This window comes from Talpa occidentalis, unplaced genomic scaffold, assembly GCF_014898055.3.
Source record: "Talpa occidentalis isolate TD23 unplaced genomic scaffold, MPIMG_talOcc4v2.1 talOcc4.13, whole genome shotgun sequence".
NCBI lineage: Eukaryota > Metazoa > Chordata > Mammalia > Eulipotyphla > Talpidae > Talpa > Talpa occidentalis.
The window spans coordinates 5,351,306-5,423,394 of record NW_023601322.1 but is presented as its reverse complement, the minus strand read 5'-3'; the positions used below and the strand labels follow the sequence as shown (position 1 = coordinate 5,423,394).

The 72,089-nt window shown below is 41.7% G+C and overlaps 1 long non-coding RNA gene across 1 annotated transcript; it reads right to left on the bottom strand.

The window, feature by feature from the left end:
* Positions 1 to 33,918: 33,918 nt before the first annotated feature.
* LOC129145668 (uncharacterized) lies at positions 33,919 to 58,103 on the bottom strand. The gene is made up of 3 exons (XR_008551590.1): positions 57,821 to 58,103; positions 52,137 to 52,201; positions 33,919 to 34,212 (listed from the first exon to the last, which is right to left on the bottom strand). It is a non-coding gene; the product is annotated as an uncharacterized LOC129145668 (long non-coding RNA).
* Positions 58,104 to 72,089: the final 13,986 nt, after the last annotated feature.

The following is a 72,089-nucleotide window of genomic DNA, read 5'->3' as shown; positions in this document are numbered from 1 at the left end:
TGGTTTTCTATATGTCATACATCTTTTTTGCTCCTCTCCTACTCCATTACTACACTATTTAATTTAAATATTTTCTAGGGCCTCCCCCGGTGGCGCAGCGGTTGAGCGCTGGGCTGCGAAGCTGCCCTCAGCCTCTGCAGCGCGGGTTCGATCCCCGGCCACCGGCAAGGGTCCCACATGGCACGACAGACCTCTCCTGCCGAGCCCGCTGCTCCCCTCAGCAGTGTACTCCGTCTGTCTGCCTGTTCTGTTCCCCACTCTGGCTCTGGTGAATTCTCTCACCCTCCCACGCTTCTGACCGTAGCCAGTGCTTGTATAAATAAATAAACAAATCTTTAAAAAAATTAAAAAATTTAAAAAAATAAATATTTTCTAGCAAACACATAACAGTGGTTCCTATTATTCATTGGGGATATATTCCAAGACCCCCGTGGATATCTGAAACCAAAGATAGTACCAGACCCTATACATATTATGTGATCACCTATGCATATATTGCTATGATGAATTTTAATTTATAAATTAGATACAATAAGAGATTAGCATCACTAGAACCCCATCAGCACAATTTCTGCACTGGCAAGCGGCAGCTCTCCTACCTGCCTGTGCCTATAAGGGGCCTCTCTTTTTCTTTCTCCTTTTCTTATTTTAAAAGAGATTAGCACCGAGTAATAAAAGAACAATCACAGTATATTATAATAAAATTCATGTGACTGTCTCTCTCCTCTCTCCCTTCCCCCATTTACTCTCCCCAAAATAATATCTTATTGTATATAAGATTTCCAGACCTCAGGTGAGAGTAACTGAAATTTCAGAAAGTGAAACCACATATATGGGGGGGTGACTACATTTAGGTTTTAAAGTATCATTTCAGTGCTACGTGAATACTAGTTATAGGATATAACTCACTCTCCCTGTCATCCACTTGACTTGAACAAACTTAACACATTAACTTAAATGTAAATAAACAGGTATTTGTTTAAATGAAAATGTTTATTACAAAAAAAAACAGGATTTCAACCTCTCCAGAGAGTTTACAAATATAGGATATTAAATAAATGTTGACATTAAATTGCAGTACCTCCTTGAATAAGTAATACCCCCTTTTTTTGAGTTGGTGCTAATTATCATGTAAAATGATAAACCACCTAGTGTGAAAGCAGTTCTCAACTCTGGCTATGTATGAGAATCAATATTAGCCTTCTCGTGTCTTCTACTTCTTGTACAACACTTAAGATAATCAATAATTATCTCATTAATGCCAGTCTTTTCACATACAGTCAAGAATATAAATTACAGGAGGAAAGAGTCAGTATGTTTTATTCCCCGTCAGCCAGAGTATGTGAAATGTAACAGCAGAATATCTGAAACTTCAGTATATATCTACCAAATGAATCAGTGAATGGCAGATTAAGTCTTCTATTTAAATTAAAAATAAAAATTACTTAAATAATTTTGATAGGGGGTTAATTTAAAGAGAAAAGGAAATACATAAATGCATTTATCACCAGCACAAATACCTTGTTTTTCTATTGAGCAAATAAACTAAAAGTTTGGAGTATAGTTGTTAGACTTGCATAATATTTATCATTCAGTTATGAGAATTAAATATCAGTTTTTAGACAATTAAAACCTTAATACCAACTTCTATCTACTGTTCCTTTTCTAAAAGTTGACACAGCCTTAGGCTACATTGATAAAAGCAGAATGTTCAGATGAAGAAAGCCATTAGTCTAGAATATTCTCTTTGGTCAGACATCATTTGAAGTGTTGTTTGCACTTCTCACCTAGACTCAGTCACTACACTGTGGCTGTTTCCACATTCTGTGAGGAAACTCAGTAACATTACTTATGAATTTTGATCATAAGATTAAAAAAAAAATACTTGTGTGCTGAGACGGGTAACCATGATGATAAAAAGGTTGGACAACTTGTTATTTGAGGAAAGGTTTAATTAAGTGAAATGTTTAGCTGGAGCAGAAATGTCTTATGGGAAGAATTATTCACAAATCTTTGAAGGACTGTCACGGGCAGGACACATGAAATGTGTCCCATGTGGCTCCAGGGTACAGAACTAGGACCAACGTGTGGAAATTGCAGTGAAGCCGACTTTGACAGAGTAAAAAAGAAAACTTTTCTACACTCTAAACTCCCTGAAATTGGAACCAGCTGCTATATAAAGACTGTCTCTAAAAATAATCAAGCGGAAATTGAATACTGTAGAGAAAATTCTTCTTTGGATGGGAATCATTAGACTTGACGATTTTAATGTAACATGGAATTTTAAAATTCTATGAATCTTGAAACTCTTTTTCATGTATCACTTTGAAAATAAAATTGGATATTGATTTTTCCTATTGTATTTGTGAGCATGAAATATATCCCTTATTATGAAAAGTTGTTGTAAAATGGTACACAAAAGTTATTATGCACACAGGGTACTCTTTAATGTATTTATTGAGTTTGATTTGTTTCCTCACATTGTGAGTAGAAACAATATATCGCTAAGTTAGAAATTTGAAAATTTTAAATGTTCGTATATAAATTGTTTTTGTTGGTTTTTTCTGAGCTTTGGATGCATCATTTATACGTGCATATAAAAATCTGTTCTGTATCTCATCAGACTGCCAAATATTAAAGTATCACTACTTCCTAGAGCTACAGATGGAGCAATAGAAAATCACATAATGTGTTATAGAAGTGAAACTTTCTAACATCTATTTAATATGTCTTAAAAGCAATGATATTTATGTCTTTTGATGCAAGTAATTGTGATGAATCTTACTTACAGGAAAGGAAAAGTTGCACAAGTGAAATAATCTACAAAGATACATATGTATATACTGGTAGCTAGGAATGGATGTACATATGCACGTATTTATAGTGCAAAATGACACACACATACAAAGAAATGTTTGCTGTTACACATATGTATGTGTGGAGTCCCCAGCCCTCCTTATTCTCGGGGACATTGTCTTGGTGCCCAGAGTCCCTGCTTGTCAGCCGGGTGTAGGGTCATGCAGGGGCCCCTCACCAAGGGCAGAAGTCCTGGCCTGAGGACACGCTGGGGGACCAGGATCTGCTTGGAACAGCAGGCAGACCCTAGAATTGACATAGTCTGCTTTGACTAATGGGAACAATGGAGCCCCCCCAGGCAATGGCCCTTGATCTCTCCACCCAGCTTACACCCCTGATAACTGCTTCCCCCCACCCACAGGTACACGCCCAGGCTACTCGCTCTGCCTTTGTACTTGATGCTAATAAAGATGAAACCACCTTTGGGTCAGGCCGCATGTGGCTTTCCAGGCTTCTCATGCATGGACTCTGAGCGATCTCTCATCCCACGCCCTCCCAACCTGCCACCCCGAGAGGTGACATATATGTCACACTTGCATATATAGATGTATACCTACATAGCTGCACACACACAATCAAACTTTGACTGTTTACACATATACACATATCATATAGACAGTATATTTCATGCTGTATATGTTATATATTATACATATGTTGCATAACACTATGTATTCATTAATATAACATGTATATGCATCCTTGTTACTATTATTTAGAGAAGAAAATATGTAGAAAAAAAGTAGTAATGTATCAGATAATCACTTTTGTTATTAAAACATATGTGCACAGTGTATAGTAGTGTGTGTGTGTGTGTGTGTGTGTATGCCTCATGTACACATGAAGCACGCCCTGCAGAGGGTTACTGCACGCCCTACTAAAGGGTTAACACTAGGGAAGTAGGACTGAAGGAGAAAAAGAAGGTTCCAGAAATCATTCTGTAACCACCTCCTACTCCTGCCTCCTCCTGCTCTGCCTGCTGGAAAGTCAGCTCTTACTTCACCAGCCAGCCTCACAGTCAAGTTCTTTCAAGTAAGCAATTCTAGTCAGCAAGGCAAACAGAAAGTGACCCAGGGGAACTCCGAGGAACCTGTGACTTCACGGAGCCAAGGGCAGAAGCAGCTGGCACTGCCTTCCCACCCATCCTTCCTGCCTTAAACTTGAAGGGTGGCAGAATATGCCGCTCACACAAAGCTCCTCGGTATAGGAAGGTTTGGGGGTGATTATTTTGAGAAGCAGCAGAAACAGGAGACATGCTGGAAATAGAGTAGAAGTTGACCTTTTGGAAGGGAAATTTGCGTTAATAAAAGAAATCTCCCCGTGAAGGGGTGGGTCCCTCTGTGTCGGGGAGAGGATGACCAGATCACCAGAAACATCAGTGGAAAGACCCCGGCTTACATCTGCACACATAATTGCCTTTGTTTTTTTTCTGCTCAGTTTTTGTTTTTTGGTTTTTTTTTTTTTTTGTCAATTGCTTGCATGACCATATAATTTGGGGAATGCAGCTTTGCACCTTTATATGCATCGCTGCTCTGCAGCAGAGGCCGGGCCAGTGCATGCCCACGTTCCGGCTCTGCCTCAGCTGCCTGCCCGGCCTCTCTGCAACCACTGTGGTGGTCACAAAGTCTAAGAATTACATTTGTTGTGTTTTGCGAGTTTGTTTTCTTTGATCGCTCACATTCTGCAGATGAATGAAACCTTCTGTTAACTAACTTTTACTTTCTGAATCATTTTAGTTAACATGATCATCTCAAGATCCATCCATTTTTGTCCCAAAAGGCACTGCTTCAACGACTTCAATGGCTGAGTAGTATTCCACTGAGTGCATGAGACAGCCTACGGAAAAGGAATCTCAAGCCAGTAGGATAAAAGTTGCCCAAGGTCCTGTTTGAACTGCTGGACCAAATTACCGACGCCAGGTCCTGCCTAACATCCTGCACAAACAACCTGGCCCCTTCACACCCTTGAAGGCCGGTGAAGGCCCGTGCTCAGAGAGAAGCTGCAATATCCTGACTAGTGGCCGCTCCACTGTTCCCTGGAGGCGGGGGACAGAGGGCCCCACATGCTCAGTGGGTAGATGCCGATGAAACGTGCAATAGAGGAAGGAGGATGTGGCCCGCCTGGGCGTGCCCTGGGCAGCCCAGGCAGAACATGCTAGGATGCCCCCCCCCAACCCCATGTGGCTATGATTCAAGCCTCTTCCTAGCCCTCTTCGGGGTGCCAGCCTAGAACATTCCTTTTCCTGCACTGCTTCCTTGTGCACGTCCTTAATAAAAACCTTGCCTTGTTTAGCTGATACTCTCTGGAGAATCCTTGCTCCTCCAGGTTCCGCAAGCCCTTTATCTTTCGGGGGGATCTGTAGCATATATATACCCCACGCCTTTCTTCTTCTCTTTAACTGAAGGAGGAATTTCAGCTAGTGGCCACTTCAGAGAACGGCTCAGTTTTCCTTGGATTATCTTGCATGGACATGATGCATACATGTTAATAACTTGTTTCTTTTTATACTGATTATGTCTACTATTACAGAGGGCTCAGTCAAGAACTCATAGGACAGAGGGAAAATTGATTTTTTTCTACCCTACACAGATAGGATTCTCCGAGCTCCTGCAATTGTATTGTAACCCACGAGAAACATGCCAAAGCATGGTGGAGATCGGCTCAGGCGAGACACGGCCACATGAAGACTTCTGTTTATGAGAAAAATAAACTTCTACTCATCACTGTTAGTAGGGTTTTCTATTATTTGCATTGCAAAGCATGTTTAACTGATAAAAGAGAGACTACTAGCTTTCTCTGTATCGCTTTAGTTGCCATAATAAGCATGCATTAGTGTTGTAATTTTTAAATGACTTTTTAAAGTAGAAAATTTCAAGATAAAAGAAAATGAGGCAATTAGAGCAAAGAAAGAAACTTTAGAAAGATGTATTTAGCCTGTTCCATTATACTCTAAGCATCGTACTTCTGCCAACTGAAATATATTCTACTAGTAGTTTGTTATTTGCTAAGCAACCCTGAGGAGAATTTAAGACACACTTCCCTTATTCCATAATCAAGCATTGAACCCTATGCTAAATTACTCCAAGAGAAATCTAGGTTAATAAAAACAGGTGCTTATTAAGTGTCAAGTGAATTTAAAAGTACTCCATAGCAACCACACTTCCTTCAACAACACAGAAAGTTTTCTTTTAAATATATACTTTAAAGAGATTCAAAAAATTTCACCTGTAAAAATTTGGGGAACATTTTTTCTCCCATATCATCCAAATGACTTTACAGAAAAATATTTTCTGATCTGAATTTAAAGCAATTGCCAAATACTTGCATGTGGCAATATTTAAAACGCACAGGTACAGAAACAGTAAGGACAGTCTATCAACTACGAGAAGACAGGCCAGGTGAGCGCCTCTCATACCTGTCCCCAGGTCATTATTAGAAGAAGTCAGATGATGCATTTTAGCCACTTTTACCCATTGCTATGCCAGCTACTGACATCTGTGGGAGTTGGCACTGTGGGTAGAGGTCCAGAGAGCTTGTGTTTAAGATTGGAACCAATTTTATGTTTGGAAGAACAATTCTAAAATTCTTCCATCAGAGAATAAAATAACTGCGCTGTCAGATTTTAGCCAAAATAAATCAAACAATTTCAAGGATAAAGTCAATTTTGTTCAATAGAGGCTTTGAATATATATATCAAAAAGTCACCCTTTTGCCCAATTATTTCTTAAAGTTTGGTCACACAAACAAGCCTCTTGGACACTTGTTAAAAACACAGGTCTCAGGCCCCACCACATGGCTGGGTAGGAATCTTTGACAACCCAGCCGAGAATCTGCTCACAGCCGAGCACCCAAGATGATTTATGGACCCGCTGCTATTGAGAACCCAGCCCCAGGCTACTCCACGCTGAGATAAAGGTCTGGATTTGTTTAAGACCAAGTGCTTCAGAACAGAGCATGGTCAGTGTGTTGAAACAACAGGCACACTTCAAGAGAGTATTTTTTCTTTGGTTCCACAACTAAAATATTAGCACAAAGGTACCCCTTTATTCTAGTGTAGCAGGAAAATACAAATGGGGGAGAAAGTCAAAGGAGCAGAATAGGAAACAAATAGAAGATCCAATATATATTTTTATATATATATATATGTGCATTAATTTATAACGATGGCCCCTCAAATCTGTGAACAAAGAATGGTAGTTAAAATGCAACAGGCAACTCCATAGACATGGGGGAGTGGGGGGATCGTACCAGGAAAGTGTAGGGACAGAAACCATGGGCCGATAGGCTGCACTTACACCGCCACAGAGCAGCAACATATGACCAAGGCATCATCATAAAGAAAATGTTGATGAAATTCTGTGTCACTGAATTCGAAGAACAAGCTAATAAGAAACAGCAACCAAACTATAAATAAGAAAAAAAAAAAATGGAAATGTGGAAAAAGAAGAACTTGCAATGCATTGGTAACTTGTCTAAATCCTCACCATTTTAAGGTGCTCCGCTCTCCGGTGATGGTAGGATTGAGGACAGTGAGTCAGGCCCTGGCTGCTGGTCTTGCCAACAGTCCAAGGGGACCACCTGGCCTAGCTCTTCTCCACACAGCCACCTTGACCAGGCGATAGGTGAGGCCACCTGCAGACACAGAACATTTATTTTATACTTTACATTGATAACCAAAGTCTAGATTTGCACAGTAACTTTCATTTTCAGCCTAAAAGATTCTTCCTCACAAACACCCTCAAATACCTCCTCAAGGTAGCATTATGTAAATATGCTTAATCTTGACCTTATTTGCATATTATTACCTTCATCTTGAGGATAAGCCTTCTCAACCCTAGCAGCCACCTCCCAGGCCTTACAATTTAATCCTGTGGAAACTTGTCCCAGTGGCTGAAATCCTATTATGTCCTTAGCCTATCTGCAAAGTTAATTGGGTCTTAGTCTTTATCTCCTTTCTGCCAGCCAATTATTCCTTCTCCTTATATAGCTGACCAGGATAATTACAACACAGACCTTTACGCCTCCAAGTACCGATGTCCATAAGATCTCTGCCAAACTATTCACAAGGAATTTTCAAATTCAACAGTAACTTAGAACCTGCCGTCTGTGTACATTTTACCACATCGCGCATCATTCTTTCACGATAATTTATTTTGCTTTGCCACATCCTGCCAATCTAAGGGTTAATATCATGGGCATTATTTCTTACCATAATTAAAAAAAAAAAAACAGTGTAATGCAAAATTAAATTGAGGAGGTGATAATGTGTAGCTCACAAAAGAAGATAAATAATGTCTAATAAAGATAAGAAAATATCTTCTCTCATTACTGCCCAAGAAAATCAAAAGAATCATGAGGAGCACTTGGTCACTATCAGCAACAATTCAGACTGAGCCCTCAATTTTTTTTTGGCTTCAAAATGTTCTTTATTCAAGAGGATGTCTATGCCCCATAAGTAAAACAAAAATAAATTGTCTCGGGTGACAGGGAAACTGGGGTTCCAAGTCCAGCTCCCCCAAGGTTGTCTTGACAGGAACTGAGGGTGACTCTGGGGGCTCCCCAGAGAGACTCCCCATGAGTCACATCTTGAAGGAGCCCTAAAGCCGGTGTCTTGGGGAGCCCCGGGTGACAGCACCGCATGGGGGCAACGCAAGTGCTGTGCTCTCTGGCAGGCAGTGAAGCCACATCTCACACATTCATCTGGGATGGGATGGAGGCTTGTGTCCCCCACATTTCATTTGGAGAGGCCCTAACCTCCGAGGTGGTGGTGTTCCGAGGTGGTTGTGAGAGGGGATCGGGTTTACCTGCAGATGTGGGAATGGAGCCTGCAGGAATGAATGACCTTGTAAGAGCAAGAGACACCGGGTATCGCCCACTCCCTCGCCCCCCTCCCTCCCCCCCTCCCTCCCCCTCTCTCCATCACCTGAGGACGCAGCAGAAGGGCCACACCCGCAAGCCGGGAAGAACCAACCTAACCAGCACCTCGAGCTTGGCTTTCCCAGCCCCTGAACACTGGGAAATAAATGTGGAAACCACCCAGCCCAGAGTCCTCCCCACAGCAGCCGCGCACTAAGGCCAGGCCACTGTGCTGAGGAAATAACATAGAAACGAGCCAAGATAAACAACTTGGAATATTTAACAAAATGTGGGTTTATATTAGTGAGAAATGAGAGACACACTGTTAAGGGTGTTTCAACTAAAGACATTAGGGCAAACAAAGTACGAGATGGTGGTGCCCGCACACTTTCAACATTCAACCTCAACGTTCCACGTGAACATTCTCTCTCTCTCTCTCTCTCTCTCTATATATATATATATATGTATATATATATATATAAACACAGACAGACGTGAGAGAAAGGAAGGAAGGAAAGGTGAAGAAGGAAGCCAAAAACCCAGGAAAAGCAACCACCCTCTTTTTTCACATTCTCTAAGAAAATCATTTTCTCTAAGAAAATCAGCAAAAGTTCTAATGTTTACTCACGTTCACATGCCTGGATTTAATATTTTCCCTTTGTTCCTCGTGTCCTTGTTTACTGTTATTTGTACTTCCTTACTTTGTTACTTGTACAACAAAAATAATAAAATGCTAGCTAAAATTTAACACACAATCACATAATGGAAGCCCAGAGGGCGAGCTGGGTAACAAGGAAACACACGTGACAGCAGATCTCTTTGGATAAAGATGACGTTCAGCATGAAAAGGACAGACCGACGTGAAAGGCTCATCACACATGTATGCAATTATTCAAAGAAATAAAAGTGACCAGGTCTCCCCAGTGGTGCAGCGGGTTGAGTGCAACGCTGAGGCGCTGTCCATAGCCTCTGCAGTGCCAGTTCGATTCCCGGTCAGCCAGGGAGAATCCCACATGGCACGGCAGACCCCTCTTGCCTCGCCCGCTGCTCCCCTCAGCAGTGTATTTCATCAGTCTGCCTGTTCTGCTCCCCACTCTGTCTCTGGTGAATCCTCTCACCACCTCCCTGCACCTCTGGCCTGCACCCCAGTCCTTGTATGCATAAATAAATAATAAATCTTTTTTAAAAAGCTTCTGGTTGCTTCAATATCTGTGAAACATTTCCAGAAAGCTACTGCAGCGCTACTATGTCAAAAATACCATAGACTTGGTGATTTAAACAACCACCATTTATTTCACAGAGTTCTGGGGCTGAGAAGTTCGAGATCAAGGGCCCATGGACCTCGTGTCTTGGGAGACACTCACTGGACTCTAATCCCATCACTGAGGACTCTGCCCTCAGGAACACAGCGCCTTCCAAAGGCCCCTCCTACCACCACCATTGGGGTTAAGATTTAGTCTGAAATCCTATCTCTGAGGAGTTATTCTCAAGAAATAATCAAAGGTTTACACAATTGCACGCAGAGAGTGTCTTAGTGCAGTGTTGCTTATAACAGAAACGGTAGGAGAGCTGGGCACCCACTGAGGGCGTGACTGGATCCGAGGTGAGGCGGTGCACAATCACCTAAAGCACATTCTCTCGCGGGTATTTAGGGAACTGGTAAATGCTAGTGACAAAGTGCAATGAGGAAAGTGCTAGTTCAATACCTACATGTGCAATATAACCCCTGATTTAAATATATAAGTATACTTATTTGTATAGATTCTTATTTTATATAGCATTCATATTTATATATTATATGATATGTGAGGCTATATAATATTAAATATATAAAAAATATAATCGAATGGTTAAACATACATACTTTATATATAGTCTCATTTTAAGTATCATATAACAAATGTTAATATATATGAATATATACCTACAAATATATGACTGACTAGATAAAGAGGAATTTGACAAGGCATTGGGTTTACCGGTGATGTTTTAATTAGCTTTCTGCGTGTTCGACATTTTCTTTAATGAACAGACATTTTTTTCCTAGAATAAAAACCTATGAGGAGAGCTGGCAGCCAGAGGAGGAGGGGACAGATCGTGGGTGTGGTCTCTCACCCCCTGACCGCCTCCAACTGCATCACATCATCCTGCCCACCCTGAAGCCAGAGAGTCCCAAGCAGCGCAGCCCCAGGGTGAGCCAGTGACAGCGACAAGTGACAGACCAGCCTGTTGAGCAGCGGAGGCAGCGCCTTGCTCCTGCACTAGCACAGAAGCAAAATAGGACTATAGCCTCCTCCCAAATTTCTTGCAAAAGATGCCAAGCAAGAGCATGATCCATATTCACCTAGAACTTGGGAGAGAAGGGCGTTCTGGGGAATGGAGTTCCAGGGCAGCGAAGTGGACAGAGGACGGATCTAAAGCAAGGCAGCCTCTTTGCTCCACGACTCCCAGCCCCCACAGAGCCTGCTCTTCAAAGGACATGTGAGTGAGACGTTGGAAGCTGTACCCCAATGTATAAAACACCTTCCCTGACATCTAATATATAAAGACTTCCCTGCCAAGTGCCCTTCCTCTCAAGACTAATAAAATGCGTCCGGCCACGTAAAACAAACACAGCCCCCAGCTGGCTCCCCAGAGTTGAGTTAACTAAACTCCACTTCCCTCGTTCGCAGGAGCAAGAGGAGATTTTAAGTTTTTGACTTGGCCAAAGAGAAATATTTATTAGACGTGAAGTTACTGTTGGCAAATTTCACTCCCAGATCTGTTGCAAAATAAGAAAAGGAAAGTGAAAATGAAGGGTAATTTGTAATAAGATAACAAACAAAATAATTTCATGGGTTAGTGCTAAAATAACTAAACTATTCTCTTTTCTCCCTGATTGAAATGCACACATAATGAACTCTGACAAATATCCACACCAACTCAGGAGAAGCTGCATTTTTTTTTCATTTTACTGAGATGTAACTGACATACAGCAGTGACAAGTTTCACGGCGTACAGCATTCACTTACCTAGACCCTGAAATCACTGCCAAAATAAGTCCACACTCATGATCTTATACAGATACAGAAAGGTTTTCTTGACAAAACTTCCCTGTAATACCTAGTTTCAATGGCACCAGTTTTCTACCGTGTTCCAGCATTTTAAATCAACAATTGACAAATATCCGAAGAGTTCAGCTGAAGACCTGCATATAGTGCCAACCTACAGAATGGAGTAAATTCAAGACACTTCCATACAGACCCAGCGGAACTTGAAGTTTTTCCTGGGCTCAGCTGATACACAATCTCCTAAAGAGACTGGAAACTTTTCTCAAGGAAAAAACATGCCTCTGATCGCAGGTGCTCAGCTAGCATTGGGGTCCCCACCCTGCTCACTGGCTAACATGGAATTCTCCAGAGACTGGACTGATGTGTAGAACTGGCCCTTGATCAAATCTGGGGGCAAACAGCTCACACCACCTTTCCTATTCTTGTTCCAAATCTCACCACCTCCCGGGCGCCCAGTAGTGGCAGGAGCAGCATATCTGCCAGCTGAACGCACGGCAGCCAAGCCCTCTGCAGCCAAGCCCAGAGACCCACCTGCCCCATGTACTGCTTTGGTGTCGAGCGGTGTAGGTGACAGTGAAAGCCTGTACCTGGTAGGAAAGCCCCGTGGTCCAGCCCCAGGGCGTTCTTACAGCATCCCTGACGGGGCAGTGCCCTGAATGATGACCAGGTGGAGTTTCTGTCCTTCGCTGAGCCATCTGGCCTGCTTAGCCCAACACAACGGACCTAGAAGATGTTCAGCAGAACCACCAGATGCTCCAGGGGGCTGTGAAGTGTATTGTGGGAGACAGAGGTAACCCAGCCCCGGCGCAGGAGGCCAAGGTGTGCTTGCAGCTCTCACCGGCTTCGCCCGGGCTCCCCTCCCGTGACATCCTTCCTTGGCGGAGGCTGGGCACAAAGGGTCTCAGCCTCCTCTGATGCTTGCTACCCTCCCAGTTAGACCGAATCTTCTCTCGGATCACACCCTGCACTTTCCTCTGCTCCTCTGACCACTGGTCGCAGGATATTAGGGTTTCAGTAAATGTCAGCAGGGAGGTTAACTGGGTTTCGCATTTTGCCTTCAATTGCTGATGAATCACTTTGAGCCTGTCATGATCTTTGTTCCACAAAGCGCATCCCTGGATGCTCAGCAGCAGTAAGTCAACTCCATAACCCTCGGTGACGATCTCTCCCCTACTTCTCCGGCACTGGGACAGAGCAGCTGCCAGGGCAGCCCCCTCTGGTGCAAACTCACCCATGCCACCTGCAAACAGCCACCAGCTCCAGCAACCCGTGGCCTCGCCAAGCTTCCCCGGCCACCAGCGACATGCTCCTCCCTGCCCACAACTCCAAGGTGAGCCACCTCCACTCTCCTTTTGTGAGTCTGAGGCCTTAGAACACTTCTGATACCAAGTTTGCAAGACTGAGTTCTCTGGAAATAAGCACTGATGCAGTATTCCGTGCAGTGGCTACTAGGAGGGGTGTGTGTGTGTGTGTGTGTGTGTCCTACATGAGTAAGGAGGTGGGAATGCTCATCTTGGGGAAAGGGAGAAACCAAATACCTGTGTGATCACAACTGAAGCTTCAGATGCCCCCACAGGGAACTCGGAGCTTGGATGGTGCTTCAGAATTGTCCCGAGTGGGGCAAAGGGACACGCCTCCCCCTCCACCCACCAATATGAATTGCCACTGGCTACCCCTTTGGGGGTAACAGTTTGGGGCGGTAGGTGTCTGGGATTGAGGGTGATTCCTAGTGATGGCAAGTGTCCAGCAGGGCACATCAGCCCCAAGGTGAGGTCCAGACACAGGCCCCAGGATCCACTACTCCGGGCCAGGCTACAGGTAAACAAATGTAATTCAGGACTCCGAGGCAAGAGGAGGATTTTGAGTTATGGTCAGACCGTGTCGCTGAACTGTACCAGCTGACAGGCCTTAGAGGGGCAGGTGATGCAAATTCATGGCAACCCTCGCAGGTCTTGAGATGTAGCCTCACGTGCAGTCTCGAGCCAGCAGATCCGTCGTCTCTCCTGAGTAACGAGCTCGACTTGTGCAGTATTTGTTTCTATAAGACATTGCCAAGGATCTGGAGTCAAACTTCCCATCGCACATCCACAGGAAGGCGAACAGACCTCTTTGTGTGTGTGGAGATTTTCACAAACCCTTCAGGGGGCTGGAAAACCCAGCGCCGAGTGCTGGGGCTCCGCAAACCAGGCCCGGGGCCCCGCGCTGCTGCTGGAGTGATGCAGGGGGAAGCCTCGCTCAGGCCACTCTGGCTTCGCGGGAGACCAGAGGGACCGGCGGACGTTCCACTGCCAGTGAGACTAATTTGGGAGGATGAATAGAAGCAGGTCACGCTCACTGCCTCGGAGGACAGGACCAAAGAGAGGAGCTTCTGTGAGCCGTGGGAGCCAGCGTGGCAGCTGCGAGCAGCTCCCTCTGAGCAGCTTCCCGGGACGCAGGGAAGGCAGCGCCCGTCTCTGGTGAAAAGCTTCTCAGAACAAGCTCTGCCAGGCACATCCTCCGGTCACTGCTGAGATGTGAGGGACCCTTCTGCGAAAGGACGCGAGTGACCCTCTGGCACTGGCCCCGACGCCGGTCCCTGGAAAGGGAGGGTGGGCAGGGAGGCCGCCAGCGCTGGTCCCTCGTGTCCTGGGGTGCTGAGGACACAGGGGTGTCCGAGGACAGAGAACATGGCCAGGAGCCCTGGGGAAGACCCGCCTCCTGCCCTGCTTTCTCCTGGCGTCAGTGTTCAAAGTGACCGGGCGTGAGAAGTCGCAGTTCCCAAAGTCTGAGGAAGGTGAGGTCTGGAAGGTGCCCGAAGGGGGTCTGCTCTCTGATCTGGGGACTTGGGGGTGTGATCACAACATAAACCCCCATGCCCTACCCGAGGCGCATCCCCGTCCTGCTGCCACTGCGGAGGCTGTCATTCAGTGTCCAGGCCTGGAGTGGGCCCCAAACCAGCCTGCTCCCCTTGCTCTGTCCCTACCTCATCTTGCACTTTCATCGCTTCTGTGACATTTGGTGCTTCTCTCTGCAACCCTGGTTTGTCAGCATTATGATGATCCTGAAGCTTTTCTACTTTCCTCCTTTCTCCCACATCCCATTTTAACGGAAATAGAATCATTACTGATATCTGTCATTCTAACCCCGTTTTTTAATCTTCGTCCCACATTTAAATATACGCAGCGATCACCCCAGACCTCCTGCTGAAAGTTTCCAAATGCGCTGCGGTGGTGAGAGGTTTCGATCTCAGTGGGTTCCTTCCCAAGGGCTTCTTGAAGCAGCATCCCCAAGGTTCACAGGTGTGTGCCTGTCGCTCTAAAAGTATTTACGAGCATTGGCTGGGTTGAGTAGAATTCATTTTTTCCCCACATTCTTTCCTTGAGTGATTTAAAACACTGTCATTTTTTTTGTCCCACTCTGGCATAAAAACAATCAGACAAAATGTGAAAATTACTAATTTTTTGTGTCCCGCGGCTGGGATGTCTGGATGCCCAGGGGACTGATTTCTCCTTTCTTTAAAGATCAAGAACTTCACCAGGAAATACACCCGTGCTGTCTCAGCTGGCTTGGTTTTTTCAGACACATGCTATTCTCTATCCATATGTAGATTTCAACACTGAATTTCAGAAATATTTCATAAATTCATAAATTCACAGTCCTATTTCCCAGCTTCTATCATGTCGCCCTGTGATGACCTGTTTATATCTTACTTTCCCTTTCAGGGCCCTTATTATTCTGTCCTGAAGCTGATTAGAGGCCGCTTGAGGTGCAGGGAGGGGTGGGCCAGGGACTGCTGGGTGAGGTCCAGCCTCCGCCCAGGTATCTCCTCAACACAGGGGGTGGAGGCTCCGCAAGGCACCTGCCAGTGGTCCCAGCTCCCTACCTCCCCTCCTCTGAGCAGAGCACTTTGCCCCGGGGGACAAGTCGGGCCACCTCATCACAGCTTCACAAAGCCCAAAGGCTCCTTACTCATCTTCACCGGTGTTAGGGGATAAGGTCACCTCTGTGGCTTAGCTTTTGTTTCAAAGTCGTCTGTCTTGCTAGTTTGTTCAATTTCTGGTTTTTTGCCTAGAGAAAGCAAGTATTTTTTGGCTCGGTTTGGTTTCTTCCTGCATCTGCTGGCTCGTTCAGGCTGCTGGCTTCTTTGCCTTCACATCTACGAAGTCAAAGTGAAAACCCAGACAACCCACGGCGTGTTGCTGCTCAGATTCCAGGGCCCTCTCGGCCCCCACCTCCCCACATCACAGGGCGATCCTGTGTTTGTTCTACATCCACTGCCCACGCGTTCCAGTCATGCTTAGAAAAGTACAGCAGCTCCATCCTCCCAGAGGGAGAATATTTACACCGATTTTTTTTAATAAACAATTTTGCTGGATAAAAATAATTCCACTCAGTTTAACTAATTAATAAATGTCATAAAGTCATCATGCAGTCTCCTGAAGATACACAAACAAGCAAGAGAACTTGAAAAATAATGAAGAAGCGACAAAAGGCCAGCCAAGAAATGAAGGGGCTATAAGCGAGTGACACTGGGAAGAGTTTTAGAACTCACTTCGCATAACCTGAATATTTTCCCAAGAGTTTATCTTCCATATGCCACACTGCATTTCTCCAGCCTGGAAGGCGACACTGGACATTAGCCCAGAGTGACAAAGGTCCAAGATGGAAGTGTGGGACAAAAAAACTGAAGTTTCTACTTATAGAAACTTGGGATCTACTTGGGATTGTTATAGGGCAGCCAACGCAAGAAAAATTACTTTGGGCTGGTCAACCACGGGTGAAGCTTGGAAACCACGTTGGGCGCCAGCTGTTATAGGGCAGCCCCGATATTGAACGGGTTGCCTGGCTGTGGGTCCTCTCCCGAGCGCTTACAAGGGACTTATGAATACTCCACTACAGGCACACACAGAAGGTTCATAAATGGTTTATTTACAAGGGAGAAGGAAATAAGGAAAATGTACAACTCAGGGAGAAAATAGGGATATAAAGTCTTTACTACGTCCTCCCTGATCCGCCGACCTGGAAACCCAAAGGCACTCTCAGAGCTGACGGACGCTGCGAGCTGGCAGAGAGACAAAATGGGGGACCCCCTCCAAAGCCCACGTGTCTGGCTTTATACCAACCTGGCGGCTTAACCCCACCCTCAGGTCCCAGCCACCTTCCCTTGGGTGGGGATGGGATTTGGAGTTCCCAGTGTCTAGCTTTGGCCTGGGGTGGGGGTGGAGTCCACAAAGCCTGTATGGAATTAGCTTCAAAACAGCCTTTTCCCCCTAACAGGATCGGAGAGACTTCTGTGAGACAAAGTGAAAATGCAGGGATTCTCGGCAAGTACTAGAACATGGACCTGCACCAAGGGGCCAGAAGAGCCATTTTGAATTGTTGCCTGTAGAGCCTTCAAAAGACACCTTCTGTCTTAAATTTACACACAAGACCTGATTTTGTTAAAAAAGTCAGAACAAAATAATTTTGCTTAATTCATTGTCTCTTAATTCCCAAAATTGAGCATTAATGTTGAATTTAAATTTTAATACCAATTCCATTTTCTTCTCCTGGCATGTCTCTTCCAGCTATTATAATTATTAATGTTATGCTAATTATTTAAAATATATTACTGCTGTAATTATTAAAAACTATTAAATGTTTATGGACCATTTGCTACCAAAATTGTCATTGTTTCTACAATTTTTTATTTATTGAGAAAATGGCTGACAGGATAAAATCATGTGTAGAGTGAGGTAATTTTTTTTACTTACTTTTTACATTAACGTATTTGTTATTCTTCTTAAAAATCATTTTTCTCTGTTCCTGCTCTCACAAACATTTCTTTTTCCTGTTAAGTAAACAGATTAGTGTTTGCTCAGTACAGTTTATGTAGAAAGTATTTCATCCTTTCTTTAAAATGATAATTATTTTTTTCTCCCAAAAGAAGAAGAAAAAAAAAAACAAATGAAGCATAAAATAAGGTAATCACTAGTATAACCCGCAGAAATTTTATTTCAAAAAAGAACATGCTATCAAGAAGATAATAGTAGTAAGTATGGGCAAATGTCAAAGAAAAGAAATCCTAAAATTGTATCTTACAACCAGAAAACACTTTCCCTGACATGTTTCAAAACACTAGTAAACATAATTTGCACTTTTCTAAGAAATCTGTAAAGACAAGATTAGTGACAAATAACAATTTCACATTATAGGTAAGAAAACTGAAACATAGAATCAAAGTTCTGGGTCAAAGTTTTTTTTTTTTTTAAGGTAGAAACAGAAAATTAATTCATAGATCTGTTTTTTCTGTATGATAAAACTATTAAAACACGCTTTTGACAGGATTTACCCAGAATCAATCACATGTGGGTTTCGTCATCCACCTTCTTTTCACACGCACACACACACAATTGATGAGTTAACAGGGCAGTGTAATTTTAGAGTATTCACAAAATTTTAACTTTCACACATGGGATTCTAAATTAAAATATAACACAAGAGAAAGAAGCCTTTGGCTTCTGTCAAAAGACGTGGTTATAATTGTCAGAGTTCTCTAAAATCTACTCCAGAGTCCTCAGGAGAATATGACCACATAAGAACAGAGATTTTGCTTTTAGCTGATTTTATTGTTCTCTGTTATATCACCAGATTTAATACCGCCACGGCCGCCCTGGTGGACAGAAAAGACCCGGGAAACTGTTTGCTCACTGCGGGTTCAAGTTGCAGGTGAGAAATGGATTCAAGTCATTCAGATTAACACTGCTCACAAAATTTGATAGGCCATTTTTTTCTTTTGGTTCTATGTTTATTAATATTCCTCTCATCATTTAGCAACACCACACATACACACACACACACACACACCCCTGGCTTGGGTTTCCAAGTGTATATATCACAGGCGCGTGCGTGCACACACACACACACACACACACACACCTGGCTTGAGTTTCTCTCTCTCTCTCTCTCTCTCTCTCTCTCACACACACACACACACACACACACACACATACACACACCTGCCTTGGGTTTCCAAGTGTATCTATCACAGGTGCGCAGCGCGCACACACACACACACACACACACACACACACACCTGGCTTGGAATTCCAAGTGTATCTATCACAGCATTGAAAAATCAATTACTTGCAAAAGTTCTCCATGAAGAAGACAGGATGTGGCTGCCCCTTTACAGTCAATACTAGTAGTGAGGGGTGTTTGTTCTACTGAAAAACTAGTATAGCACTGCGCAGTCTACACCGCCAGCAACAGAGAAATATAAGAAAACTGTCATTTCTGGAAAGGAGCAGAAAACGGATCACTTCAATTAACTTTAAACATTATTAGCATAGTTACATGCATACATATATACGCAAAGTAATTCTTGGAAAGGTGGGACAGAGGCGCAAATGGCCAGACAACAGTATTGGGCCACTGTTACTCGTAGCAAGAGGAGTTTGATTAATGTAATGCACTGACGTATTCTAAACAGTTTGATGCATTTTCTCAATAAATATCAAAGCAACTAAAACAGCATGTTGTCTGAATGACCTTTTCAATCAACACCTCTTTTACTAAACTTTTAATTCATTTAACAGAAGTGACTACTTCAGTCTACAACTGACACCAAGTAGTGATCTTTAGATACTACATTTTTTGATTTAAGAAGGCCTTTACTATTTTTATTTTCCTTCTTTGTATTATTATTTAAGCCACTTTACTGAGACACAATGGACATGTAAAAAGCTGTAAACACTGAGTGTATACAACCCGTGTTCTTACATGGCCATGTTCTCCTGAGGAGTCTGTAGTAGAGTTTAGAGAAATCTGACAATTATAACCACATCTTTTGACAGAAGCAAAGTGAGAAGGACACAGTAGAGGACAAAGTCGATGCGAGAGTTCTCTTAAACACACCTTTCAGGTCTTGGCACATCAGGTGTCACCTTGGATGCGCTCAGATTAAAATGTTTATACAATTAGTAGTGCTACTTATTTTTGCCAATATCTTCAATTATCTGCTTTATCCCACTTTTTGATCAGACCGATTTTTACACTGTAGCATCTAAAAGCGTTGAAAACTGATACCTCTGTTATAATGTACATAGAGTATTTAACACAAAAGTACCCACAATGTTGACTTTAGAATTTTCAATGTGGAATCATAAAGCTGCATGAACAGTATTACTTTCCTTTAGAACCTCAAGAAATTCATTATATTTTAAATGTATGAATATAATTTTTTGTTTATAAACAGCATGTATACTATATTACTGAATAATTTTCTAATGAAGACAGCAAATATTGTACTTCAGAATAAGGACATGGCCATAAAACACACAAGGTACTTCCAGGAGAGCAAAAGCCTCCCACACCCACATTTGGTGTTCAACTTCTGCCAGCAAGTTCCTGAGGTAACGAGAGACTGGAGGATTTGGCTTAGAAATGCTTTAGGAACACACGACCATATTTTGACAAGTATTTATGCACTTAGTAAATAATTGAAGAGGAAAAAAGCTAACAGGAAGCCCAGAAGAACACAGTGATTAGAATACAAAGATTGCTCTTGTTGAAAGTGTGGCTCTTTTAAAATTCCTCTGGCTCACTCATCTTTATCAGTGACGGGGAAAAACCCACAACTCTCCACTGCCTTACATATCTCTTTGTAGAATCCATCAGTTATGCAGTAAAATGGATTCACAAGGTACGGGAAGTTTCTATCCTGGGATCTAACAAATCCTATTAAAGGCAAACAGCTGCAGCACTCTGCAGCTCGCTCCGTGAACTCCAGGCTACCGTTTCATCAACATTTCTGCTGATTTCCCCAATGCATTCTTCGGAACCCGAGGAAATGCCATGTACTTCATGTCTTGTTTTTCTTCAGCGCTGTCAGCTTTAACTCCTCACTTGACTTCCCTGAGTTGATCAGTTCAAATTAATTCAACTCACCAAACATTAGAGAGTAGATGTCATGTGCCAGGTCCGCTGTGGGGCAACGATGATGACACATCTGTGGCAAAGGCAAGCCTCTGTATCTGAAGACGCAGATATGAAAACACCCAACTCAAGCCCTTTTAGTCCTGCTACCCTGCCTCCTTCCGCCACCACCTTCCCACTGGGATGGGCAGAGTAACAGACCTCTATCAAAGGTACAGTTTCTTGCCTCCATCACCCACCGGCCAGACCCCTCTTCGAGGCCCTGTGTTCCTTCAGTGCTCCCCTGGCCTGTGGGTGGCTCAGCACGGGCTTTCTGAGTTTCATGTTTATTCACAAAAGGAAGCAGCGGGGTGCAGAGGGAAACGGGACGAAGGCCACACTCCTCCCTGGTTCCACTGCCAAGGGAACTTGTGAGTTCTGTACTCAGCTGTAGCTCAAACGGCTTCGACCGACAAGAAGTTTAACAGACACGGGAGTGGTCTGCAGTCAGGGGGCCGCTGGGGACGTGGCACCACCAAGATCAGCTGACATGACAGCAGCAGTAACGGGCCCAAGTCTTGCCTCATCTTTATTCCCTGCAGTGGCTCAGGCTGGGCCAGCCTGTGTGCCTCCTCCCAGCAGGAATTCAACTGGGAAGCACTGGTCATCCTGTGGGCGACACGGCCTGGCTCCCACTGCCAGCCACAGGGATCAGCACAGATCAAGGGCTGCCCAACCCTCCCTCCCAGGAAGTGACCTCTCGACAGCCTGACCACAGGGACCAGAGAAAATTACATTTTCTTAAAGTCCCAAATATCTACCACTGTCACAATAAATCAGTGGTAAAAATATTCTGGGAAATATTGAACATAGCCTACTCGGTATATGACATCAACAATTAACTTTTATTTTGCTGGGTGAATGACGAGGATCTTATATTTTAGGTTCTTGTGTATCGGAGGTACACCCTCAAGTATCAGCTAGTGAGACAGCATGGTGCTGGGAATTTGCTTAAAAGTATTCTGGTCCAAAAAGCCGGGGTTTTAGATGGGATTTTAGCTGAAATAAGAATGGTAAATATTGATTATATGAGGATTGTTGAAGCTGAGAAGCTGGGTGAATGATATGTGAGGTCTCAAAATTCTATTCTCTCAATTGTTGTGATATTTGGTCCTAACAAGTCAAAAGAAAATGTCCTAGTAACAGTATCACATGCACTGCATTGGGGTAAATCTACCATGAGGCTGTGCCAGGCGCTACTGCTCACAGAGGGAGGAGTAAGAACTCTCAGATTCTAGAGAAAGCTTCACACCAGGGTGAATTTTAAAGTTTGGGCTGAGTGTTTCTGGGTTTGCTCCAGTGCGGTGATCCTGGGAATGTTTTTGATCATACCCTACTCCATGTCATTCTAGATCTTGACTTTCACTCTCATATTCTAATGTTGTTTTCCTGGATTTGCAGAACTAAGACTCCAGGACAATCTTAAGTAATTATTGGTTTGGTTTCTAAGCTTGATAGACTTTTCTGTTGCACCATTTAAGTTGTTTTATATAAAACTTTCTATTCTTACTTTGTTATCAGTTTCAAAACCTGAACTGCATACTGAATTTTATCAAATTATTATCAGGAAGCTATCCTGGTATTTACTCCTTAATATCTAAATGTCATAATTTAAAAATAATAATACTATTCCCAACTATAAAACATCCTAGAATTAGTGGAATAATAGTTTCTATACATTTTATATTATTCTTTAAAAAAAAACTGTATTTAGTGTGTTCATATTTAATGGGCACATTAATATATGAAATTGATCTATACATGCTATTTTTGGTCATGTATGATATTAGGCTTTTTGTGCTAAATGTATCAATTTTGATCATCTAGTCTTGCTTAAAGAAAGATTCATCCTCATCCTTTTTCTGGACTTTACAACAATTTAATATGCTGCTTGAGGGGCCTTCCTGGTGGTGCAAGGGGTTAAGATGCAACCTATGAAGCTGTCCATAGCCACTTCAGCAGGAGTTCAATCCCACCGGCCAGGGAGCTACCCACGTGGTGCAGCAGACCTCTCCTGACTTACCCGCTGCTCCCCTCAGCAGTATATTTCAGTCAATCGGCCTGTTCTGTTCCCCACTCTGTCTCTGGTGAATCCTCTCACCTTCCCACCCCACCCCACACATACCTCTGGCCTGTACCCAAGTTCTTGTATGCATAAATAAATAAATCTTTAAAAAAATATATACTGCCTGCATCCAGAAAACAAATGCTTTTTTAATGTTGCATCCCTACAAAATAACATAAATATATGCACTCAGCAGGCACTAAATAATGCAGTAAGGTGTCCATATTTGTTACCCAAGAAGGTAACTGTGATCTATAGTCATGTATATGTTGCATATGTATATATTTTGTACATTTTTTCAAGTAAAATTATAGATCTCACACAATCTACCGTTTTGGACTGTTAAAAATCCTTATTGTTATAAATTGTTAAAAACTACTTTTAGTAAATGTGTATGTATTTGCTCTTGCCATTACGTTAGTTTGGCATGTGTAGAGGTCATGGTGGCCCCCCGCCTACAATGTGTGGGTGGAGGGTGAGCTGAGCAATGCCCTGCAAGATGTCGGGTCCCAGTCGCTGCTCAGGGGAGTGGTGCCACAGCGGAAGTGTTTTTGCACATGTAGTTAAGGATCTTGAGATGAGATGATGAGGCAGTGCTGAGGCTGGGGCTGCACAAAAGAGCACGAGCAAGTGGCCCCCCTGAGCCCCACATCACGGATCTATGGGGAACATGAGCACTTCCAGAACAGGACCAGGAAATAGGAAAATGGATGTAAGATGAACATGTACTACGAAAAGCTAAATTTCTCAACAAATTATTTGACTTTGCCAAACATAATTCCCCTGAGAAAACACAGGATTTGACTATTGCATTAACTGCAGGTTGGCAAATATATTCAAAAACACACCTCGACATGCCTCCTCAACCTCCAGAGCACCTTACCTGATAGAAAATGTCACCTAAATATTCAGATTATATAGTTTCTTAATTAGTGTAATTAGCCCTTTGGGTGTTTTTCAATGTTGTGTCTGCTATCATTCCATACATGTGTAAACATAACAAGATTTGAGTCCAAAGTGCACTCCGCAGCTCTAAAGACGCACACGACCGGCAACCTCACATGGCAGGGTTTTCAGTCTCATATGCAGAATCAAAGTAAGACTTGGGTGTCTTCCATTCTTCTCCGCCCTTTCTGGGTTTGCTTAGAGCCATGTTCTCACACGCCTCCACACCTGCTAGCTGGTGTTTTCCTCAGGGTGTATAGCAAAGAACATGCCTCAGTGTCATACAGTGGGCTCCACCTTATGGGATCAGGGGTGTCCAGGTATCAGGTCAGGAGGTGGTCCTGGGCAGGTGCAGCAGGCAGGGCTTTGAGCTGCTCCACACGGGTTTATTCTCGACACATTCTGTGTCTTACAAAGCAAGTATCTCTGGCTGACTTAGAATATTACCATAAATATTTTAGGACCCAAGTTCCCACATGATAATAGGACCATAACTTTAAATAAACATAATTTGAATTTCTGTACAATGCTTTCAGAGAACTAGAAATGCATTTAAAGAGCGTCCATCTATTCTACACATATAAGGTTGAGGTAACTGAGAGGCTGGAGCCATTATGGCCTGGCTAGAGAGTGCTACAAAGGAGTCATTTGCCTATTTTGTAGGAAATTAGGAGCAAATTTGAGACAAGTTGTCAGATCCTTTATAAATCTAAGGAAATCAATCACATTAATATTCCATATTTCCTTTACTTTGTGAAAATACTTCATTAAATACCAATTGTTGTTGATGACAATGATGTACAACAGATTGGGTTTTGGGGGCTGTTAGGGACGTTCATGGTCACATGAGTCTCTATGCATATAGGTACCCACTGAGAGGATAAATTCATTAAGACCTGGCACTAATGAATAGTGGACTTTATTGGTGAAAAACCTCTTCATGCTTTTTAGGTGTAACTTGTTTTTTCTAGGTATAAATTCAATGCATATTCATTGTAGTAAAAAATAATTATCAACAATAAAAAGAAACCCTCCCATAATTCATAACATTTCCCACAAGGAGCACCATTTGTACCCAACCTGGGTACAAGTCTGAGCTATGCACGCTGAGCCCCACCTGGGCCAGGGAGGGGCTGCCTCTCCACAGTGCCTACCAGGTGCCCGTCCCCAGTGCTGCACTCGAGGCTGAGGCTGCCTCCTCGGCTGGACTCCACAGACGCAGACTGTGGACTCTGCAGACTTCAGGACACAGATGCACATCACAGCAAATCAGTGGGATCGCAGGTCCGGACCCTCACCCTGGAGCAAACAAGACGGACCACTGGAGACGCAGCCCCATTGCTGATAGAAAATGTTGCTGGCCAGGCCCTGCTCCCAGGACTAGCTTCCCCCTCTCGCCCCCAGCGTGCATAGCTGGTCCCGGGGGTGTTGGTCCCGGCATGCTTACACGGAGCTCTGCCACCTGCAAACTCTTTAGTTCAGTTTGCAGTCACTGATTTTTTCTGATTTTCCAGTGAATGACTTCTGAGGAATTCCAACTCTGAGGGTGTAGGGAAAAAATGGAAAAGTTCAAGAGTTCTGGAAAGAAAAGCACATCTTTTCACCCTTAATAGCTTATTTCCAAGGGTGTCAGAATGTCTTGTGACGTCCGTGAAAACTTGATACATGTGTGTAAGATTTTTTTTTTTTTTTTTAATGAGAGAACTGGAGGCATAAAAGAACATTTTAGAATGTTCCCTGGCTAAAGAAACTCTCTGATTCCTAGGGAAAAAAATATTGGCATCAGAATGGATACATGTGTGGTTTGAACATGAATACACAGCCACATGGCAGGCCTGTAAATGAGTGAGTGTGATTTGTAGAAACAAGAAAAGGGAATTGCGTTTATGGTGGAACTTTAGGATGATCACTAGAAGCAAGGAGGAACTTGAGAACTAACCCTGACAAGCCCTAGTGGTGATGGAAGGAAGGGACATTCCAGCCTAATATCTTTTGCAGGATCTTCTTACATACAGGTATTCCCACAAAGCACGCATATTCTGTACCGAAATGTGTCTTATGAAACATTCGTATGTATGCACAAATCCATATTTAAAGGCTGACTCAATCCAGAATTCTATCTTTTTACATTTCTTGATCCTAGTTTGGGTCCTCCTGCAAACAGAGTCCAAAAATCAGACTGGAGTAAAGGTCACACGTTTGATATGTGATCTAAGTTAACACACATAAATAGCCCCAAATTTGAATAATACTATAAAATAAAATTATTCAATGCATTATGTAGATGCATGTAGGTAGTATTTCAGTAGAGGTTATACCTGATAAAAAGTAAAATCATGGAAAAAGACAATTAGAGAATAGAGTCTAGGAAGGAAGAGTTGCTCGCAAATAAGAACAGTAATGATAATGATAATTGCCTTTTTCTACATGGAATCTTTTTTGTTTAATTGTATTATTTTGTATTGAGGTGACCTTGGTTTACAACACTGTAAATGATGTAGGGTGCAGGGTCACACCTCCTCGGCTGCAGGTCACCACAGCACCAGCAGAGCGCCATCGTCCTCTACCACCGGGCCCTTCCTCACTATGCTCCCCACCCCTTCTGGTTTCGTTTTTTCTGTCCCTTAATAACAACTTGCGCTGAAAGTTCACTGCTTGACTGATTCCTTGGTAAGATCAGGTATGATGTAATGTGGAACATTTTTTAAAAACTAATCAAGAGTCTTCTAATCTCTTAGGAATTTGGTTCTGGCAATTCCAGCTATGTGGCTTTTGACATCAATTCGGTTTTCTCTGAAATATTAGAGAACTTTAAGTGATTTTTTAAATATTTATTTATTTATGCATACAAGAACTAGGGTACAGGCCAGACACAGAGTAGGGAATAGAACAGGCAGATGACAGAAACACACTGCTGAGGGGAGCAGCAGGGAGACAGGAGAGGTCTGCTGCGCCATGTGGGTAGCTCCCTGGCCGGGGATGGAACTCATGATGCAGTGGCTGCAGACAGCTTCAGAGGTTGTGTCTTAACCCCTTATGCTACCAGGGAGGCCCTTAACTGATTTCTATATCTTTTTGTGGACTATAGTCTTATGGTTTTAGGTAGGAAAAAATGGGATTGAGTATTTCCAGGACAAAGTTAATAAATGATGTTGATCATGTAAAATTCTCTTCTCAAAACCATGAAAAAAAAACCATGAAAAAAATTTTTTTTGCATTTTTTTGTTTTGGTTTTTTTATACTATTATTATTTTTATTTATTTATTTATTTATTTATTTATTTATTTATTTATACAAGCACTGGGTACAGTCAGAAGCGCGGGAGGGTGAGAGAATTCACCAGAGCCAGAGCAGGGAGCAGAGCAGGCAGAAGACCAAAGTACACTGCTGAGTGGAGCAGCGGGAGGCAGGTCTGTGCGCCATGCAGGACACTCCTCTGGTGGCCGGGGAGCAGCCGGGGATCGAACCGGCGCTGCAGGGGCTGCAGGGGCTGCAGGGGCTGCAGGGGCTGCAGGCAGCTTTGCAACCCAGCGCTCAACCGCTGGCCACCGGGGAGGCCCTCTTTTGTTTTGTTTTTAAAATCCTTGTTTGCTTTTCACAATATAGGATTTCTCCCTTCAGGTGCAGTTACCATAATTTCCAAAATGCTCACAGTCCTTCACCACATGAAAAAATATTTAAAGACACAAATACGCATCTGCTTTCAAGAACCCGATAACCTCATTAAAGTGCTGATAAAGCAAAGGTTGATACTAATTCGCATTACCAATGATTTCCCAAAGTGTTTGCTATTTTTCAAGTTTCACCCTAAAATCCTTGGTGATCATTTCCTCAATTCCCATACATAGTTTTTATATTTGTAGTCACAAGGTTTTTCAATTGTTGCTTTAAATTTCACTTTTCATGTAAATCAACATCGTCTTTGTATTAAGCATTGATATTTGGATTTTGTTAAGTTGCTAATACAAGGCTATTCCTTATCTTCTCTTTGCACAAATCCCAAAAGTGCATAGATTTTTTTTCTCCCCCCAAATCCACAGCCAAAATCAAAGAGAGGATTAATATGAAGCCTTGAAAATGAGAAAGGCAAATCTTTAGTCTTTGGAGAGACGTAACTGTATACTTCCCGTGCATGCCCAGAGAAGAGTATCTATGCATAATATAGTATAGATTTCCAAGGAATTAAAATTATTTCTTTAGTGCCTGGGTATAAAAGATACATTATAAATTGATACAAACATCAGTACTCTTGGTTTTATATCTGACTCACGCAAACAAATGAGGAAGATTCCCCTTTGATGACAAGGTGTCCACCTAGCACATTCCATAAAAGATTCTAATTGGTATGGAGACAAAGGTGCCTAAGGAAAGGAAAAACAAAGCAAAAAATCACCAGCTTCGCATCATTTTGTGGTTACAGTCTTAACACCTAGAAAATTATCCCAAAGCAAGCTATCCCTGAAATACAGGGAAGCAAACAGACAGGTGGTTACTATTAGCAACTCAAAGAGAGTCATCAGAGAGCCTCAATTTAGAGTCAGGATGGAAAAGCATTGCCATATCTTTAAATTCATCATCACCTCTGTTTGACTTTAAAGAGAAAAACTACAAATAAAGAGGGAAAGAGACTAGCCTCATCTGACTTGGTCACGCAGGGCTCATCAACACAAACGTATTTTGCAGTTATATAATGATGCCTTTGTAAATATCACAATGATAATATATGAATAACTAAATAAGTATATTCTGCCAAAATGGTGACTTTTTATTTGTAAATAAACTAGGATTGTATCTTTCTATTATTAAAAAACAAGTTATTTATATGCTAACTGAGATTAGAGGTACATTCCTATTAGGTAGTATTGGCTATAGTTCATGCAGCTAAGGAAACAGTAGCATCATACTTGAAATGGCAATAGAAATGAATGTGAAACTTGATTATACAAAAACAACTTTTGACAGAGAACAAACTTTGGCTAAAAAACACGCCAACTAGAAGCTACAAAATGATGAAAGCTTGTGAATTCATTCCATAAAAGCCACCAAACTGACACAAAGCCAGTAATAATGGCACACAGAGACACATATAAAATACCCTAGATAAGTCTCATTTATGAATACAGATGTAAAATCCTAAATGTAATAGTAACAACATCAAATCCAGTGTAGTAAAGTAAAAACACAAGATTGAATAGGTTAAGCAAAACATATTTTGAAGGTTTAAAATTGAATGACTGTAATTTACTATATTAGACAATCTCAGGAGAAAAGCAGAGGGTGTTCTTCCCAAATGGCAAAAGAGCATTTGGTAAAAGCCAACAACCATGACTAACTCAGAAAATACATATAGATACTTCCTTAATTTGATAAAGGTTATATAACAAAAGCCAGCTATAAACAACATAACTACTGAAGGAAATTAGAAGAATTTCACTGAAGTTAAGGAACAGTGAAGAATGTCTTAGGACTGCACAGTATGCCAACATTATCTTAAGTAGCCCTAAAATTCCAAAGAATATGATAATAATTTAAAAATAGTTTAAATTACTGGAAAAATTCAATTTGCTATTACTAATGGTAAATAATTTAATTGCCTACCACAGAATCCAAGAGAATCAACTAAGGGTCATAACAAACAAGAATACTCAGTAAGGTGACTGGCAGAAAACTGCAGACAAAACTCAATAATTAACCTATGAAACAGCAATATTTCACTGAAAACTAATGAAAATGAGCCTCAATTTACATTTGTTAACAAATTGGGCATAGGAATGAATAAAACAAGAATGCCCAAGACCTTGATGAAGAAAATTACAAAATGTCATTGGAAAATGGAAATAATCGAAATCCAAGGAAAGACATGTTTGTGGATAAGAAGTATTTTCCTGATGAGCATTAAAGAAATGAAAGTTAAGACTTAGAGAAATGAAGAATATCATGAATGCTCAGACAATAGAAGCCACAAGAACATACACAGCACACTCCACACCTTACCCATGAAATTGCAAAATGGGCAAAGGCTGTTAACAACGGAGGTTGCCATTTGTGTGGAGAATCGGGGACTTTCTCCCACTACTGCTAAGAGTTTGGGATGAATAACTTGACAAAAGCTGTCAGTTAAAGACATGCATATCTTTTCATCCAGTACATCCACTCTTAGAAGTCTTATCTACAAAAACATCCTCTCTCCATGGTGCGTAATATCCATAGTGTTCGGTCGCACCTACCAATAGCAGAATATTTACATACTATGTTGTAGGTCATGCCACGAGATTTAGAATGAAGAATGAAAACTATCTATGCAAACATATATAAGATACAATGTTATCTGGAAGATGTGTGTTCATTCTGGAGAAAATGAAGTATTTCTAGAACATGTTAAAATACAAGCCATTCACTTCAACACCACCTACTGCATGTCATCTGCTCGGGGGTGACCTCTCTCAAACCTCTGAAGTCCAGGGAAAAGGATGCCTTGAGAGAGGAGATAAATTTGAGGGACATATATTCTCTGCATAACTCTTACTCTCCCATTTATGGGCTTTTCATTAAGAGCTACGGTAAGGGAGGAAGGAGAAAACAAACATGAGTCAAACTCACGATTAGAGTTTATAAAACTTAAATTTCAAAAGGGGAATGAAAAGAGGGCAAGAATAACTATGATATAAAGCTGCATGAAACGGTCTCGAGAGAGAAATCATATCAAGCTGGGCTTCATGAAGTAGATCGCACAGCCTGACCGTGGGTGATGGCTAGAAATCTGAAAGCCTGGGGCAGATTTCAGAAAAAAGGAACAGCAAGAGGTAGCTGAGCTATGCGGGATACGTAATTAGAACAGGATGCCGCCAGGCCCAGCCGATCAAGGTGGGGAAGACAAAGCCAAGCCTGGAGGAGGCTGCTGTCCTCTGCCATGGAGGGTCACCACATTGCAGTCATTTTAACAGCCGCTCGTCGCTGAAGGAGGCTGCGTTTTCCCGGCTTAGAAGGTATTTAACCAGGAAGGGTAGGAGAGAGGACAGCACTGTCCACCGAGTCCATGCCCACCCACCCTTCCACTGAGTTTATTCTTAACACGTAGATATTAACATGTCTTAAGTCTTTTTGATTTCCCAAGAAGTGAGTGATCTTTAAACATCTGCCGGGAATGCAGAACAGAACCACTTTAGATTACATCTATGAGAAAACAAAGATCTTCCAATACAATTAACCCACTTCTTTCACAGATGAGGAGATGAAGCCATGTTTCTTGGTAAAATGAGTAAGAATGAAATTTAACCATATCCTTTGCCTTGGGTGTACCATGACTTATCTCTAGCATTATGTAAGAAAAGGTGTGTTTCTTCTTTGTTTTAAAAGATTTGCTCTGAACTCCAAGCAGGTAATAGATGAGTGTGTGGATTACTGTGGCAACCCTGATAAAATGTAACTCTTTTTGACAGGAGACTTGTTGAACTGCATTGAAACTGAACATCTTGCCCCAATTGGGCTTATTTTGTAATAAATGCATTATTTTTTTTTGAACCTGGCTTATTTGAAATTCCTCCTTTGCGTTCAGCCAAGCAGACAGTTGATTCTGTAGGAGGAAGAAAAAAGACACACGGATTATAAATGCGTGAAAGAGATTAACTCTGATGGTGGGTTCAGTTTCCATCCGGGAGCGCATGGAGAAGTTAAAAATATTTCTTTCATTGAAAATCAAAGCATTTCACTGAAGAGCAATGACTCTGTATTAGGCTGGTAACAAAATAAAGGATGAGAGGTGATGCGTGGTAGCAGGTTTGAATGAGAATAGAAATTTCTCCCTTCTCACTAGGGAAGTTTTACTTCCCTCAAGGATCTTTGAAATTCTTGAACTTGAAAAAAATAACAGAGGTTATATAACTTTTCTTATCTAAACTAACCATCTTTATTGCCACACAAAGAAAAACCCAATAATAAAGTGCTTAGTGATACAATGCAAAAGCAGAAATAAGGAGATGATGCAGAAAATGAATTTGGCAACTGAACATTCCATGACGTCTTCCCCACTTAATCTCATTGCAGAACTAAAGAGCTGCATTGCCTCGTCGGGACACAGGAAGAGGGTGTGTCCTTACACCTCGGTCCACGTCTCTGTGCACAACTGAGATGGCTGTGCAACACATGAAGATATAGCAGACGCCTGCCAGTGAACAGACCAGCACCTGCCTGGATCACCTTTGGTGCTACCTGCACCAGTGCCCCCAAATACAGAAGGACTTTGGAAGTTTAGTCCTTAAAGTAATATGATGGGGCCTCCCTGGTGGTGCAAGGGGTTAAGCACCGCACTGTGAAGCAATCCGCAGCCTCTGCAACACAAGTTGGATCCCCAGCCAGGGAGCTACCCACATGGCTCAGCAGACCTCTCCTGTCTTGCCCACTGCTCTCCTCAGCAGTGTATTTCAGTCAGTCTGCCTGTTCTGTACCCCAGGTCTTGTATGCATAAATAAATAAATCTTCAAAAAAATAAAGTAATATGATAGCACAAACTGCCACTCAACTGACAGCAGAGATGGATTCTGACCGAAAAAGTTCAGAGAGAGAAGCCTCTATTTAGGAATTACCCTGCCCTAATTTCGAATATACTTGAAGGTAATTTATTTACAATAACCACCACACACACTCGTCTATGTTACCTGTAGCACTAACTACACAGTAAGGTAGCGCTGAACTATGTCGATCACTATCAGCAATTCAGATAAGAGGGGCCCATTCACACTGACCCCTGGGGCGAACACCTCCCTTTCCTAAGACTTGGAGCATCTCCCCATCTCAGGGGGTAGCTCCCAAAGGACCCAAACGACTCTGTTTCCTAGGAAGTCGCATTCCTGTCCCAGGAAAACGTGCCTACCTTTTAGAAAATGTCTGAGTCCACCTCTCCTATTTCTCTTAATACTATAATTATTAAAGAAGCTTTACGTGATATCAATATTTGTTATCAATATATTTATTAACTGCTACATATTAGCCAAGACTTGCTGGAAATGTTAAGCTAAATAAATTATTTTCCATACCCAATAGTGGGACCTATAGAGTGGGGGAAAAAAGGGTTCATACACCCAACAAACAGTCCAGGTGTAAACACAGCGGGGCCAGTGCTTGGGCGCGGTCTCCTGCAGTCAAGGGTCTCAGTAGAACATGGAGGAAGTTAGATTTCAATAAATATATAGTGTAAGAAACCATGTACTCTGAAATAATATTTTATTTCTAGATTACTGGAAAAGATGAATCCAGCGAGTGGTTAAGTCTTCTTGCTCCTGTGTCTGATTGACTTTTAACCTTGGATTCTGCTGTTACTTTCTTCCAAAGTTGCCAGAAGGCAATTTTCCCTTGTCAAATTTCTATACCACTTATTTCTGATGATATTTCCTGTTGCTTCAGTACCATTAAACCTTCCAAAATTAGTTTACATTAGTTTACACCTGTTAAATTTCAAGATCCCTCAGGAGACTGATTAACTCAAATGTGTTCTGTGAAAACACAACAAAAAGTGCCTCCTGTTTAACACAACAAAGAATAACTTTATAGAGTGTGGCTATAGAATACTCCATATAAAATCAGGAACTGAATATATGCATCATAATCCATGAACAGTAGAGCAAAAATCTCTCAACGACGCCGCACAATAACCACTGAGATAGCAGTACTTTGATATTACAAGGGAATATCCCGAAACAAGAAAGATCATTTTTTGAAATTTATCCTTCAATGAATGCAAAAACTGTATCCTCCATAGAAAGACAAACATAGCACCAATTGAATCAGGGGTTTGTGTGTAGGTTTCTAGTTAAATTAAAGAAATAACCTTGACCTTGCTGCATTTCTATTGGTGTAGGAGCCAAAACCTGTGGTCTGGACCCATCACATCCACCCCAATAGTGATAGCTCTGAGTAGAAACTATGGACAACGTAAGTTATGCATTACTGAGTGATGTGTACATTGCATAACGAGTGTTTTGTTAAATAATTATTAAAGGGGCAGCATGTATGAAGTACCTCTTAACACAGAGCCAGCAGGTACAGTTAGTCCAATCTAAATTACACAGCAGGTCAGGCAAAGGTCTCACGGAAGTTAGAAATGAGAAGAATTTGGGTTCTGCTACATTTATAATTTTCAAGGTGATAGGGAGAGGTTAACCTCAGGTTGAATCCACACCGACTAACAGTGGCAGCAGATTACAGTTTTTAGTGGTATCGGCATAAACACAATTAGCAAAGACTTTGTTCTAAATTAACCTGTGATCCTGTCTTCCTATGGAAATGAATCTAAATCCCTGCCAGTGGTAAAAATGATCTTTTTAATAAAATTCATCCATCCCATGGTATTTATAAGGGGGTATATGGTATTTATAAGAGAATTCGGCGATAAACAAGTCTGTGGCACTCTCGACGGCAAGTCTGCAAAAGCAGGGCTCCCCCGGCCGGCGTTGTCCTCAGGTGCTGACTCCCTGTATCTCTGTGTCCTGACATTGGAGGCTGACAGTGAAACTGTTTGGAAGAGAAATCTAGTAAATTATTTGGAAGTGAGATGTTTATATATGCATAACTAGGATCCTCCCGCCAGGAAGATCTTCGCCAACCCACTCCCAGGATGTGCTCCGGGAGGCGGTGACACTGTCACCAGGTTCATGGGCAGCAGGGTCTCGCTGCCACCCTGGTAGGACAGAGGCTGGAGGGAATTCTCAAACATCCAAAACGATGGAAGAAAAATAACCCCCAAACCAGCAAACCCAAAATTCTAAAGGAAAACTGTCTCCATACTCTAACAGCACCTGAGCCACACGCATCCACTGACTCCAAGCTGTTTGGAAAGACGCGCACCCTTCTAGTCAAGTCTCCTGGGAGTGTTTTGAGATGGAGACAGCCTTAAACATCGGTCTAGTGAGAGAGAGAGAGAAGCCAACTGGAATCCTGCGCTGTGGCTGTTACCTGTAACACCAGGAGTGTCAATTAACTGCCCTGTGCCCCTGATCTCTCCCCTGTAAAAGGGGGTGTTATTAGTGACTACCTCAGAGGATTTTTGTGAGAATTGAAGGTAAAGTACTAATAAATCTAAGTTTCTATAGCTAATAGTAACACTATGAAAGTGATTTAAAATGGAAATAATGTTCAGTCACTCTTTAATATTTCATCTAGGTATTGATTTAATTCAAAAATTAGCTTTTATTATTTTAAATAAGGTAGGTTATAAGTTTTTGGAATAATGGAAGAATCGTGCTTTGGAGGAAGAAGCTTAAGTAGGAGATAGTGCTACTTACAAAAATATTTAGTTTGGGAGTGCAGAAAGAAGTCTGATTCTGAGAATTTATTGTACATTTGGTAAACCTTTTTTGCTACCTCAGCACGGATAAGCTGGTGTCACCAATGAGGTCATCATATCATCATGGGGTGCATCCCAAGGAAGTGGGGAGAGCGTCACCATGGCCACAAAAAGGGTGAGACTTTCCCTGTGCCCATCTATATGCCACAAACATCTCAGGTGCTTTGAATTACAACTCCCAGCATACCATAGACCAGGCTTCCTGAATGGGGTGGGGGGCACCTTCTGGGAAGGAGCAAGGTGAATATTTTGGGGCGGAACAGAGGAAGGAGAGCCAGTGCTGTGTCACCTTGACCTCTTGGCACCCACCGTCCAGACTGGAAGGGACATCTTGAACTTCAGATCTCTCCTGTCCCTGCTCACTGGGCCCTACCCAGCCTTCCTGCCAGTATGTACCTTGGACTTGGTCTCCTGGAGACCCTGCAGGTGGGCTTTGCACACTGGGCTCTGGGCCCTGCCTGCTCAGCTGGGTGCCTGCTTACCACCTTAGAGGTGATTTCAGAGTTTGAGCTCCTCTCTTTTCTCTCCTCTCTCTCTCACTCTCCCTCAGGCCCTCCCCTCCTTTGAACTTCTCGCCAATGAGAAATCTTTCCATACACTAGACTTTGATTACCCTGCTTGGATGGGTGCAAATGAGGACCTTACAATGGGTAACATGGCTTATTGCCCTTAACAGTCTTCAGTCCCCTGGCTTTTCTGTGTTGCCCAATAACAATATGATGACAAGCTATTGTCCAGCTATTCCATTTAGGTAATAAAATTAGTCGTTTCAAAATTGTCAGCACCTAGGATAATACTGATTATAATAGCTCTATAATCTCAATTCAATCAATCATAAATAAACAACTCAATATATTGATAGTACAGACCTCTGACCATGATATTATGAAGACTAACAATATGAAACATTTAATGATCTAATGCTAATTATATTAAATAGTGATTTAATGTTAATTCGACAGGTATACACAACAATATAAAACAAAGAAAAATGTAATATACATTACAATGGAATTATAAGCAAGTGCCTTTCTTAACATTTTAATTAATGCTACCATAATACTGTCTTAAGAATTAAAACACTGTTAAAAAGGGCAGAACCACTGGAGTAACTTTGTCATTATACCTAAGAGAAATTACACAGCATGTAACGTGATACTAGTGGGAAGCAGGGTTTGTATATTCCCTGAAATTTAAAAATATGGGTTTAGCTGCCACAATTCAAATAATATCATACAATTCCATCATTTTAATAGGCTCGTATTTTCAGATAAATTAATTATTGGCAGAAACATCTTTTTATGAACCTATAAACCATTGAAGTTAAGGAAGTAAAAAGCAATGACATTTATTCTGTTGACTTCCATTGATTTAGCCTTTTGAGGCAAAAAGAATTTTTCTTTAGATTTTTTTAAAGACTCTAACACACAACAAACACTCATGCTCTCTCTATAAATCCTAGTAAAAGCAATAAAATAGAGCACATAAGCCACTTTGAATCAAAGGAGATTCATATCACTGTTTTGGGGTGTTTTATCTTTGTCCTTTTCTGGGCATACAGTTTTTTGGGTACAAATTTTAACCTTTATTTTTAAGTGGTTTACAATTAATTTGGGGGTTTACTGTACTTCAGGTCTCTTCTGTTATGTTAAAAATATACAAATCTCGGGCCTACCTGGTGGCGCAGCGGTTGAGCACTGGGTTGAGAAGCTGCCAGCAGCCTCTGCAGCACCGGTTCAATCCCCGGCCCCCAGCGAGAGTCCCACATGGTGCGCAGACCTCTCCTGTCTCACCCGCTGCTCCCCTCAACAGTGTACTTCGTCAGTCTGCCTGTTCTGCTCTCCGCTCTGGCTCTGGTGAATTCTCTCACCCTCCTAAGCTTCTGACTGTACCCAGTACTTGTATAAATAAATAAATAAATCTATTAAAAAAAAACTCTTAAAAAAATAAACAAATCTCTTTCTTCTTGTGATATTAGTTACAAAAGTAAGAGTTTCGGTAGAATCCTGGAGTTGTCATGTGGCAAGTGCAGAAACCCAACTAAGAAATTTTCAGGAATTTTACGAGCTGGATGTTAGATCATCAGTAATTTGAAATTGGCCTTATGAGAGTATTTATACCAGAAAAATCATCAAACCTACACAATAGACCCTTTTTTCCATTCTGATAGTGCTTCAACATTTTCCAACATTGCAATGACCAGAAGTAGTTTGCAAACAGGATTGCTGAGTGTATCACTTAACCCAATGATTTTCCATGTGAGATGCAAGATCCAAACACCTCTCTGGAGTAGGAGGCAGCACCTACTGTATAAGGAAGGCCCCTCTGTCCAGCATGTGTCACTTTCTTCCCACAACACACTGAGCCCTGGACAGGGGCTTTCTCCCCTAGTAACTTCTCTAGACTCTTTGTGAGTTTTCTGCAGAGGTGAGAGCAACAGTGGATTGAAAGCAGCCTACAGTCAACTCAAAAGTTGAGTTGTGTCCAGACTAAAAGAGGTGAGTTGCATCAGTCAAACCTCTATTAACCTTGCTTCTGCAATAAAAATTCTTAAGATTGATGATGACAATGAGGCCCCACACCAGCACAAATACTGTCTAAATATACAAAGAAAGCAAATCATTCTCAATGTTATTTTACTATTTTCTATATTTTATTTTAATCTTTTACAAATCATTTACCCATAGGAAGTATGAATAGAGTTAATAGAAGTTGAACTTCTACTAATCATAGGTAACTGTTGGCTGGGTTGGAAAAAAAATTATTCTTTTAATGATACATTTATAATTTTCTAATTAGAAAAATGAAAAGAATGGTAGTTTTCCTGTCTTTATCTTTTTTTTATTACAAGATGATGTGAGATATAAATTACGCTTGAGCATTCTTTGTGGTGGTATTGCTTTTCAAAGGTGAGTAATGATCTCTACCAGGCACAATCAATTCAATCACCTCTAAGTAGCAGAGGTGATTGAATTGATGTCCACACTTCCCTAGTTCCTAGAAGAAGGCATAAAGTAATAAACATTAACACACACACCTTTGGAAGTGGCAATCCGTGTTACCTGCTAGCAAGACTACTTTAGGACAAGGTCACATAAAAAGTTAAGATATATGTTGCTATTCATTTGTGCTAAGAGTCACTTAACTTGGTTATAAAATTAAAATAACAGGTCTAACTCATCTGAAAGATACATAAACCCCCAAGGAGTAAATAATTATGAGTCTGGGGACCCACAAATGGAAGACAGGGAGACAATAATTTTTTACTTTGTGGTGACAAAGCGTGCCCTGTGATGGTTACAGCTAAACAAGGAACCATGATCTGTCATTGTCGTTAGTTACTCATCTAAAAATAGATGCGAATACAAAGAACCATTTGTTACCCTGAAGTTATAATTCTGTTTAGTACAAAATCCCTGTACAAGAGGAGTTGAAGCCTGAATTCTGACTTGCTAGGAATGTGTTTGAATTCAACTCTGTGCACTGAACCTGACATGAGCCCCTTCCCTACTGTGTCACAAGGTCCTAGAGCCAAGGCCAAGTCCTGGTCCCCCTGTACTAGCGACAGCCACTAAAGGGGCAAGACAGGAGAAACCCTTCTTAGAGGTGTGATGAGTGAGAATTAGACATAGAACACCCACATTCAGGGAATAGAAACAGAAAAAGGGAGCCAATTAAGAAAACAGAGAAGAGTTCAAAGAGATAAAGGGATAATATGGTATTAAGGAAGTTAAAAGAGAGTCTAAAAAGAGGAAGTAGTAATCAATGTCAAATGTCTCCAAGAGGAAAAATTGATCAAAGATTTATAAAAGACAATTGGATGTGGTAACAGAGATGAGTAATGAACTCCTCAGAGTCCACGTTCAGTGGAGTATAAAGAGGACAATCCTGGTATAACATATAATCTCTGCCCTCTAGGAATTTACAACCCAGCTGGGAGGACAAGATGTAATCAAATGTAATAATAACACTTATAGACCCGACATTCTTAGAATTTCAACAATCTATCTTTTTGTTGCGAAAAATCATCTCTCTACCAACTCACAAAACAAGCAGAAAAGTAAAAATCTAACTTACAGAATATTTTGAGATAGTCAAAGATCATTAACACTAGGAAGACAGAATGTTGTAATTAAGCTCATATTGTTTTCAATAATTAATTGAAAGGGTAACCTTTACTTATATAATCTTCGTAGATATGAAGAGTAGTAGTTTAAGACCTATTTATTCCTTATAAAAGTAGCACTAATACAGTTGTGATTTTAAAAATACTCTCTTAAAACAAAGCAGAAAAAATTTCAGAAGGACAATGTTACTTGTTTATTATCATAAAAGTTTGGATTTTATAGCACATTTCCCTGAAAAAATAATTTTTTTCTGTTTTTTGAAAAAGTTTTATTTTTTCTATTCCCTCCTTTGAAAGACACAATCAGTTCTTACTCATGATTCATATCATTCATCTTTACTCCTTGCAACATTAACACTGAAGAGTTTCATGCACAGGTAAATATTGGAAAAACATCGTGTTTGTATATATCCATATGCTTAGCTCACAAAGACCAGGAAGAACTTAACTCCTGGGGTTTGATGTAGGAAAATTATTAGTTTGTTAAATTTTTCATCTCAAGACAAGAAGAAAAGTAAGCCAAAAAATATGTATAAGTGATAGTAGTGTGGAAGATCCCAATTAACTTCTCAGCAAAGCAAATGAGTTTCATCAGCAAAAGCTTCTTATAAATACGATCTGTTTACACTCTCCTGTGCTTTCTTCTTTGAAAATCAAAGCTCTCAAAAGTTAGCAGCTGACAGCTACATTCCAGTCCAACAGAACTGCAGAAAAATGCATTAAAAACAAGGAGTTTGCTTTTATAGAGAAAAATAACTGCAATCTAATGTTTGCAAATAGATCAAATGACCAACTCATTTTTTTCTGAATTTTCTACTACTCTCAAGAAGTAGAGAATATTTTTATAATCTTATTATTTTAACTTGTTTCCTTTTTATACCGAAATTGTCATATTAATAGCTACTTGTGAGAATCAAAGCCTTCTGATCTCTGTAGAACATGGTCTCGGCGGTAGTCCTCGATAAGGATATGCACCAGCACCAAAGGGAGGCCAGCTTCCAAACATACACATGTGTGGGCTCTTTATCATTAAACAATTCCCAGTGTTACTCTGCTACAAACATCTGGATCAGAACCACTTGCATAAATTATTTGGAAACCAGCAATGCCAATAAATGGGTCAATGAGTCAATCAAAAATTTGATGTAAGATAATCATTTAGAGCCTTAAAATTTAACTTTCCCATTTGAACAATGTCAATGAGGATGTCAAGGGCATATAATAACCTTTTCTCTGGAACTGCTTTCTCTTCATCAATATTTGAACAATTTCTAGTCATTTCCAGGTTAAAAACAAAAAGGCATCTGAACCTGCCGCCCCGCAGTCAGCCGTCCAGTATCCTCACCTTTGCAACAGGTCTTGAGAACATTGTGTCTCTAGTTGGTTTTACCCCCCACTCCTCAAAATATTTAAAAATAATCTCTGCATCACAAATTCAGCATTCATGAACACCCAAGTATTTACACCTTAGATAAGAACACCATGGGGAAAATTCAAAGATGTAACACAGAGACCACCTTGTGAGAGAATGAGTGGTAGCAACTGCATGCAGGGAGCCACTCCGAGGGAGGAAGACCCGGGATCGGAGAGGCTGTGGTGGCTACGAGGCATCAGGTGTATAGAGGTTGTGCTAGAATAAAATCCTATGATATTTCAAATGACAACGTTTTCTCCTCAAAGCTCCCGGTAAAGGTCACGTATTATCCTAAACCTGATGGAATTATCCCATGATTCACCATGGATATTTGTATAGAATACAGCCCCCACAGAACACAGTTGTCTTTTTGTTGTTGTTATTGTTGCTGTTTGCTGATATTCAATGCCCAGCTAGTTTATAGGAGAGACAAGCTTTTGCCTGGCCATTTATTTTCACCTCAGGGGACAGAAGGATGATAAACAAGCTAGGGATGGGGGGAGGGGACAGAGTCCGAGGCTGGGTCCTTTCAGGAAAGATGTGGACACAGAGCTCAACACCTGGCAAGGGTAGAAATATCACGGAAGATAAACTCATTTCAGTACATAGAGAATTCCCTCACCCTGGACTGAAGATAGCTTTCTAATTTGAATTATAAATCTACTTTGCCAGTTTCTACACATATAAGCAAGGAGTAATAAGATTAAGCCTGGCCTTCTAGGGATGTTGGAAAGATAAATGAGGTAATATTTCAAAAAGTGCGAAGAGCTTCCTTAGCAGAAAGTTATTAGATTAATCCAAGATATAAAAGTGATTACAAGATGGCCTTCTTGTTATGAATTGACCTAAGAACAGTACCTATGTCGTAAGAAAGGATTGGCATTGCTTGTGTGGGGCTGGTGAAGACCAAGGGACATTGGGGTTCTCATCTTGTAGCACGTTATGCATCAAGTCGCCTTACATGTAGTGGATATGCACAGGAGTAGATGGATGTGCAGCTTTATGTGCAGATAGATAGCAACCCTTAGGTATATAGCTACCCTAGGTATTGTGGGATATGTAAAAATACTGTTTTCCGGTGTTTAAAACATTGTTAACAAAGCAAGACAATTATATAGTCTTGCAAATAAATGTATAGTCATCATTTATAGGTAGTTTAATGTAAAGATCAAGTACATCACTGTTTCAAACATTCTTATCTAAAATTTACATGTTAGCAAATACTTTGTTTTTGATTTGACATAGCAGATTATCATAGCTATAAAATGGACAGCACTGAAAACAGAAACTTTCAGAAATTTAAGAAGTTTACAAAGACTATCTCTGCTGCAGCTTTCAGAATTGGTAGGCAAACGGGTTGGTGCAAACAGAAGAAATATTAGTTTTTATTTTATAAAATTGGAAGCCTAAACATTTCAAGAATTTGCATCTGTTCTAAAAGGTCTTGAAACCCTTATAAAAACATCAACCATAACATTAGTTTCATGACGCCTTTTACAAATGGTAGCACAAAAAAACTCTCTCTATAAAACATTGTACACACGCATGTGCTCACCCATCTGTACACATGGGAAGATGAGGAAAGAAAGAGAAGATAGAGAGCAAATATAGCAAAACACCGATAATTCTATTTCACTCAAGAGTACGTGGGTATTCATGGCACCACTTTCTCAACATTTTGAAAATCTGCGTGAGTTTGGAGTAAAAATTAATGATGTGACCCCTGAATAATTTTCTGTCAGTTTTTTCTAAAATATATACTACATAAATATAAAATAAAAGCTTTATATTTAAATATAGTTCATATATATTGTAGATCGATTGTTTTTGACAGAAAGATGTGCAAGTGATTATTTACTGACATGAAGACCATCGCTTCAAATTCTGATTCTAACAACCTTCTTCTGTTCTTTGATCAAAACCTTACTTCATTCCCTAAAGAAAAGTCATCATTTGAGATTTCTCTCAGCTCCTCACTGCCATCCTAAGAAAGTAGCCTTTACCTGCCATTCAAAGAGATGTGACATCTTTCTTTATTTAATCTTTGTGATCCCAAATCCTCCCTCGACTCCCTGAAGTGTCACCCTTTCTCTGGACGGCCTTCTTTACATCTGCATTTGAAAAATGGTAAAACAAATAAGACCTCCTGAGTCCCGCTGGCCCTCAGCAGGGCCGCCCTCTGACCACCTCTTCAGCAGGCTTTGAGAAAGTTGTCGGTAGAGCTTTCCCACTTCTCACTCCTCGTGACATTTCAAAGTGGCCTCCGACTTTATGGTTTCAGCATCCACCAGGTGGAGTCCAGGGGGCCACCCCAACAAAACTCCTGCATGCAAATCTCCACCTCAGAGTCTGCTCCCAGGGGCTCCAACCATGGAAGTTGGTGTCGGGGCGTTTTGAGCAGCAGACACTGAAAAGGGATTTCAAATCAGAACTGCCCGTCAGCAGCAGGCAGAGACAGCACACCCGGGGTACCCCTTGGTCATGTGCTAACACACTGGCAAGAGAAACACTGGGTCCATTCAGGGGGAGACAGGGCTACCTCTCAAAGGAGCTATGGGTCCTGGCTAAGATGTACCCCAGAAACACACACGAGATGGGAGTGACTCTGACAGAACAACAGAATAACATAGAGAGAGGTAAGAGAAATTTTCTGTCGGAGCACCCCCAGGAGATGGGGCTTAATGCCCTAGCAGAGGCCTCGGGAAGAGGTTATCACTGCTGGATGGCCCTCGGAGGCTTAGCGAAAGGCACGGCCCATATTATGTGTAATTGAAATGGTGGCAAACTCTGCAGGATGGAATCAAAACATCTGTTGAAGAAGGCTGCTGAATCAGCTTCACTATATGAGCCCCAAACACTTCTCAGCTGACCCTGCTTCCCAGAAAGAGGTGACTGGCACTCTCCATAGCAAAGTGATAAAAATGTTTCTCAGTTTATCAGAGCAATGAGTTCCATGTCTCACCAGCATCACTAAGAAGTGATGTCTCTTTGCCGTAAACCAGCAGGGACAGCCCCTCGGCCAAATCAACAAGCCTCTCTTTGCCTGGATTAGCTAACCCTAAACTGTAGTCTTTTCAGAGATAACTTTGTTTGGAAGATTAAGTGAATCAACACCTGTGTCCTATGCAAACGAGCGCTGAGGCGGACAGTCAACGCCATCTCCACACTCATCTGAAATCAGAACTAGCTGGGCAAAAGTGCTGATCTGGGGTGACCAGAAAAATGTGTTGCCCTTCTTTATTCTTGAAATTTCTCCTGCTATGATTTTGCATCAGGATACCTGTTTTGAATATGACATCCCAAAAGAACAAAACTATCACTTAGCATGCTCAGAGGTACTTCCATTAGCATGTTCATCAAGCTTGGCAGATGGTCCCTCAGATAATACAGGAACAGCGCAGGTGAAGGGCCAGAAGACTGGAAAAAGCTTTCCTAATAAGTAGAATACCAATTTAAAAGAAAAAAGAGCAAGTAGAGATGAGACTGTCCACAGGAAGAACAGAAGAAAGCTGAAAGTCATAGTCATTTTGTCTAATCTTTGCGTCTTCGTGTAGAAGTGCCATTCTTTTTGATGTGCAGTGAAGTGGGGCATTGTAATCACTGTGATATTTACATTTGAAAAGCATCTAGTTAATTATATTCTGACTATCCCACCTGTGCAAAAAAGGATAATCAAAACAAAAGAGGGTGAGGGGGAACACACAACAGTCACAGCCAGGGAAAGGCACCCAGCCCGGAGGCCGGAAGCCGTCAGTAAAGCAGAAGGGCCCCGACAGTCAGGTGCTGCCAAGGTGCCAGGCTGCACTGGGCACTGGAGGGAGGAAGGGAAAGGAGAGTGAGTGTGGGCAGCTCTGGGGAACCCCCCCCCCCCCAGGAGCACACAGCCCCACACCCTGACAGAAGGCCAGCGCTAAAGTCTTAAGTGGTCAAGAACTGCAAAGAGGAGTGGGGGGCAAAATGGCGGCAGGGTGAGGGCATCAGGCTCATCTAGGCACTCACAGCTCGAGCAGAGCAGAACAAAGCCCACAAACTCCTGGCAATCACAGCACACCCTGGGAAAAGCATCCGGAGGAGGAGCAGGATGCCAGCGGGCAGGCAACCCTCCAGGTGGGCGAGGCCTGCCCCGCAGCCAGCGCCCCTCCCCAGCAGGAAGCCCTCACAGACCTAGCAGCTCCAGGACCCACCCAGGGCAGACCTCCGAGGCCTCAGGGCAGTCTGATCACGCTTGGGGAAGGGGCCACAGGTAGACCCCCCCACAGCAGGCCCCCCACAGACACTGGCACAGCCTCAGCAAACTCTTACTGAGGGGCCCAGACTCAAAACGTTCAAGTTTGTGGAAGCCTCACACTCTTCAAGCTTAGAGAGAAAGGATGGAGACAAGAAATGGCAGCCTGGGTCCTCAGGGGAACAGGACCCCACAGAGAGAACAAACACCCGACCCCAATCACAAGGACGAGGGAGAGCTTCTCCCATCAGGTCCAGAGTTCAAACCCGCCGTGATAAAGAAAGTCAAAGGAATGGAAGAAAACAAGGAAAAGCTGATCAAAGATGTACAAGATAACTCAAATAAACAAGGAATGGCCTCAGAAATAAAATTCATGAACAGAACAACAATGAAGCTCTAAATAAGAAAATATCACCAACGCAGGGTATAGAAAAGGTCCTCTGGGGACTGTGAAGCTGGGTGCGGAGCTGACTGGTATCACCTCACCCTGTGACCCAATCAGGGACTCTCAGGTCTGGGGGAAGGGGGGCAAATAGGGTGACCGCAAGGAAATAGTTTAGTTCTGAAATCTTAATACTCTGCCCATCTTGGTGTCCTATGACTCCTTCCCAGGTCACTCTACTGAGCACGCACCCATCCACCTGACAATCCAGCGTACGGGTGAGGGGGGGCAGGTCACACCCTAAGAGTGTACAGTCAGGGGTTAGGGTGCCAGCTGCTGCATCCCTACTGTTCAGTTCCCCAATCTGAAACACTAAGCGGTGGCAAGAGCATCTCCCCCAAAGACATTTTATTAAGATAAAAGTAAATGCAGATAATGATGACGGCAACATGGCGAGCATGACATGTATGCAATTTTTCTACGTTTTGAAATTCTGCTTTTTCAGATGTGCAAAATTTACCATAAGCACAGTCTGCATTGAGGCATTCTTTCTTCTCAATATGAGCTGCAAAATGCTGACTGCTGTTTTAATTATTTACCCTGATCAGGTATTTTTCTGTTTACTTGACCCTGCTGTGTCCTTGAATTTGAATATTCCATTTTTTACTCTCTCTGCAATAAACAACGTTACATGTGGGATATGATAATGTAAGGAACTTACAAACTTCTTTCACTTAGAAAAACACAGGCTTCCCCTCTCTCTCGCTCTCTCTGTCTCTCACACCCTTCAGCCTTAAACAAAGGAATTGAAACTCAGGCCTACGATAGAATAGAGAGAAGGAACTTTGAAAAGAAATTTTAAAATTGACTGGAAAAATAATTTAATAACTAAAAAATGACTGGACCATTTTAGACGCTCCACTAAGAGAACATAAAGTAGTAGGAAAAAGAGGAATCCCCGGAACACAAATAAAAGGAATTACTTGAAACAATACACAACGCACAGTATGGGAAGGTTTGGGGCCATCAACTTGAACATCTCTGGTGGGGGAAAAAAAGTAAAAGGAAGAAGATGCAGTTTTGAATATCATGAAAGAGTTAGAAGCAATAAATGCCATGAACCCAGAAACATGGCTAGATCTTAAAATGAGTTTAACGTAATCCCAGTGGGAAAAAGTGAGAAACAAAATGAGGTTCATGTCACAATAATACAACTAAATTACAAATCCATGTACATTTACATAGAGGAAACTGATACACACCTCAGAGACTCAAAGAATAGGAAGAAATGGGTATATATCTTGCACTTGGACGGGAGGGTTATCTCAAATCTCAAATAATGTGGTTGTTATTCTGAAATGATTTTTATGTATTGTGTCCCTGAACAAAAGAGTAAGATTATTGTTGGGTGTGAGGGTTTTCACTGGGGAAGAAGGGAAATTTAAATGAAGCAGGGAAGAGGGTAAGAATGAACTTATTATTGAATTTTAATTACAGGTATTACTTTGAACTTATTTCTAAAATAAGTGCATATTTTTGTTCTGTCCACAGGACCAATAAGATTCTAGTATCCATGAATAACCCAGATCTCGGTGCCTATGTTCATTCCTCAGCAGGCAGGTCACGAGGCCTCCTGCAGGTGAGAAAGTCCAAGCAGAGAAAAAGCCCAGATAAGAGAAAGGACAACTTGTTGAACTAGGAAGCCAGAAAATGCTTAAAGAGATAATAGGGTCAGGGCCTCCCCAGTGGCGCAGCTGTTGAGCGCTGGGTTGTGAAGCTGCCCATGGCCTCTGCGGCGCCGGTTCGATCCCCGGATGCTCCCCGGCCAGCGGAGGAGGGTCCCACATGGCGCGCAGACCTCTCCTGCCGCCCGCTGCTCCCCTCAGCAGTGTACTTCGTCAGTCTGCTTGTTCTGCTCCCCGCTCTGGCTCTGGTGAATTCTCTCACCCTCCCAAGCTTCTGACTGTACCCAGTGCATGTATAAACAAACAAATAAACAAATAAATAAATAAATAAAACATGCCTCTAAAAAAAAAAAGAGATAATAGGGTCATATCAAAAGCATTATAGGAGCCACCTAAAGGGATTTCACATCCCAAATTCAGGTCCATTTGAACATCAAGAAAAAAAAATGACAGCAAGGAATTTTGACATAGGCAATTTTTTTTTTAAATCAATGGATCAAATAAAGAGGCGATAGAGAAAAGGAAAACTCTTTACAGGGTTAGAAGCTCCCCATGAAAGAGCCTGAGAAAATAGTAACAAGGAGAGAAGAGGCAACAGACTAACAAATGTAAATCTAAGATCTTCATTACACACACCTTTCAACATTTCTGTACTTTTTAATTTTACAAATAAAACAAAAGTTTAAAACATACACAAAGAAAGCTACCACACTTTTCAAGGACACATGAAAATACAAGGATATAGATCAAACACTGGATAATAATTATTTATGATGGGGCAGAAGAAGCAGGAATAAGGAAAGGGAATAAAAGGGAATAAATAAATGAAACAGGAAAAAGAGATCATATTTCATTATAATTTGAAATGACAATAACACATGAAGATTTCATTTTGCTAGGGGAGATAGAAACAAAACTGACTAAAGGAAATATTGAATAATATTTCAAGATCAATCAAGCCCCAAAGAGTTTGTTTCACTTTAACTCTTTCTTCTTTACCTTTTATCTACTCTAAATCCTATTTATAATTTTAATACAGAACCTATCACAGAATAATATTTTCTTTTGTGTGGCCCAAGAGTATAAAACCTATGTGTTCAGATTCATAATTGCATAGTGAATGCCCCTCACATTTTTAATTTTTAATTCTTATGCCACAGAACTTCAGCAAGGGCGCGTGGGCTGTAATAATCTGAGGAAAGAAGATTGTTATCATTTGCTATCATTGTATTAAAAATATTCATTTACCCACACACAAAAAGAGATTTTAAAATCTTACTCTTATCACCAACCTTTCACATTTTATACTTCTTTCCAGAATAAATACAATAGCTTGATGTAGTAATCACATGGATATTTGCATATGAAAAGCATCTCTTAATTATATTTTTGACTACTGATCTGCCCCCAATATGAGACCAAAAACATCTAAAAAAAAAAAAAAATACCAGCAGCATCAAAGCCAGAAACAAAGCAGCAGGAAGTCCAGACATCAATAACAAGTAAATCCCAGCAAGATAGTGTGTTAGCAATTCTTAACTCTACTCTCAGTGGACTCACACTGGGTTTTTTTTTTTTTCCTTTTTATGCAAAAGAGAATAAAAACCTTTAAATTAGTAGTGTCTGCCTATGTTAATTGCTTGTAAGAGGGGCTTTCTCTGGAATCTGTGAAATCACTATACAGGACTATAAAATGTAGGCAAGTGGATGAGACAGTAAAAAGGGAGGGATGTGACAATGCAGCAACTGCACAGCCAGCGCCAGCACCCCATCATCGGTCCCCTCAACACAGCGTTTTGTTTCAAGTTCGCAGCCCCCCGTCCCCCAAAAGGAGAGCCAGACTTTGCACACCCATCCACTCTAGATTAAAGAGACCTTAATCTAGCGGTGGTTTGCAGCTCTGGGCTAGGAAAAACCAACTGCAATAAACTGAGGCGTCACAAAGACTTGTTTTCGGGCCTCCTTGGTGGTGCAGCTGCCCGAAGCCTCCGCAGCACCAGTTCAATCCCCGGCCACCCAGTGAGGGTCCCACATGGCGCGCAGACCTCTCCTGCCACCCGCTGCTCCCCTCAGCAGTGTGTTTCATCAGTCTGCCTGTTCTGCTCCACGCTCTGGCTCTGGTGAATCCTCTCACCCTCCCGTGCTTCTGACTGTACCCAGTGCTTATATAAATAAATCTTTAAAAAAAAAAAAAAAGACTTGTTTTCACTGCAGAATCGGTCCCATTTGGCTTCAGAAAGCCACTGGTGGGGCGCTCGGCTGCTTGAGCTGCGCCACCCCTGTTACACCTGCCCCTTAGCCACTGAGCCATGGGCATCATTTCATTTTAAAAAAACAAACCACACGCCCCACCCAGACCGTATCATGCGGGCGCCTCACAGCTGGGATCTGTGCAATCAATGAAACGAGGGCCCCGCAGCCCGCCTGGCCCTGACGCCCGGCTGGCCAGCCCCTGCGGCCCACCAGTGCCCCCCCGCCCGTCCTGACCTCCAAGGTCGCCCCGGCCTCTGCTCCCCGAAGGCCTCACATCCTCCCGTGGCACCACAGGAGTCGCCTTTTGCTCAGATAAGCTTAAAATGTCTGATTGGCCCCAGGCTGCCTTTTAAGGGCCCTGATGTCACAGGAGATAACCCAGGACCCTGCCGGTGCCAGGGGCGCGGGCCTCAGGGGGGTGCGCCTGGAGGCCTCGGAGTGGGCATCTGCGGGCGCCAAGGGTGGGGTCTGGGTGGGCACCTGGGGGCCTGGGGTGGGCACCTGGGGTCTGGGGTGGGCATCTGGGGGCCTGGGGGTGGGCACCTGGGGGTCTGGGGTGGGCACCTGGGGGTCTGGGAGCCCGGGGTGGGCATCTGGGGCCCCGGGTGGGTACCTGGTCGCAGGCGCCAGGGTACCAGTGGCTTCTCCAGCCCTGCCCGCTCAGCCGCTTTGGCGTTGAGCTCCTGGTCTCCACCGGGCCCCTGGGGCTGGTGGGGGGCGGTGCTGGAGTCAGAGTCCGACCTGGGGAGCGGCCCAAGTCGGGGTGAGCGGGTCCGGCCCTGCCCGGCTGGTTCCGGCGCGCCCCGCTGATGCCCAGCGCGCTCGGGGCTCAATCGCTGGGGCCTGGTCGCCACGAGGGTGATGCGAGGCGCCTGGGAGCGGACCTCAGCGGCCTCCAGCGCAAAAACAAGCAGCGCCATGTGTCTTCTGACGACTCCCCAGGTTTTCTGACGACTCCCCAAGACGCCCTGTGTTGCTGGAAAACTCTGGTTGTCCCTGCGTCCTGCCTGAACCGTCACGTCCCTGCATATTCGTGGGCCCTGTCCACCCCCCACCCCACCTCCCCGGGGAGCCCCCAGACCGCTGTGGCCTGAACTGTGCCCCCCAACATTCATTTGCTTAAACCCTGATCCTCTATGGGATTATATTGACAAATAAGGGCTTTAGGAGAGAATTAAGCGATAATAAGGGTGGAACTCTAAGTTTTTATTGTATAGGACTGTTGGCCTAATAGGAAAGAGAGACAGATTTCTTTAAGGGCTCAAGGGAGGAAAGACCCTGTGAGGACAAAGTCGTCCGCAGCCCAATCCTCCTGGAAACTGGACCTTGTGATTTTCATCCTCCAGTACTGGGAGGACGTGTGTTTCCATTGAGAGCTGCCCTGTTGGGGGTGTTTTGTCTGGTGACCTGATTTGACTGAGGCCTGGATACACACCAGAAGCTTCACTCACTTTCTTTCCACGTACAGAATTCATTTTTGCTAAACTGTAGAACAATTGTTATAGTGGGTTGAAGACCCTTGTATATACTTTTGTGGCTTCTGATCAGAGATACTAGGATAAAGTTCATGAAGGGGAGGAAATATAAAATGTTTTTATACCCCATCTGCATAATATACTGCACTTTCCTGACACTTTCTTTACAAGGAAAAAAAATCTATCACTGTCACCAAGTCAGAGCCTTCTAAGAGAATGATTGTGTGTGTCAGTTGACCGAGAATGCAGGCCCAATTGTAATGTTCTAAAAATACCAAGCTTCTCCATTCAACTGATAAGGGACTGATCACAAAGATATACAAAGAACTCACAGGGCTCAGCAAAATCAATATAAACAATCCAGTCAAGAAATGGGCAGAAGAACTCAAAAGACATTTCTCCAAAGAGGAAATGCAAATGGCCAACAGGCATATGAAAAAATGTTCAACATCACTTGTAATCAGGGAAATGCAAATCAAAACCACACTGAGATACCACCTTGCACCAGTGAGAACGGCACAGATCAAAAAAACAAGCAACAACAAATGTTGGCGAGGATGTGGTGAAAAAGGAACTCTCCTGCATTGTTGCTGGGAGTGCAAACTGGTCCAACCATTGTGGAAAACTGTCTGGAGGCTCCTCAGTCTACTAAAATTGGAGCTACCATACGATCCAGCAATTCCACTCCTAGGGATCCGCCCAAAGGACACAAAAACAGTGATTCAAAAGAGCACCTGCACCCCTATGTTTATGGCAGCACTATTTACAATAGGTAACACCTGGAAACAACCCAAATGCCCAAAAATAGATGACTGGATCAAGAAGATGTGGTACATATACACCATGGAATATTACTCAGCAATCAAAAAAGAGAAACTCATGCCATTCGCAGCAGCGTGGATGGAGCTAGAAGGAATGATGCTCAGTGAAATAAGACAGAAGGAAAAGAAAAATATCGGCTGGTTTCACTTATAGCAGGAATATAGGGGAACTCAATAAGACATCAGTGTAAAAAAATAATAACAGTACAAAACACAACAAAGCAAAACCAAACAATTATAAACCAGAGACATCCTGCAGGGGAGGAGGAGGGAGAGGGATCAGAGGGAGGGAGGGAGGCGCACAGGGGACTGAGGTGATGGTGCACGGGGGCTTTGGGGAAGGAGATTCTATGGGGCCTCAATCTGAGGGGGTGGGGGAAGCAAATATTGTCCAAAAAATGTAAAAAAAAATTGATAAATGTTAAAATTTTAAAAAAATTTAAATAAATAAAAAAATAAAAATACTGTGCTTTAAAATGCTTTCATTGCATATCGCACATACATCTGAAAATCTATATAGATATTTAAAAAAAAAGGAAAAATGGTTTTGTTTTTGAGAAAAGTTGGTTGGCATCTTCCTTGCTTTGGGGTGTATATATATTATATACATATTAACGTGCCCTTGATATGGCCATTGATGACACTATCACTTTAAGACCGTGCTCCAGTGAAAACCGCAGGGACAGGGTGACCTAGCCTTGTTCATCTCACCTTTTTAGACTCCCAGGTGAAGTCAGTGGGAACACTGGTGATCAGATTCTGCTCCTTTTATGGATCTGTAAAATGTGTCCAGGAAGAAAGTGACTTTTCCGATTTCACCCAGCCCAGGGTGATTATTAGATCTAATATGCCTAGATAACATTTAATTATACATTTATTTTTATAGTATGATATATAAGTATGTAGCCTATTAACATAGCATATCATGTAACAATATAACATTATATAATACACAATAAGATAAAGGCTAAAGCCTGTGCTGTTACCAATTATTCTGTATTGAGTGAAGATTTAACCCAGCATTTTTTGTAAAGATTTATTAATTTATGCATACACGAACTGGGGTACAGGTCAGAGGTGGGGGGTAGGTGGGTGAAAGGATTCACCAGAGACAGAGAGGGGAACAGCACAGGCAGATGGACCAAAGGCACTGCTGAGGGGAGCAGCGGGAAGACAGGAGAGGTCTGCTGCACCATGTGGGTAGCTCCCTGGCTGGGGATCGAACTCATGCTGCAGTGGCTCCAGACAACTTCATAGGTTGCATCTTAACCCCTTGACAAGCTACAAGGGAGGCCCTAACCCAGCATTTTTTAATTTAAAAAATATAAAGAAATTAGAGAAAAGATAATCATTTGAAAACATGATGGAAGCTATTATTTATGTCTATAATGAGAAATACAAAGAAAAATGCAAAATAAAGTCTCTTACTATATTATATATTAAAACCCCTTATCTTAGGCTTATGCCTTTCATTTTGGCTTTTTGATCTGTATGGTATATTTCCACCCAAGGAATAAACTGAGTTCCACATATCTTAATTTAATCTTGAAACCTGACATATTATATTGGATTTCATTTGCTTCCAAGTAATACTCAGTATGATATTGGTGCATCAAATTATGAAATTCAACATTTTTTTTTCTTCCAGGTAATGGAAAATTTTTAAATAAATGACATTTCAGCCCACTGCATTACATTTGGCGGTGTGTCATAGATAAGGGTGGAAAAATAGCAAAAATCTAAAGCATTTACATTTTTTTTAAGTAAGAATGATGTTTGATCTTTATAACCTCTGAGGTATTTGTTTTTTGCTAACATAAAAAATTTTCTCAGGCTATGCTGCACACATTAAGCTCGCTATTTTAAGATGATAAGCATTTCATATATTATACATTAAGCACAGCTAAAATCTAACACTTTAAAAAATGGACTGAGGGGTTTGCCTACCAATTAAATTTTTGCACTAAATTTAATGGCAAAAAGTTGAGATGTAATTAGCTCAGAATACAAAGCTCTGAAAGAAACCTGTCAATGCCCACCCCCTTCTTCCTCCTACCTCCACTCCAGCTATATTGTGATCTCTCATTTTTAACTTCTTTGCAGCTTCCCACACTTTCCTACTTACCGTGTGAGATCTGCATCTATTAAACTCCTCCGTCTATCTTTCTAACCTCTCGTTTCTACCTTTCATTAATTACAGCATTCTATATATATGCTATGATATTATATACATACTCTATACATAGTATATATACTCTGTGTGTGCGTTGGTGTGTGTGTGTGTGTGTGTGTGTGTAAGTAAAATCTCCAACTCTTCTTCATGGGTCACCAGCTACCTGGGTGATGGCGGAAAATGTCCTCTGCCTATAAAAGGTGCAATCTGTAGTCTATCCTCCAAATTTGAGAACACTTGATGCTCCATGGAGTTCTGACAATGCTAACATCTCGTAAATGTTAAATCTGTCAACCTATATTTAGTCCATCTCATGCTCCAACACTTTATAAGTCCAGAAGTTTGCCTGCGTTTACTGTCCAGAGGACACACATAGACAAGGTCTGTTCCCCATGATACAGCTGCTTTCCTGGGTGCCCAGAAGGGGAAACCCCACTGCCACCAGCCTGGTACAGGTCTTGCTTATTATGCCTTGCCCACATTTCTGCAGTTTCTTCTTTCTCTTTTAGCACATCAACACTTCTGCCCCAGAAACTGTCCTAATATACTTCCTTGCATCTGCCAATGTTCAGTTTTAGAACTTATAGTTAGTTCTCTGTGTGTGTGTACAGTTGGAGAGAAAGACACAGAGATTTCTCACTCTAAACTCAATGCTCAATGTTTTCCCATGATCAAATCACCAGTCAATTTTTCAATTATTTCTACTACTCCCCTACAATAAATCTCTGTACCTCTGAACCAGTGATTTAGCAAACATTGAAACAATGTTATATATTATGTTGTGTATTTTTTTTCAGGCCCTCAAAACTGTGCCGTTAACCTTTCTCCACATCAAAGTCAAACCAATTCCCACATTGCAATGAAGGTTATGGTCCCACCTTTTAGGGGTTTATATATATATATATATATATGCATTTTGAAAACTTTTTTAAAAAATTGAATCTCACAGATACTCATTTTCTAGAACCGTGGAGCCAGGCTACAAGGGTTTGCCTCTCAGCTCCAGCAATGACCCGAAGGCTTATCTTGAACCATTTGTTCCATATCTTTGTGCCTTAGTTAACTCACCTTAGTTATAGTAGTAATAGTCTCCCCACCCGCTCCCAGAGTGTTATGTGAAAGATACAGGAATGAAAAATCTTAAGTCGGAAGAGAACCTGGGATATAATAGGTACTGTGTATGCTAGCATTTTTTAGTATTATATACAAATACAGTGGCTTCAAGAGCAAGCAAATATACACGGGTTATTAAAGCTCAAATTAAGGGGATATGAACAAAAGAGCAAAATGCAGCTGTAACATTTACTGAGGCATATGCTAATTTCTACTGAAATACAGTAAAAATGTATGTGTGATATAAAGAAAAACTGTAGTTTTTAAAGATTAATATCTAACAATAAGTCTAGTCTCTACCATAAGGATTTAAGGCAAACTCAAAACATATTGGCTGAGGGAACAAACAAATATTAAGAGAAAAAAAAGAATTATTATTACCATAATAACTTATGACAGCCAGAAAAAGCTGGGTTTAAAAGAAATTATATCACCTAAATATCTCAATTAGTGAAGAATAAAGAAAAAAACTAAGGGATTTACTTCTTATCTTAAAAAGGTTTAAAAACCTAGGGAAACTAAGAATCAGAAATTAAAAAAGAAGCAAACTAAAATATAAATCAAAATCTAATGAAAAACTAAATAAAAATAAACCTGAAATCTTGAAATCGTAAATAAAATAGAGAGTGACCAAACATGACAAGAGGAATGAAATAGCAATCAGAAGAAAGCCTGGGGATTAAACCAGTACATTTTAATATAGTTTTATTGATTCATTAGAGCTTTACAATACTATGTAAGTTTCCGAGTAAAGCTTCACACTTAGATACATGTATATACCATATTGCATACACCACACTACACAGCAGTAAAGTCAAAAAACACAATTATTCTTTCCCATTCTTAAGGAAATTTAAGAGCAATGATTAAAAATAAATCCACAAGTGAATTTCCAAATACTTTTGCCTCAAGGAAGTGAAATCGAATAGTAATTGAACTGTATCTATCTCCTGCAAATTTTGCTTCTCTGATACTTTATCAAATAGGGATACGGGAAAGGAAGACTGTTTATTCAAAAATGTGTTCATCAGTACAGAGAGAATAAAAACTATAGATTGTGTATACTCCAATGGCTCATTTAACTTTGAATTATCCCGAAAACATTATGAGCAGCTGAAATTAATGAGGGCCTTTCAAAGTGAAACTTATAATTACAGAGAAACATTGGCAAGTTTAACAAATGTCCTACAGGATAATAAAATTGTAAAAGTTAAGTGTATCTCTAACAAGTTGGGGAAGATGGCTTGATGCAGACTCTACCCAATCTTGAATTAATTTGACCCTCAATAGCGATGTTCTCCTTAAGGCAGTCACCAGCACTTAAACAGTTTCCTGTATTTCAGAGCATGATCTGTTTCTACTGCAGAAAACTTAAAGGCCTAATACTGTCACTCGGAAAATCCTGTTGCATCTATTAGGGAAAACAAATATTTGTTCGATGAAGTTTGAATGGTCAAATACTTTGAAAATACCTTCACAGTGTACTCAACACACTGGAATTGCAGTGAGGCGTGGTTCTTTCTTGGAAGCATGAGGAAAGAAATGCCTGAATGTGAAGTGAGGACAGTATCTGAAAACATACCAGACAAAAACTTACCAGAGGTTTAAATAGAAACCAAAAATACTTCCATTTTGCCACGTTTGAGATTCCTAACCTGCTTCACTCCAGAAAATACAAACTAATGACACTTGCCCAAAACAAGTTTTCACTGCCTTCTCTGTCTTTTATCTATTAAAAGGTTTTGTGTGCTGCACTGTTCACAAGGGCCTGGTTTTAAAATGCTTATGTTATATTTATTAAAAAGTGCAAGATAAAAAGAGTAAAATACACAAAAGAAATACTATTCTGAACCTAATTAACATTTCAAAGGTTAAGAATAATACTATTCTCCCTTATATTTTCTGTCTGTTACACACACTGAATGCTTACATGTAAATCTTTATACCTTTTTATGAAATGCCCAATTTCCATGTGTCTCTATTATTTTAGACAAAACTCTTCCAAGAGCACAATGATTTACATAAAGAAAATTCTGCATCTCTTTGTTTCTAAAACTTTAAATACTTAACCCCTGACTTGGAACCTTTGCATTTAGTATGTGGCCTGCGGCAAGAGCTATTAGCTTAGTGGAAGTCGTGGAGAAGAGATGAAACACTCCCAGCAGTGTTGTAAGCTAGAGCAATAACAACTAGGGATGGCTGCAGAGAATTGCTTTCTGATTCTGGTTGTGATAAACCTACACTAGAGATTTCCTCCATCCCACACCTCAACCCACAGAATTCCCACAGATCCCACACTTATATTATTGTAGGGGTCCTGAAAGGGTTTGTGGTATAACTTCCTAATAATAAGTTGGTGCAGGTCTATTTTTCTTGGAATTCACAATTTATCTCTTAATTTTTTTTTTCCTAAATGAATTCTTCTAATATTTTGAAGGATGTGTTTTAGGATTGGCTCATTGGTCTGGGGATATGATTCTTACTTTGGAGGATCTATTTTGAAGCTTTTTAAGAATTGATCATTCAAACATTTTAATTCATCAGTAGTTAGGTTTTATTTATCTCACCACTTTGAAAATTTCTTTTAATGATTAGAAGCCTAGTTTTAGGATCCAATCATGACATTTTAGTGTCTTTATGCAGTTGTGTGATTATACACAGGCAAATTAAAATGAAAAACATACCCACTTTATAAATGAGAATATGTGAAAGTCAATATTGAAAATATATTCCACACCCTATCATTAATAGTCATAGTACAGTGTTAAGTTAAAAACAATACAGATAGCGGGCCTCCCTGGTGACACACAGCACTGTGAAGCAATCCACAGCCTCTGCAGCATGAGGTCAATCCCCGGCCACCAAGGAGCAACCCACATGGCCAGACAGACCTCTCCTGCCTCGCCCGCTGCTCCCCTCAGCAGTGTACTTCAGTCAGTCTGCCTGTTCTGCTCCCCACTCTGTCTCTGGTGAATCCTCTCACCCCCTGCACATCTGGCCTGTACCCCAGCTCTTGTATGCATAAATAAATAAATCTTTAAGAAAAAAGATTGCAATTGTTAAAATAATTCATAAATAAGCAACATTAATAAAAACATGCCATTATTACCTGGATGGCTGAAAAACAAAATCTGGTTGAGTGTCCGTGTTCTCATTGGTAGTTTATTTCTACCACGCAGCACTCAACTAAAAATCTTAATGAATAACAGCGATTTTCTTCTCTGTTCCGCAAACATCCCAGCAAGCGCTTATCAGTTTCTCAGCCGTCTCTCTCCAGCTCTCTGACCAGCTGGAGCCCACACACCACTTTGAGCTTCTCCAGGTTGCCACTGCTTTCTCTGAGCTGTGCTGGCAAATTCACATGTCGATTTGGCTGGGCCACATCACCCGTATACTTGATCAAATAATATTCTGGATGTTTCTTTGAGGGTGTTTTGGGATAAGAGTAACATTTAAATTGATAGGCTTTGAGTAAGCAACTGCCCTCCAGCCTTAGGGTGGGGCCCATCCAATCAATTGAAGGCCTGAATAGAACAAAGACTGACTCCCCCAAGCAAGAGGGGATTTTGCAAGATTCAGCTGCAGGCTCAACCACTGCAGTGGCAGCTCTGCTCTGGATCATCAGCCTGATGGTCCATCCAGCAGATAAACGGATTTTGAATTTGCCTGCCTCCACCACCAATTCCTTACAAGTATCAGCTGGATGGATGGACGGATAGATGGATGGATGGATGGATGGATGGATGGATGGATGGATGGATGGATGGATGGACAAACAAACAGAACTCCTCTGAAGAATTCTAATCCCCTCTACTGTTTATTTTTCTGATTTATATTTATTGTGACTATTTACAAAGTTTTACATAAGAAAAGAAGTCTAATGAAGAGCAAGGTTTGTAGATACTAGTGTGAGGAAACCCTGAGGGGACTGGAGAAGAGCAGGCCAATCCTACCTGGATTCAGAAAGGCCTCAAGGGAGAGAAACAGGTTTCAATCCCAACAAGAACCTCCCAGCATCAGCCTGAATTAGACCCAATAGGAGGGAGAGCCGGGCTTCCTCTTCCCCTCAGTTGTAAGGCCCGTTGCCTTCCGCCTGACTGGGAACCACGCAGCCTGTTCCTTTAAGGAGATGAGAACTATTTTCACTCACAACTGTTAACTAAGCCCTCTTCCCAGAAAAGGTAATCATTATTTCTTCTCTAAAATTTTCTGTATTTCTTGAGCTTTCAAAAATGAACATACAGCAAATTTATAATGATAAAAATATTACTTAAAATAAATTAACCAACCATTAAATTGGAACACACTAATCATTACATTGTGGTGGGTAGCTTTCGAACTTTCCCTACAACAATGAACAACAATTTAACATGTGTCACTGCTACCAGGTACTTTAATTCCAGGCACATTTTGTCCAGATACCTTTGTTGAAGCATAGCTACGTTATTTACATCTCATAAATCATAATTCAGGGTACTTCTCAAGAGAAAGCCTGCAGCATTTTAGAAATTTCCATTGATTTCTCCAAATATGCCTCACCTAGCATTTTATTGCTTTGTGCTTTAAGAGGATGACAGTCACATCTCTGCACTTCTTGCCTAAATAGAGGCTGGGCCGTGGAGACTCCTGCGTCTGTGAGATGCTGAGACACAGAGGTGACCGTGACCTTTCATGTTAGCTGCCCAAGCACCACTAAGGGTGAGCTAAGGATGGGACTAGGAATGAACATTCAGGGAGAAGTTTTCCCAAGTCCAGCTACACTCTTAGAAAATGCAGGAGTGTGTGCCCTGGTCTGGAGGAGTTTGTCTACTCTGAATAGGGCCTTAATGCCAGCATCTCCTCCTGCCAATCTGGAATATTCCGTTGTATGTATGTGCATATATGTATGTATGCATATGCATGTGTGCATATATACGCACACATTTTATCTGTTCATTCAACAATGGATGTTGGGTTTACTTCCACCTCTTAGCTATTATGAATGGTGCTGCTGTGAACAGGGATGTGCAAATACCTCTTTGAGAGTTAACTCGATTCTTTTGGTTATATATCCAAGAATGGAGTTTTTTTTTAAAGATTTATTTTATTTAGTTATGCATAGAAGAACTGGAGTGTAGGCCAGGGATGTGGGGATTAGAGGCTTCACCAGAGACAGACTGGGGAACAGAACAGACGGTCTACTGAAATACACTGCTGAGGGGAGCAGCGGGCGAAACAGGAGAGGTCTGCTGCGCCATGTGGGTAGCTCCCTGGCCATGGATCAAACTCATGCCACAGTGGCTGGTGATAAATTGATAAAGCTGAGACTTTAATGCCTGTGCTGCCAGGGAGGCCCTAAGAATGGAGTTCTTGGCATATATGGTCATTTTGTTTATTTATTTTTGAGGAGCTTCCATATTGTTTTCCCTGGCGGTTCTAATTCTCCACATCCCTACCAACACTTTTTATTTTCTGTTTGTTTCTTTTTTTATATAGTAACCATCCTAGCAGGTGTGAGATTATATCTCATTATGCCTTTGATTTGCATTTCCCTAATGCCCCAAACCTGAAGAGTCATGGTGTGAGGTGGGAGTTGTGAAGCAGAGCAGAGTGCAGTGAGGCGGAAAGAAATTCTATATGATCAGAGTGTAGAATGTGAGATCAAAAGTGTGTGGGCAGGCACTGTGAGGAATTTTAAGGAGCTGTGATTTATCCTGAAGCAAAGGGAAACCACTAAAGATTTTTAAATGGATGATGATAATAAAAAGGACACTGACTCTAGCTGTAGGGTAAACAGTGCTTTGGAAAGGCGTCCTCCAAGCTGAGCTTGTGGTGGGCCGGATGTGGTATATGGAGGAAGAGACTGAGAGGGTTAAAAAGATTCTCAGGGGGGTATACCAGGGCTGGAAAAGCAATAACCATGGCCGAGAAACAGGAATGTCAGCTGAAGAGGAAAAAATAAACTAATATTCGGGAATACCGTGTCCTTTGACTTTGGGACTTTAGGAAATAAACTGTTGTCTGAGAAGGGACTTGGAAATTAGTGGCATAGAGAAGGAAACGGAATTAACCAGAAAGCATACGAGGCATGAGAACGGACAGCACACATCACGTCAACACCTACGAGGTGGGCAGGAAGGAAGCAACGCAAAAACTGAGAAAGAATAGTCCCCCGGCCAGAAGACCTAAAAGAAGAGGCAGCCAAGAAACTGAGGGAAAGAATATGAAAGGAAGATCAGGAAATGCTGTCACTTGGTCAGCTAAGGTAAGTGTGAAAATTACATACTGGATTCGGAGAAAATTGAGGGTGTGAATGACTCTCACCATCATGGGGGGATATTTTCACTGAGGCACCCCAAGACTGGTGGCCTCCCTGTGCAGAAAGGCTGTTACCAAGTGAGCAAACGCTCTGGTTCTGTAAATCCCCCTGAGAAAGGGGACTAGTGGGCCAAGTCGTTCAGTTGAGGGGGGACATTATTTTTATTAAGATAGAAGAGAATGTAAGTAAGTAAGTGGATATAACGGCGCCTGCTGGAATGGCTAAGTAGCCCAGAATATTCTAACCAAGCAGCACAAAATAGCCCCTTAAGAAACATACATTCGGGCCTCCGCGGTGGCACAGCGGGTTGAGAGCAGCGCTGTGAAGCTGTCCCGCAGCAATCCCCAGCCCGCCAGGGAGATACCCACATGGTGCGGCAGACCTCTCCTGTCCCACCCGCTGCTCCCGTCAGCAATGTATTTCATCAGTCGGCCTGTTCTGTTCCCTGCTCTGCCTCTGGTGAATCCTCTCACCCTCCCTTGCCTCTGGCCTGTACCCTGGCTCTTGCACAAATAAATAAAAAAATCTTAAAAAAAAAAAAAAAGAAGAAGAGGGCCTCCCATGGTGGCGCAGCGGTTGAGCGCTGGGCTGTGAAGCTGCCTGCAGCCTCTGCAGCACCGGTTCCATCTCCAGCCGCCGGCAAGAGTCCCACATGGCACAGCAGACCTCTCCTGCCGCCCGCTGCTCCCCTCAGCAGTGTACTTTGGTCCTTCTGCCTGTTCTGCTCCCTGCTCTGGCTCTGGGGAATTTTCTCACCCTCCCATGCTTCCCTCCCCACCCCATGCTTCTGACTGTACCCAGTGCTTGTATAAATAAATAAATAAATCTAAAAAAAAAAAAAAAGAAGTTAATCCTTTAAAAAAAAGGAAAAGAAGAAACATTCAAACAGGACAAAATAAGTTCTTTTCAGGATTTTACTTCTCACACTTAACACAATCAATGTAACCTGCCGCATTTTCAGACAACCCCATTGTTTCGTCCTGATTTTCTGCTTAGACTAGGTGTGGGCCAAGGAGCATCATTAAGCTTCTGGGAAGCATCACCAGGAGCCTCGCGCCCATGGAGGTGAGCAATGACCTCTGTGACGTGCACATGGCCCCGAGTCAGCACAGCACCCTCCTCTGTCAGTCCTTCCTCAGGAAAATTGCATCATCAACAACTACAAGGAATCCTTCTCCTTCGAGAAAAGGACACCTCTTCAGGGGTAAGGGGTCACTGCCTTTTCTGGTCTCTTTCAAGGCTGTTGTCACCAGACCAGTGATCCCACATTCCTCAGCCTGCTGTGTCTGACCTTGGTCTGTTCCTGATTATCTTATTTTGCTGAAAAAAAAAAATGTAGAAAACTTGGCAAGACCAGCTGAAACCACGTTTCAGTAAGAAACATGGATAAGGGTTAAGCCATAGACTAGGCCGTCTCCTCGCCATTATAAAATGCTGGCCCACAGCACCATGCCAGGTCTGGTGGACACCAAACTTGAAAGAAAAAGGGGTGTGAACACAATACCTATAAAATGCCCACAATTTCTCTGAGGTCCTGCTGAGCCAGAACCTTCAGGCTCTCCCCCCCGCTCGGTGAGCCGCCATCTAAGTCCCTGCCCCTCCCCAGTTCAGGGGGAAGCCTTGGGAACAAAGTTTTCCCATTTTTTGGTCAATGAAAAAAGCCCTCTGCTGCTTGAGCTCTTGTTTCGAGTGTCTTTCTTGGGTGCTAAATGGGTCAAAGGACTCAGTTGGTCAGTAACACACTCTGTGTGGTCGACCTCCCTTGTTCCTTGTCTTTGCACAGCAGCTCATAAAGTGCTCTGTCCACTCTCCTCCCTGTCCACCCTCTGGTTCTGCTACTTCCGTTGTCGTATTTTCTTTGCATGCTCCACCTTATTTCTCTTAATTCCTCATAGTACAGGTTTTTGTATAAACTTCATAAAAACTTGGGCATCATTTTTATTTTCCATTCATTCAACAAATATTTATGGCCATATAGAGTACCTCGAAAGTTCTTGCCTTTTTGGAACTGAAGTTGTAGTGGGAGATATAAAGTAGTAATGACCTAATTACTATTTACATTCATATGTCTTTTGACTCCCAGTTGAACAGAGGACACTGGAAGACATTATTGCGTAGCAGCTGGAGCATGGGCTTTGGAGTTAGACATGTTGGATTCAAGTCTCAGCTCTGTGCAAAACTGGGTGAGCTGATTAACTTCTGTGGTGCAGGTCCTGTGAAATGAAGCCTTTACTCTCTCTTCTTAGGTTTCTTGAGAGGATTAAATAATGCAAAGTTTCCTTACGCTAAGTGATTGTCAGTAAACATGGGGAGCATGAATCTTAGGCCTGTGTGAAATAAGTAAGTTTGAATAAGTTTATATATGTATGAAAATGAGACAGTCATTTCTGATCATTATTTTTATGAGTAATTGTTGCTTCCGAACACTAAAGAAAATAAACACAAAAATATGGTTTAAAATGTGACCAAAAAAATGTGAAAAGAAAAATGAATAGCTCTCATGCTGTTATTTATTGAATAGCTACCATGTATCTTTTTTTTTTTTCTTTATTTTTTTTTTTATTTTTTTTTTTAAATATTAAATTTTATTTTTATATTCCCCCATACAATTGCAAATGCCCCATTCTGACCCCAATCCTTCCCCTCCCGCCCCCCACCCCCCAAAAAGTGTCTCTGGTTCATAGTTTTTTGTTGATTTTGATTTTCACTTTCTTATAGTTATTCATTTTCGTGGTCCCTTATTTAAGTTTTCTAGATTCCTGCTATGAGTGAGACCATCTGGTATTTTTCTTTTTCTTTTTGGCTTATTTCGCTGAGCATGATCCCTTCCAGTGCCATCCATGTTGCTGCAAATTGCATGTGTTTATCTTTTTGAATGCTGAGTAATATTCCATGGTATATATGTACCACATCTTCTTGATCCAGTCATCTACTTTTGGGCATTTGGGTTGTTTCCAAAGCTTAGCTATTGTAAACAGTGCTGCTATAAACATAGGAGTGCAGGTGCTCTTTGGAATTGATGTTTCTGTGTCCTTTGGGTAAATACCTAGGAGTGGAATTGCTGGATCCTATGGAAGCTCTATGTTTAGTAGGTCCAGAAATCTCCACACAGCTCTCCATAATGGTTGGACCAGTTTGCACTCCCACCAACAGTGCACAAGAGTTCCTTTTTCTCCACATCCTCGCCAACATTTGTTGTTGCTAGTTTTTTTAATATGTGCCATTCACACTGGTGTGAGATGGTATCTCATGGTAGTTTTGATTTGCATTTCCCTGATTACAAGTGATGTTGAACATTTTTCATATGTCTGTTGGCCATTTGCATTTCCTCTTCAGAGAAGCTACCATGTATCTTACACTGGGGCAAGGCATGTAATGATATTACCTCAGGTAGCCCTCAGAATAAATCTGTGAATAATTACAGAGATCAAATTAAGGTTTCGAAGGGCAAGAAACAGTAACTAATAAGTGTCAGATCTATGGTGTTTTACTGCCCAGAATACTGACCGCTGGAGGCAGAGATTTTTTTTAACTTACATACAACAATTTTCACAAATATCCCAGAATAAACTGCACCAAGGCTGTCACTCTGAATTACTGAGTTTTTGCACTCTCTATGCTTGACTGACTCGGCATGGACGGAATGCTCAGTAGGCTTAATAAAGAAAAGACTAAAGGTTTGTATCCAAATAAACATTCAATGCAAAGCAGTTTTCTTTAGTGTTAGGATAAGTCACTTGTGTGTTTCAAGTTTTCCAAGACTGGTTTTTCAAGTTCTCAATGGAGAAATGCAGCACGTTTTGGTAAGACATATTTTGCACTATGAAGTTGGGGCTTTCTCGTCTTCTACAAGAGGGTGTGATTTCTGAAGATGACCAAAACTCACCCAAGGCCCTAACAAGAAGGTAAGACATGGGAACTGTCCATGCAACAATTCTGGCATTGATGTTGCCCCACAGTCCCGCTCCGATGGAATTCAGGTGCGAGTCACTGCGAACACCTTTCCACCACCCTGCTTGTGCCTGCTCGCCAAGGCTATAGTTTGGTAGATTTGACAGATGCTAAAAAATAAAATTTTAAACAAAAAAGCCTGCACTAAGAAAGAGTGCAAATTACTTCCGTCTTTATTTCTATTTGGGAGAAAGACATCACCAGCACCAAGTAGATCACTAGCAGAATCTACCTCGAGATACCACCTTTTTCTAACATTGAGTTGTAACACTTGTAGTGAGTTATAATCACTTTGTAGAGCAGTTTATCATTTTTTTAAAGATTTATTTATTCATGCATATAAGAGCTGGGGTGTAGGCCAGAGGTGCAGGGGGTGAGAGGATTCACCAGAGACAGAGTGCGGAACAGAACAGGAGAATCTACTGAAATCCACTGCTGAGGGGAGCAGCAGGGAGACAGGAGAGGTCTGGTGTGCCATGTGGGTAGCTCCCTGGCTGGGGATTGAACTCGTTCTGCAGTAGCTGGTGATGCTTGATAGCGCTGTCTTTAACCCCTGTGCCACCAGAGAGCTCCCCACGCCTGTTAATCATTTTAACATATTCTGTACTTAATCTCACAGTGCCTCTGGCCACAGTTGTTATTTTTACTTCCTTTGTTTCTTCTAAGCATTGCAAGGAGGTTACACTCATTGTTTCTGCCGCATGGTCTGAATGATAGAAATTAAATAATTCTCTTTATGGGTTTTTTGCAGTTTTGGCAAACCTTACTGACTTGTATCCCACATTTATGTTGTTTTCAATATGATTTCAGGTTTTAAATATTATGACATTGTGCATGTTGAGACAATCCCCTCTCTCCACATCTCTGCATAAAACTCAGCACACGTCACTTTGGCACAGGCTAAGTCAAAAGATAGATGACAAAGTCATACACTCATTTATCCACTTCATCTGACTCGGTGGCCACAGTAGTTTATACCAGTAGAGTGACTGATGGGTTTTAACCTAACCCATTAAAATATAATCAAAGGCAATCCCAAGCTAACTGTTACAGTTGTTTCATAATCTTAGGAATGTTCGATATGTGTCCCTCCTGCCACAAGACACACAAATATCCTTTCAATGTCTTGCAAGTATAATTATGCCAGTGGTAAAAATGTCAGCCATGATCTGTCACTTCATCTTAAAGCTGCAAGGCAGAAACCACACAGTATGGTATGAAAATATGATTAACAGATTTTTAAAAGCAATTGCTTTTTTTAATTTAAATTTTATTTTTATATTCCCCATACAATTGCAACCCCCTTATTTTGACCCCAAGCCCTCCTCTCCCCGCCCCCATCCCCCCCCATAAAGTGTCTCTGGTTCATAGTTGTTTGTCGATTTTGATATTTTCTTTCTTATAGTTATTCTTTTTCTTGGTCCCTTATTTAGGTTTTCTAAATTCCTGCTATGAGTGAGACCATCCGATATTTTTCTTTTTCTTTCTGGCTTATTTCGCTGAGCATGATCCCTTCCAGCGCCATCCATGTTGCTGCAAATTGCATGTGTTTATCTTTTTTGAATGCTGAGTAATATTCCATGGTGTATATGGACCACATCTTCTTGATCCAGTCATTTATTTTTGGGCATTTGGGTTGTTTCCATAGCTTAACTATTGTAAACAGTGCTGCTATAAAGCCAGGTGCTCTTTGGAATTGATGTTTCTATGTCCTTTGGGTAAATACCTAGGAGTGGTAAGAAATGGCAATTATAACCACTCAGTCAACATTATTATGATGATAGCCAAAAAAGTGAAGAAACTTTAAAATGCAAACTTCCTGTATTAATAAATTTACCCTCATCTACACAGCCAGCTCTTTGGATCCATGAACACTCACATGCTCCTCTGCCATTTTGTTTATTCCGAAATTCTTGGTGTAGTTATTCTAATAAGTTTCAATATGTGAACTATGAATTTTGATCATGAAATTTGATTGTGCCAACAAATGTCGCTTGACACATTCAGGAAGCTCTGGCTGGCTGTTTGGTCGGTCGGTCGGTTTTGGAGCACTAGCCATTGTGGCAACTGGAATGTTCTGAACCCAAGTAGGTAAGAAGGTTCTGGGAAGAAATGAGGCTGAAAAACAGGAAGTCTCTGCTCTGCTGCCAGCTGTCACCCACTCCCCCTGAACCTGTGCAGAATCTCTGTATTAATAATAAATAACACAGCACTTTGCAAGGTAAGATAGCTACAAGTGCCCAGTACTTTACAAATGGTTATTTCCACACTGATGTTCATTTGCACATTCCCGAGCTCCACCTGTGTCTGTCCCTCAAGTACAATGGACAAAAGCAGCAGATTGAGAAACCGACTGTATAATACAAGCAGATAAGGTGACACTGGACCAGCTATGCATGGTACAGGTTTACATCAGGAAAGGAAGGAAAAGAATATTCTGTGAAAATATATCTCGGTGAGGGCCTCCCCAGTGGCACAGTGGTCGAGCACTGGGTTGCGAAGCTGCCCACGGCCTCTGCGGTGCTGGTTCGATCCCCGGCTGCTCCCCGGCCACTGGAGGAGGGTCCCACATGGCGCGCAGACCTCTCCTGCCGCCCGCTGCTCCCCTCAGCAGTGTACTTTGGTCCTTCTGCCTGCTCTGCTCCCCGCTCTGGCTCTGGTGAATTCTCTCACCCTCCTGCGCTTCTGACTGTACCCAGTGCATGTATAAACGAAAACAAACAAACAAATAAAATAAATAAATAAATAAATAAAACATGCCTCTATAAAAAAAAAAAAAAGAAACTTCTCTTAAAAAAAAAAAAAGAAAATATATCTCGGTTAAAGGAAAGAAGTTAAAAAAAAAAAACAAGAAGTGATAGAAATAGACACATCACATTTGTTGCTCTAACAAAATGCTTTTCAGTTCTCTGGCAAAATTGATATAGATTTAATGGACTCTTGGTATATGTTATTAGAATGCATGCCTACCATGGTAATAGCTACGACTTCTTAAAGTCTGCTGTGGCCATCCATGATATCAAGTGTTTTGTTTGTGTTGGTTAACCTTCACCGAGTCACAAGAAGCTTTGTCGGTGCAGAGGGGGTTGGGAGGGGTACTTCATGCTTATGATTCCACAGGTAGAAGTGAACATCTCCTCCTTTAACTGAAGCAATTTCAAATTAAAGTTGAAATACTCCTGGAGGAAATGACATTATTAAGTCCTGGTGCTATACTTCACTGTAAAGGAATTCATCTCATCCTTCCAGAGAGCCAGTTTTGATTAAGAAAATATGAAAAAGTTAGAACGCATTTATTCTGATGGAGGGAAGAAAAAGGAGGGAGAAGAAACAAGGAAGGCACCAGAAGATTTCAGGATGCACTGAGGCTGCCAATACATGATATAATCTACAGTGATTCCTTAGAGAACATTCTTCGAAAAAATATTATTTGTATTTTTGCATCTATTTATTTCATTTTTGCAAAATGTACCCTAGAAGTAAATCTGAGATGGGGCGGGGGGGGGGGGATCTCACTGTTCACTAATGTCTATTTCCAAAGGGAACTTCAGAAAGTCCATGTCAGTACTTCATTCTCAATATCATGCAATTTTCAATATCGTATTGGTTTATGTATCCAAACTTTTACAGACATGACTCAAAAGGAATGCACAGTGTGATACGTAAGTCACCTCTTAACAACTTAAATTTTTGTAAGGTGTGTATGAAAGGCCTGCTATGAACTGAACTGTGTCTCCTCCAAGATTCGTATGTTAAACCCTGGCCCCCAGTACCCCAGAGCGTGACCATGCTGAGCCCTAGGTTCTGTGCAGAGGTAATGAACTTAGAGTCTTAGAATCTCATAACTTAGAACTTTGACTCTGACACGACTTACAGGACGAGGAAGGGCCCTAAGCAGAGGAAGATTGGACGAAGATACAGACAGAGGAAAGAGGATGTGAAGACACAGAGAAAAGGAGAGAAGCTGGGGGCAGACTCTTCACGCGGCCCTCAACAGGAACTAGCCCTGCTGCCATCTTGGTCTCCTATTTCTCTCCTCCAGAATAGGGAGAAAATAAAACTATATTGTTGGGTTTTGTTTGAATTATATTGTGTAAACAACCCAGTCGTGGTAATTTCTTACAGCAGGCCTAACAGACTAATAGCAGGCTCAGCCCCATCTAAGCCCAAATGGCAATTTCATGGTGCCGGGGCTCATGTCCAGAGCTTTGGCTGGGCAGCACTCACAGAGAGCCAAAACGAAGTCTGAATCTGGAGTTAGCAAGGCCTGGGGATACCGGGGACCAGCCTCCGGCAAAACGTCTTGTCAGGGGTTCCTGAAAGGATGAGACGGCGTCGGCGAAAACGAAAGATCTGAAACTTAGGGGCTGAGGAGAAGGGGATGAGGTAGAATGAGGAGACACTGACACTTGGTGAGGTGCTAGTATCTTCTGCCGAGAGACTCAGCAGGTCTTTATTTATTCATTATTAGTAATAATAATAATAAAATACATTATCATGTGTAAAGCATAAACAATTAGTATATTATGTTTCCCATAGACTACTGGCCCCTACAGGTCTCAGCTAGATGGCAGCTTTCAAGGTTAACAGATAATAAACCAAACCTAACATTAAAGCTACTTATTTTTTCATTTAGACAATTATTTAAAACAGTGAATAACCGCCAGTGCATCCCTATCAGTTAAAGCCTAAGCATCAAAGGACTATTTTATTCACATGACCTTCAGCCGGAGACCAGCTGCTGCTCAGCTATCAGAACTTTTTCTACCTAGAAATTCCTTAACTCAAATAGCTTCATATTAAAAACTTTCCCAAGAAACTTCAAGAGAAAACAAAATAGAAGGACCTACTATGATTATTGTATTGTAATGCTTGTCAGGCATGTTCAATAACTTGTCTCCCATTGTCAAGTGAGCCAAACAGGCCAACAACTAATTTCTAAACAAACAATTTTCCGTGCTATTTACTTACAGTATGCTGATACATATAATTTATTGCCTAATATACTTTCTGATAAATTTTTCTCTCTCTATGTCCATGAACAAAAAGCAAAGGGATGCCAGATCTTCAGCCCCACGGTGTGAGGCCCTTTCTCTTAGCTGCTTGTCAGTATCCTATCTGGCTGGGGCAATAAGACCTGCAGCATGGGGAAACTGTCTTTATAAAGAGCACATGTAGTTGCGGACAGAGAGGTAACACTGACAAGACCACATGCTATGATTTTTCTCTTTTTTGGTCCATCAAGTTGTATTTTTCCTGAAAATATTAGGAGAATTTTGCTCTTTTCATACTAAGTGGAGCCTTATGTGGCTGCGTGCATCGAAAGCAGGACTCTATGTCCTGCTTTTTCTAAACAGAATCTCAACACATTATTTGTAAATAAAACTAAATGGTACAAATACATATTTACTTCTGTAATTGCTCTTAAATGTATTCTTCATTTCAGAGCTTGTAAGTTGGGAATTGGACTGAGTCATCCAAAATACATAATATCAATAGAACAGACTGAAGTCACGTGACTTCTCCCCAGTAGGAGAAAATGTTTTAGGAAAAAGCAATTGTTTGGTGATGTGTGGGATACAATCTATTTGTGTTCTGCCCTTTAAGATAGTCCTTGTATATACATATTTTTATGCCATACAGCTCAGGGGCTGGTGATTATCTCTTTAAAGGAACTGCTAACCATTTGAGGAAATTGTTGAATAAAATATCTGAAAATGATTTCAGAGTGTGAAAACATTTTATACACTTTGCAAATCAAATGCATTCGGCTGGAAGGAACTGGCTTCTGTTGCTGGCTCTATTTTGCATGTTTTAGTGCTCGAGATCTAGAAGGTTTAATCTTTGGTTTCTTAGATAAGATGGAGTGCAATTACAATGACACACCTCAGTAAGTGTCCTCCCTTAACGTAATGTGAGTTCCAAGTTTACCTCGTGACCTGACATTTTCTGCTGATGGTGGAAGAGCAAGAAAATTAATGGGTCTTTTTCCTACAGGTCTTTTATTCTGCTTCCAGTCACACCTAGAGTTAATGAATAAAAAGTTCACTCGGAATTGATCCAAAAAGTAAGAGGAAACAGTAATATTGTAAGCAAAAATCTCTAACAAATTTGGGCTTAAAGCCAGCTTGAGAGTAAGACTCTAATTAGTTCATTTTGCTGACAAAGGAAAACTGGCAAACAGGCAGAGCCATTAGCGTGGGGTCGCTGCTTCCCCAGCCCAGCACCTGTGACCTAGTGCACCTCCTTATCTCTGTGACACAGGGACGTCAGTCTAGTTCTACTGGCCTGTAAATTACACTATTTAAAAATACACAGTTCCAGGGCCTCCCTGGTGGCGCAGGCAGTTGAGCACCATGCTGTGAAGCTGTCTGAAGCCTCTGCAGCACGGGTTCGATCCCTGCCGGCGAGGGAGCAACCCACATGGTGCGGCAGACCTCTCCTGTCTCGCCCGCTGCTCCCCTCAGCAGTGTATTTCTGTCAGTCTGCCTGTTCTGCTCCCCGCTCTGGCTCTGGTGAATCCTCTCACCCTCCCACGCTTCTGACTGTACCCAGTGCTTGTATAAATAAATAAATCTTTTTAAAAAATCATCTCACTCATTTTAATAAATGTACACATTAATGCAATATGTTAATAGAGGAGAAAACCGTTCTGGGTGGTGATAGAGAAGGGATATATATGAGGTTTCTCTGTACTTCTGCTCGATTTCTCTGTAAATCTAAAACTGCTGCCAAAAAAAGGACATTCATTTTTAAATATCAATATTACACTGCATCACAGCACCATGGAAGAAATACTTCAAATTGGGACTAAAAGCAACATTCATGTCCTCTGTGGCAAATCAAACAATGCCAAGAGGGTTTCTGCCCAGATTTCTCCCCATTTTTATGCAATGGGCCTTATCCATTGACACTCAGAAATGAAGGGAATTTATCTTGTTTCCCAGTCACTTTCTTAAATCCCAGCTTCTTCCCTTCCCTATTAGAACACTATTGAGAAATTGTTTAATGAAATACCTACATCAAGACAAATGTTTTTAATTGTAGTTAATGTCTCATAAGCCAAGATGGGAGAAGAAAATGATTTTACTTTTACTCCTGCAAAATTTTCACTTATTCTCTTGGACGT